The sequence below is a fragment of the Sardina pilchardus genome, chromosome 19 (genome assembly GCF_963854185.1).
Source record: "Sardina pilchardus chromosome 19, fSarPil1.1, whole genome shotgun sequence".
Lineage (NCBI taxonomy): Eukaryota > Metazoa > Chordata > Actinopteri > Clupeiformes > Clupeidae > Sardina > Sardina pilchardus.
In genome coordinates this window covers 15,391,771-15,463,859 of record NC_085012.1, presented here as the reverse complement: position 1 = coordinate 15,463,859, position 72,089 = coordinate 15,391,771, and the positions used below count along the sequence as shown (strand labels likewise).

The 72,089-nt window shown below is 42.1% G+C and overlaps 3 protein-coding genes and 1 long non-coding RNA gene across 7 annotated transcripts in view; 1 reads left to right on the top strand and 3 right to left on the bottom strand.

Annotated features, from left to right (window-relative positions):
* Positions 1-21,029, bottom strand: part of scn5lab (sodium channel, voltage gated, type V-like, alpha b) — an 82,167-nt gene extending 61,138 nt beyond the window's left edge. The window contains exons 1-7 of the mRNA XM_062520911.1: positions 20,763-21,029; positions 17,898-18,016; positions 14,206-14,295; positions 12,155-12,283; positions 9,878-9,969; positions 8,048-8,311; positions 5,139-5,202 (exon numbers count right to left, since the gene is read on the bottom strand). Coding sequence (XP_062376895.1) covers positions 5,139-5,202; positions 8,048-8,311; positions 9,878-9,969; positions 12,155-12,283; positions 14,206-14,295; positions 17,898-18,016; positions 20,763-21,029 — 1,025 coding nt within the window. The remainder of the gene's footprint in view (positions 1-5,138; positions 5,203-8,047; positions 8,312-9,877; positions 9,970-12,154; positions 12,284-14,205; positions 14,296-17,897; positions 18,017-20,762) is intronic.
* Positions 21,030-40,554: 19,525 nt separating this feature from the next.
* LOC134066275 (WD repeat-containing protein 48) lies at positions 40,555-52,988 on the top strand. Of its 4 annotated transcripts, none has more exons than XM_062521558.1 (19): positions 40,561-40,624; positions 41,910-42,050; positions 42,707-42,782; positions 42,870-42,952; positions 43,236-43,365; positions 43,700-43,788; positions 43,945-44,046; positions 44,318-44,542; positions 45,570-45,644; positions 45,948-46,050; positions 46,861-46,958; positions 47,082-47,189; positions 47,323-47,419; positions 49,574-49,666; positions 49,756-49,861; positions 51,112-51,199; positions 51,309-51,385; positions 52,300-52,489; positions 52,832-52,988. In XM_062521558.1, exons 1-19 carry the CDS (start codon positions 40,577-40,579, stop codon positions 52,925-52,927), a joined length of 2,025 nt encoding a protein of 674 aa, XP_062377542.1. In that variant the 5' UTR covers positions 40,561-40,576; the 3' UTR covers positions 52,928-52,988. The 4 variants fall into 4 exon arrangements, with proteins under 4 accessions (XP_062377544.1, XP_062377542.1, XP_062377541.1 ...); XM_062521557.1 differs by having other exon boundaries at positions 42,704-42,782; XM_062521560.1 differs by lacking the exon at positions 42,707-42,782 and having other exon boundaries at positions 40,555-40,624.
* A 2,259-nt stretch (positions 52,989-55,247) lies between these two features.
* gorasp1b (golgi reassembly stacking protein 1b) lies at positions 55,248-60,336 on the bottom strand. The gene is made up of 9 exons (XM_062521215.1): positions 59,881-60,336; positions 58,938-59,018; positions 58,642-58,845; positions 58,408-58,494; positions 58,149-58,279; positions 57,278-57,398; positions 57,030-57,147; positions 56,822-56,920; positions 55,248-56,726 (listed from the first exon to the last, which is right to left on the bottom strand). The coding sequence occupies exons 1-9, from the start codon at positions 59,938-59,940 to the stop codon at positions 56,497-56,499; spliced, it is 1,131 nt and encodes a 376-aa protein (XP_062377199.1). The 5' UTR covers positions 59,941-60,336; the 3' UTR covers positions 55,248-56,496.
* Positions 60,337-62,424: 2,088 nt separating this feature from the next.
* Positions 62,425-71,830, bottom strand: LOC134066208 (uncharacterized). Its single transcript, XR_009936390.1, has 3 exons — positions 71,735-71,830; positions 63,615-63,722; positions 62,425-63,490 (listed from the first exon to the last, which is right to left on the bottom strand). It is a non-coding gene; the product is annotated as an uncharacterized LOC134066208 (long non-coding RNA).
* Positions 71,831-72,089: the final 259 nt, after the last annotated feature.

Sequence of the window (72,089 nt, the reverse complement as noted above, 5' to 3'; positions counted from 1 at the left end):
GCCAAAGAGGCTGCCGTCACTTCGTCCACATGCTGGAAGCACAATGAACCAAAGCATCGCCAAAGTATGAGGTCCCCTGACAAGGGCTATTTTGGGGTTTAGTGATGAGGGGGAGGTAGATGAAGCCTGATGGAGAACCTTTCAGAATATGTATGGTAGTTGATCCCGTAAACCAATACGGTTCACTCTCTTTTGTTTCCATGTTAGCTGCCCATTGGCATCAAGAGTCTCGACATGACAGGAAGTATTAACGGCAACTTCCTCTGTTGCACTGGCACCGCGCTGCTTCCCGTTCGCTCAGATGGCATTCCCAAAGCTGCCTCTGCCATTTAAAAATACAGCATGAGTAGAGCAAAACAAGTATGCTGTTTTTCAGCCAGCACAGACTAACTAGCTAATTACTAGCTAATGAGCACATCGCATCAGGTCATCTTGGTCCTGAACATTGTGTATCACAGCTCAGCAGTCACAACAGCAACACTTTCCAACACCTTTTTTTTATATATGTGTGTGTGTGTGTGTGTGTGAGTGTGTGTGTGTGTGTGTGTGTGTGTGTGTGTGTGTGTGAGCCATGAGATGCATCTTTTGCAATTATAATGTGGATTATAGTGTTTATTCCCACTCAACAACTCAACAACTGACGTGGATCTATGATCATAAATGAAGAATATTGAGAGTTCTTGAGAGTTCTCTAATGCTGCCTGCTCCGCGCTCTCCCAAACAGGCATCTGAGCAGGGAAGGTGAGCTGGTCATTAACAGCTCTGGCTCTCGTGGCACAAGGTGGAGGGAACCCAATTGAGCCGTTGGCAAAGGCAGCAGGGACAGGAATCTGCCTCCTCCCGGGGTTAGTTAGAGAGAGAAAATTAGTTCTCCTTCTGTAAGCCCCTAAAAATGAAAGAGCAAGAGAGAAAGAGAGGGAGGGAGGGAGAGAGGGAGGGAGTGAGAGCACAGGAGAGAGAAACAGCGAGAGCAGGGGAGAGAGACCACGGGCTCCAAAGCAGGGGTCTTCACCTTGATAAGACCCTGAGTCTACAGCTCATGTTTCAGTGCAGGTTCTATGAGGTGAACACAAGTCACAGCCTGTTTGTCCAATCAGATAGCTCCCTCTTCCCTCCCTTTGCACTCTATGGAAGGATCTGTGTGCTCATAGACACATAGACACATAGACAAAACATTAACGAGAAAAGCATTAACCCCTACCTCAAACACTATGTGAAACTGACACACAATATTAACTAGCTATCCCTTTTAAATAAAGAGATCTACCTTCTATCCATTTCCATCCGTATATAACACCTGCCCAAACCACACATTCTGAACGTGTTGTCACAGTCGTGAGAATCTCCCATCCAGCAATTACTGAAATCTGAGTTCACAGGCTATTAGCCCTGCACAGGGAAGGGCTAGCAGAGAGGTCTACCTGGATAAGAGAACGACATTTCTATAGCAACCGTTTCCAGGAGGTTTGTTGCCCAAGGAGATTGTTTTTTGTAACATCCCTTGAGGTTTTCAAGCCCGTCTCCGTGGACTTGTTGAGTTGTTCCAGGCAGGCTGGTAATGTGGCGGTTATATACTTACATCAGATTCTGATTATTTTTAATAATTGTCCTGCTGAGCTAAAAGCTCGTTGAAGTAGCTGACGTGCTATATAACCTCAATCTGGTGTGAAAATATAGTTCCACATTTCATTACTGCTTTACATAATGCCCATTCAGCTACTTGATTATATTCCTACTAAAAGTAAAAGTTGATTAGAGGCTATTTTTTCCCATAAAACATGCCACAAATTACTACCTAATTGCTACCTACGGTCTCCTCTGCATTGTAGTTTGAATGTTATTCCTCATGTCGTGAGTTACAGTGGATAACAGTGTCTGCTAAATGAATAAATGGTACGTAATGTAAAGATCAAGACAAGCGTCTGACCAAGAGGCATGATATACTGTGGTAATACAGTACATTGTTGTGATCAGTTTAGAGAAAGCATTGTTTTACCCTGCATTCTGTCCCTTTGCCTTGACAAGTGATTACTGTAATTAATTATCAATTAAGCGGTGGGACTCAAGATCACCGGCACTGTGCCTATGAGGCGCCGCGCTATTTTGAGTTGCTCTGGCTCTGGCTCGTGATCGAAATCATGATCCGTCCATTTGGACAAGCTATGAGGCAGCTCACTGATATAATCTTTCAAACATCCAAAATGCCCCCTAATTACAGTGTATTTATAGTCTCACCAGTGCAATCAACACAGACTAACACCCTATAATTACCACCGTGATACAGGCAAGCCGATGGGTGTTTTCACAGGGGTGTCTGGAGCAGTCGCAAAAGGGTTAATATTATGGGAATATCTCAACGATTTTGAGACATATTAGTTGATCAAGAATAGAGAATGCAACTACCTCATGACTAAAAAGAAACTTTCAAAATAGGCTAGAACATATCATACTCATCAGCGAAACTACAAAAGGAGATTTCATGGTAAAGTACACTTCAGCTCTTCGAGGATGAAAGGAATAAATATGGGCGAGATAAAGAACGGGAGGAAGAGACTAAATGATCTCCACTTCATGGCCAAGGCGGCCATTAGCGAAACCATTAGACGGAGGCCAGGAGCCTTAAACAGGGACCGAGATGAGGGGAGCAAGGGTACCTGGGATAATGGGCGCTCCGTGGACGCTCACGGCGGAGAGTGAGGTGTATAAAGCCTCGGCGCGTCTCTCCTTTTGACTTATGCTGCAGTAACTGCAATTAACATGGCTGGTTTCAGGGAGATTATCCCTCCTGTGGTATCTGTAATCCTGGTGCCCTGTTCTTCACAATTTAATTATGACTGATACCCTCCAAAGGCCATTTGTGCAGTGCCATATCAGGCTTTTTAATCAAGAAATGCCACTGGTTGCATCAATCTGGCATGTGTTTGTACTTTGGACGTTGTATTTTGTCATTCTATGTTTGGCGCGCACATAATGGCTGATGTACATCTTAGAAACCTGCTGAGGTAGAACATAGTCTGGAGCGACGCGATGCTTTTTTCCTAGCATGGCGTGCCCCCCCAGTGCTGCGTGAGTCCGGTATCACACAGCGCGCGTGGTCAGTCCAGGGCAGGGCTCTGTGGGCGGCGTTATCAGCGCTGGACACGAGGCCGCCTGTGGACGCCGCGTTATCAGGGGGGACAGACAGACGGATCTGCTCTTCTTTGTCTCTCTCTGAATGGGAGCAGATGTTACAATCAACATCTGTGGGGCCAGTCCATAATTTATGCCAACCAGACCATTAGGCAGCAAGGCCGCCATGCCTCCCACCTCTATAACTCAGGGGAAATGTCTTGCACTTTCCATTACATGTTCGATATATATTCCCATTTCAAATGAAAAAAAAAAAAGCGTCCAATTCTTTTTAAATATTACTATATTGATTAGCATAGCTTTTAAGATAATGTTTTAACCATTTACTGCCAGATCTGAAAGCATACTGTAGGCAGCTACCACTAGTGAGTGCTACTAGCCTGTGCTCTAATTGCATTTGCTTTGCAACCACAGGAGCGTGCAATGAAATGTACACAGCTATGGCATTTCAGAGACCACTGACAGTGGATAATGGCACTTTAGTCATCATCATCCAACACCCCTGTTTCACAGAATGGTTCCTTCCTAAGTCCCTCGTCCCTTTCTTCGTCGTAATGGTATAAGCTTACTTTAGGAGCAATAAATGAAAACCCTTTAACACAAATGAGCATTTAAAGAAAACACTGGAGTGATACATAGCTTGAATGAGCTGCTACAATATGGGGTGTAAAGTGAAAATGTAGAAGTAAAATGGCCAACTAATGTAATGCCCAGTATTAGTGCTCATTGGGGAACAATTTTAAAACGAGTACCAGCGATACTCTGTCAGACACTGTGGTATCCATCAGACTGCTCCAATTCGTATTAATTGCCTCAGAGACACATGTGGTGAATAAACGCCTCTACCATCATTTATATTGGGAGATCTCTTCACAGTGGTTTAGGCATCACCTGAGCCCACCATCTTCCAATCTGTCCTTGGTCTATCACAAGTTATCCTATAATATACTGTAGTCACTACTCACGTCACAGTAGTGATACTGAGAACAGACCAATACATACATGTATCTGAACTGACTTTGTAAAGTGGGATTTAGAACACGCTTTTATCCAAAGCAACAGGGAATCGCATCAAGTCGACAAGCCGTAGGTGGCCACAGACTAAAATATAGTGGTGGCACCATCACTTCTGAAACAGCTTCACTAAAAGTTTACCTTTGTCAGCCACTTTGAGATTTGTGTCAACAGTCAAACAGACCTGGCAATTGCATGTGATTCTAAGAGTTGACTTGCTTTTAAAGTCTATCCATCATGAATTCACTGCGTGGCAACAGAAGACATGAGATGCATGACAGCGATTCATAGCATGACAACGCAACATGCACAAGGCGTAATAAGTTAATGACTGAAAATCCTCCTTGACCTCGGCGCACGGAGGGTGGGGGGGGGAGAGGGGGGGGGGGGGGGGGGTTCTTAGCCGCCGGACGCTGGCATCTTACCTAACTCGCTCCTCAGAAAGCTCTCCGCTGAATGTGACTCAAGAGCTATGCGGCTCCCAGTGCGAGCGGCGGCAGCGGGGGCTGGTCGTAACAGCTGACTCACCCAGCCTCCCTGAGTCAGGCCTTCAAAGCTGCCCTAGACCTTTGTTTACATTAGCCACCCGGTCACCGGAACCCAATCCGCCGCTTCGCCCCCAGCTAATCTCGGGCCCCTTTGGCCTTCTCCACTTGTGCGCTGTCACAGCCAAATATGACAAGGACGACCTGTGACAACCGATGTATACTAAATAATTAGATGCCTTACAAAACCGATTAAAGGCTCAAGTAACAGATCAGACGGAGCGGGGGAGCATATCAAACGTTCACCTGTTTAATGCATAAGTGAGGTCGGTTACCGTAAACAAATCTCCTTGTACATGCCTTCAGATTCAATGCTCTCAGTACATAATTGATCACTCGTTAGTTGCTCGTTAAAAATAGACTTGCGCAGCCCAAGTTTTCCAATGCGTACTTTGATACAACAACACACAAAGGCCAGACTTAAAGTAGTGTGGAACCAGGCACACTCACCCAGCATCACTTCCATTTCCACAGATTAAGGCGTCCTTGGCTCCTTCCACCTTGTAAAAATTGTCTGAAAAAGAGAAATACCTCTGTAAGATAGGTACATAAACATGGCACATGGTTCCACAGAAACATCCCAAAAACTATGAAACCAGTAGTTTACAGTAGTTAACCACGTTTCTTGGAAATGTTGTGGTACACTTGGCCTTAAGTCAGGATAGGCTGCATTGATTAGATGTTATTAAGTATAGAGATATACAGGTAGAGTTTACTTTTATCCATCTTCACCTGCAAATTCATATATCAGCAGATGGTGAGCAATTTTTCATACACAACTGAAGTAGAATTACAGTAAGTAGAATGGGAAAAAATGTAGAGTAATGTACTTCTATGAAGATATTATGTTTTTACTTCTCATTTTTCAGTTTCTCCCAATACAATCTTTTTTCCTTTGTCAGATTCCAAGCCTAATGCTTAACTCACTTTGTAAGAACATGAAAAAAAGAGTAATTGGATGAAATTCTGAAATGTGCACCACCCTCTAAGTCATTGTAAATGATGTAAGCATTGAACTAAATACACAAACCCAGACCCAGTGGTGTTGGGTTACAGTTAGGACATCACTCTTGCTTTTAGTGTGATACACTTTTGGCCCTGAAGTAAGGCAGCTCCTTCAGAAGTCATATAAATGGTATCAGCGCGTGTCTGGCAAGAGCCACCATTTCGACCAGACCCGCAGCTGTGTTTCAGTCCCATTAAAGTGACTAAGAGATTACAACGTACGGTGGCCTGGCTGGTCAAGCCTGTGCTCCTTCTGCCGAGCAGCCGGGGCCCTTCATTTTATCTTGCCTCATTTTCACACCGTTTGCCTTTCACCCTGTCCCCACTCCAGCGCTCGAGAGGCGCTGGGCTGACCGCAAGGGCTGGAGAGTGGGGTTCGCCCGGCCGCGCGAGAGACCCTTGGCAGGCCGCCCACCCGCCCGCGCTCCAGCCCTCAGCTGTCGCCATTCCGCGTTTCAGCATGGCCTTAAATGTTCCTCCTGTGCCGCCCTGACTCAAACGAGACCTGAAAGCCTCCCCACCGGTGGCGCTTGTCAGCCCGTGGTCACCCCCCCCTCGTCCCCCCCCCCTGCTCCAGGGGCTGATCAGATGCTGGAATAACAATTTAAACGCACTCTCTAGTGGCCCGTGTCATGCTATCTACGCCGTGCTATAAATGTATTGAGAACAAAAGCCAGCTAAAGTAATGCGGCTTCTTATCAAATAACCTTTGCGGGTCGAACAAACAGTAGCACCCCAACAAGGTTTCTTATTCAATAACATCACGGCACCTTCAGGCATATCTTATGCAGGCTATTCCACGGGAAACATCCTTAAAAACTGATTTGAAAGGTCTTAGAAGGCTAAAGCAACAGCTCACATCAGCTATTCCATGCATGTTTACACTGTAACAGTAGTCAGGCCCAACAATATCCCGCTACTCTGCAGCACTCTTGTGTGGTCGGCGGATGATATTTGTTTTAGCATTACGCGCAAAGACCATGCGTGCCTGATACAACGATCCCTTGTTTATCACTACGTGCATTATACAACTTCTGTTGCGAGTCGGTAATTCAAACAATGTGACTGGTCATGATTAGAGGTAGCATCAATCTATTTAAATCTTTGCCCTACATCCGCCTTGTGCAGGTCAACTTATTGAGCGACAGTTCTGCCCTAATTTCTATTCTCATGAAATGGGATCAACCAAAAATAAAATCTAAAGTTAAATGAATGTCTGCTCACCTATAATGACTGTGCTGTTTTAACTTAAAATTACAATCAACCGGGTCTGCGATCCACTCCTCTCACATTAAAATACAAAAATCCCCCATTACCCAGATAAGAAAGTCTTTAACAACAAAGCCAAAGACTTGATAGTGAGATGATTGAACAAATATGATACTGCTATTATATTAGAGATACTAGAGACATATATTAAATACAGACACACTATATGGTACAGCAGTATATCAAAGGCACAGGTTCCCAGAAAAGTCTTGGCAACCAAGGCTGTGATAATAATCTCAGTGTCTTCACCCTAGGTAAATGCCAGCAGGAGCTCCCAGTGTCTGTGAAATTCACAGTGACACTGCCCTCGACGTGTTTGTGGGCAAAAAGAACATTCCAGAAAAAAAAATACAGTGCTTTTTGCAGACATGAGTTTTCCTAGGAGTGACAAATTATTACTTTGCCTTGTCCCCAGAAATTCTGAAAACATATCTAAAAAATCTACCTGAAAAAAGAACCACGCATTCAAGTAGATGAGCTTGCATATTTAATTGCTTAATTTGTTGTTTAATATTACTACTAATGCACATGTCATAAGTCATTTATACGGAAATGTTATTCTGTTATTTTTCCCACACTATTGAAAATAATACCTTCCGTGGTCTGCCTCCCTTAAAATCAACGTCAGGCATATGCCATTATGTAAGCTTTAACAAATGTTGCTCAAGGCAGAGAGTGTGTTCCAGTCTCATTTTGCCACACTACACACATCCACATAATAAAAAGAGAAAAAGCTCCCTGGCCGAGGCACTATCTGCATTTCAGCCTGGGCACATTCAGTCTGCTTGCATGACCATCACTCTTTTGCACTGCCACTATTCAGGTCAGATATGCTTACGTCTTTAATGCTGAAACATGGGAAATGCACGAAAAAAAAAAATGGAGTCATGGAAAAAGTCAGCTCTCTGACCCACATTCGTTAATTGACTTTTTTTTTTTTTTTTGCCACGTCCACACACACACTATTCATTCACACACCACTCTATAGATTACTGAAGTCTGTAGAAATTGCCCTTGGGCAGAACACTGTGTGTGGGTTTCCAGTCATTCTCAACGGCGGCGGCGGCGGCGTCTACAAGTCTTACCTTCGGTGTTGACAAACTCCTCGATGGAGGACCAGGTCTTGTTGTTGCAGAAGAAAGTGCTGCTGCCGTTGACGCTGAGGCTGCTGATGACAGTGGTGTTGGTGATGCACTGGGCGGGGCTGCGCACGCACTTCTGCCGCAGGTTGCCCATGAAGAGCTGCAGGCCGATGAGGGCGAAGACGCTCAGGCAGAAGACGGTGAGGATCATCACGTCCGCCAGCTTCTTCACCGACTGGATGAGAGCGCCCACGATGGTCTTCAGGCCTGAGTGCGGGACAAGGGGAGGGCAAAGGTCACTCTCGCCGTCGTCACCGATCACAGCAATGTGCTTCTCCCTGTGACATGGTGCCTTTTCATCAATAAGAGATTTCATAGCTTTTGCTGTAAACTTTCCCTACAATTCATTTTAATGTGGGACTTTCTGGCACTAGCTTCTTTTATAATTTAATCAGTTTTATACATTTGTGTTGCTGAATGTCTCCTTCAAAAAAAAAGAACACCCAGGAAACATTGAGGTAGAGGTTACTGGTATAAATGATTTCATTTCTAAGACTATCCCATAACATTGCAAATGCATAACATGCAACTATGGAAATCAAAACCAAATGTAGCTAACTATATGTTTGTGTCATTTCATGTCAACATAACAGAGTATTACTGACTTTTATATCAATCTACTGAATTGAAAACGTCATGCAACCACAAGAAGCAACACACGACATCACATGAAAAACACAGCACTGCAAGACAACCAAAACACACAACACAGAAAGGGCTTCCCCAATGTAACACTTACAAAACAAACAAAAACAAAAACATTTTCCATTGAGTAATCCACTGTCACCATTTCACAATATTATGTCATTGACATCAGACACAGACAGAATTTGAAGAACTTCTGTTTAGAATTCTTTAAATAAATGTACCCTGAGGTATATTATAAATGTAATAAGAATATCTCTCATAGAAGGATATAGTGTTATATCTGTATTCTTTAACTATGTGGCTAATGTGACATATACATATGTAAAGTGTAAATATGAAAACATGAAATACATATCTACAGATTGTAGCCCTGGACTATAATCCTCTCAGAACATCCATCTGTCATTTAATGTTTAATTTAGTATATTCAATGTATGTTAGGCTATGTTTTATTGGAAAGACATTGTTAATCATCTTTCTGAGGGCATTTTGTCTGTTGTTGACCTATAGGTTTCAGGACAAGGCTGAAAGATGTTGCTTTATAGGGCCAGTACCACTCAGTACCATCTGAAAGACTGTCTGATGTGAATGGCTTCAGCTTTTCATGGATAGTCAGTTCACAAGTATATGTTCATGCCTATTAGTTGTTAAACACTAAGGTTGAATGAGGTCTTTTGAGTCAGGTTACTTAATAAGCTTGGAAGCGTGGAAACTTGATAGCATGGCCTCAGCCTATTTGCGCTTACAGCAGTGTCACCTGTATAGACTACACTTTTTTATATTACAAAACTGTATGTAAACATTCTGGATTTCACTCATTACATCACGTGTGTGTGTGTGTGTGTGTGTGTGTGTGTGTGTGTGTGTGTGTGTGTGTGTGTGTGTGTGTGTGCGTGTGTGTGTAGCCTCCAGTGTTAACTTTAGAAGTAGAGGTACCTTAATGCTTAAATAATCTTGGCAACACTAATACTTTCTGCACCTCGGGAGGGCTGCCCAACTCAAAAGTGTCCTCATTTCCTACATGTCACATTTCCACATCTCCGTGAATTGCATAAGCTGGAGAAATGGAAATGTCTGGCAGTGGTCCTTCTAATGTAGGCCCTTAGTATTTAACTCCCTTCTCACCTGGGATGACTGAGATTGTTTTCAGTGCTCGTAGGACCCTGAACGTTCGCAGCGCTGAGACATTGCCCAAGTCCACAAACTCAGTAACATATCTGCAATGAGCAGAGAATTGAAGACACACACAATGACAATGTGACCACAACAGGCAAACACACAGGTGAATAGACACAGGAGACAGACAGGAGGCAAGGAGGCGTCCACATGTGGGGTGAGGTCAGATATGGGGCAGCTGTTGGGACCGTAGTGGGTACAACATTACGGTTGTGACCAGACAAACAGCGACAGCGCTATCCCTCCTACACCCGTCCCCTGACGTTACGGTCAGGAGCAGAATGCCCTTACCTGGGATCACTGAAATAGTTTTCAATGTTCGGATGACCCTGAATGATCGTAGTGCCTGAAGATTGCCTACTTTAATAAACTCAGTTAGATACCTGCAGGATCAGATTGCATATGTGATAAAACATAAACACAAAAAAACACAGAGGAAGAAACATAAAGGAATCAGTCAAAAAGCATGATTGGTCAAATGATAAAATCAACATAAGCTTATAAACACAAATAGAAAGAATAAGGAAGGATATAGGAAGAATAAAGTATTTTTACGGTATTTAGATAAAAAGAAAAATATGGAATCTATTGAATGTTAAGGGTCTCCCAGAAATTACAGTACAATAACTGTGGCACCACCAATTTTCCGGAGTGTGTATCACGTCATACACCTTAGCATATCTGAACTGACCATATACCTGACCAGATACTAATCAAATTACAGTGAATACAAACAAAAAAGATTTATATGTAAGATTAAGACTTATGCCAATATTTACTGTAAAATTATATGCATAAAGATAAGGTAAAGTTTGACCAATGCACCATGCAATTATGTTTGCCATTTCACTCAGACAGTTGCCAGTCAAACAAGTGAGGGCGGCCATTCTGTTTCCATGGGAACCCCAGGGATGGGAGCGTTTATCGTTTCCACCACTCGTATCCGTTTCCCAGTCATCAGTCTGGATTTAATAAAGCCAGCAACGGCGGGAAGGGGTGCTGTCAACGCCCTGACGATGCTGTGACTTATGGGAAATGGTGTGGCTAAGGATCCCAGTAACCCTGCTGAGGCATCCAGTTCAAGGACAACTGGCCCGTTCAGCCAAGAGGAATACGGTCGTAAGGCCACACAAGGAATCAGCAGTTCATCAACTGCAACTGAAGTGGGGAGAGTCCCCTCAACACAATCTCTCTCTAGCGTTGGCATGATGCAGGAATCATATAATACTGCAATAAAAGTATATAGATGTTTACGTCTTACTGTCACTACTGATCTCATAGCCAACTTACTGGATTCACTTTATGTGAACAACGGACAGGGCGAGTACCGTTTTACCGTCACTGCAGCTGTATTTCAGTTTTATTTCATCTTTGCAAATTAGAGAAAGAAATATTATCTTTGCAAGATATTAGTTCGTAAATATCAAATTTAATACTGTACCACTTAGAAATTGTAATTTGTTACAAATGAGCCCGTATTCTCGAGCGGGATACAAATGCAGTAGCATTAAATTAGAAAATAAAGGAACAAATCAATAAATAAGCCGCTGTGTTTTGACTTTGCTTTCAGGCGTGCACAAAAGCCTCTGATACAGTCAGCCAGTCAGCATCTAGAGGGTGGGGTGTGTGCGTTCTGATTTATTCCACAACATTCTTGACCTGTGACCCTGGACAGTTTGGCAGTTGGAGATACATTGGACATTGCGAAACGGGAAACATATTCATCTTCTGTCTGTTTACAACAATGTCAGTTCTCATTGATTGGCACAAACGTGCTGTCAAGACTCAATTCGGGAGACCACACCAAAATGGTACAGTTTTTTTGACGATATTAAAGTTCTTAACAGAATAAGGTTTTGTGAATCTGTTCCCTCTTTTCTTACTGTGACAAAAGCCTGACTGTACTTAACAATGCACACAGAAAAAAAATAGCCATAGGGACAGTGCATCGAAAAAATAAACAGTCGATGATATGGACAAAACAAAGCAAATATTGGAAATTAGAGGGGAGTTCCCCAAGGGCTGGAGAGGACACCGAGAGATTTGACCCATAAAGACAGAGGGGACATTTCAATGATCATCTCGGTGCGCCAGCGGGGACTCATGAGGTGAAACTGATGAGAACTGCTCCATCAGCAGAGCAAAAAACACGGTCTGAGGAGGTCACAGACGAGGCTCGGGGGTGAAAGGTCACCGCGGGTCAGCGGAGAGGCAGATGATACTCACGCCATGACTATCACGCTGAAGTCCAGCCAGTTCCAGGGGTCACGCAGGAATGTGAAGGGCCCTAGGCAGAAGCCCCTCGCCAGGATCTTAATCAACGACTCAAACGTGTAGATGCCGGTGAACGTGTACCTGAAAAGGGCAGGTGTCGGACAGGGGGGTGGAGAAGAGGACAAGGGTGGAGGGAGACAGACACATACAGGTTCAACACATTAACTTAGCAATGGACCTAGAGGGAGCTCAGTCGCAAATACCTCCCGTTAGTCCTGGACATGGTCCAGTCTACAGTGTATCCCAATCAAGAGTTTGAAAGGAAAAAACCAAAGAGAGAATTAAAAAGGGGGGGATAGAGAGACACATATGGAGCAGCATTGGGTTATCTGAGGAGGACATGGAACTGTAAGGGATGGGGGGAAAAGCACGAGTGAATCAGAGTGCATCAGCAACCTGGGGAATGGACAGCAAGCTCGTTTGACAAGACGCTCCTTGATGAGTTTCGCAGTCATCAAGACGAGAATGGGCATTAACATCCAGCACGGCACTTTAGACACACTTTTAAAGCAGAGTACATGGTGGCTGAGATGGAGGATGCAGCATTCTGAAGTGCACGGCCATATTCTCTTTTTTTTTTTTTTCAAATCCTGCTTTTTTTGGGGGATTCGGTGTTTGTTTATTTGGGGTGTCGTTTTAAGCGTGTCTTTTCGGTGAAAAATGTTTCGTTTGACATCGGACCTCTCAACACTGATGGCTGACTGGTGGCTCAGCGCCAAAAGACTGTGAGTGGTGCTTAAGGTAAATGAGCCTTTTAAGGAGGTGTGGGAGACACAAGCATCTGTTTCTCTGACAGAAATGCCCTTGTGGGGCAGCCCGGCTTAATCAGCTGCCGCCGCCGCCGCCGCTACCGCCGCCTCCTCCGTGGCCCGGCCACACACTGATCAGCAAGTGCGGAAAATGAATATGGCATCGGCGTTACTGTCACTTGGGTGTTGAGAGGTACGAGTGATTGCCAGTCTGAGGAGGTGCTGTGATTGGCTGGGATTCATTGCATGCTACATGCCAATAAACCCTTGGTCCTCCTTGGTCACAAATCAGCTAATTTTTGGGGATGTCGGCTGACAGTGTACAAATCATGTGAAGGCTCTTATCTGTATTCATTAAAGGTGAAGATGCTCGGCTTTGGCCGGCGTAAGCTTGCCCTCCCACAGCACGGGAAACGCTGTGGCGGACAACCCATGTCAGAACACAGCAAACTACCTCGGCTACATGCTCAACATGGGTTACATCCTCTCTGTCCATGGTGAGAGCCATGGCTGGACTTCATGGATGATGGAAACAAACAGTCTAGCCGACTGCCCTGGAAAAGTGTGTGGGGAAAATAAGAGCTGAAAATGGGGGAGAAGTCAGAAGAATATATCAATGGGCAAGGTGATGGACTATGGGGACAGGCGGACAGACGGCAGACAGAACAGATAGCAGACAGAGAGTAAGATATAGACAGAGAGATACTGTGAACAGAGAGAAAGAATTTTTTAAAAAAAGTCAAGAAAGAAAGAAAGAAAGAAAGGAGGAAAAGAAGAAACAAAGACAGGAGGTGGATAACATGGCTTGACAGAAAGAATATAACCCATGTTCACCTCAAAATTGGTATTGCCAAATTCATCTGAATATTAATTCCCATTCCGTCCTTTTTTGATCTATTTGATTCATTTTGAAGATTTAACTTTAAACCCCTTTAATGAAAATCTAAGTCATAACGGTATGACAGTCATACCACGGAGTTCATTCCAATGTAGCATAGCAGAGGTGCCATTAGCAGAGTCAAGTAGGCTCGGATACACTGAAATTATTAACTTACTTGCTAATTGTGGTTGGCAAGGCAACAAACACCTGGCAAAGCTTTACATCAGGACAAATAGGGCACAGTTCAGAGGTCAATACAATCAGGAAGGATCAGAGGAGACAGAAAGTAATGAGGCACAGAAGAACTGACAGAGCATTCTTAGCCAGGAGAAGCATCTACACTAAGAAGCGGACGGCGGGTGGCAGATACTTACTCAACATACTTGGCCCATTGTGCAGGTTCGGACATGGCCATGAAGCAACAGTTGGTCAAAATAGTGCACATTATGAAAAAACTGAATAATGTACAGAATATTAAGGAAAGCACTTTTCATCTCTCATTTGTATGTATGTTTGTCTGTGTACTTGGATAAATACAAAGCTACAAGACTGTATTTACTGTACAACAAAATGAAACATCTGAATGCAGTTCTGAACATTTCACTGTTAGTAATTTTCACATCACATACATTTGCACCAGCCTAATGGTTTTATAATGAATACTAAATAATGAAGTTTTACAAATCTCAGATTAAAAGACATCATAAATCCATTTATATGATGCTGTTGAACAGTACAGACTCTCAGAGTGACTGAGACCTAATGAGGCTCAACATACCAATGAGCTGAGGCTTAAGTTGTACAAAAATAATGAAGCACAATAAGTAGTATTAAACCAAAACAGACCAAAACCCCAACTGTGTAAGAACATATCTATATTTTATAGCACAATCTTTTATTTGTTTTTTTTTTTGTTTAGGCACCATGGCAGAAAAGTAAAGAAATAAAGTCTCCTGACTTTTAATTACATTTGGGATCAATTACTGCAATTTAGCTCATAAATTATAAAAGACGTCGGATTAAACCTATTGCTTTATGACATAAATCCACATTCTCTCTTTGAATTTATATAATATCATATTTACAGTATGAGTGTGAGAACGAGCCATTCAGAATCCTAAATATTTTCATGGGCACATTAAGACTTCTTTTAGATGTCATATTATTTCTGTGTGAGGTTTGTCACCGCAAAAATACCCTTAAACTTTCCTTTGAGCTCATTTTCCGAGCCTTCAGCTGGAGAATTAGCCTCCTCCTGACAGGCTCCTTAAGCAGGCCTATCTTATTACAGAGGGTCTGTCTCAAAGGCTTGGCCTCCCCTCAGCTCTGCTCATCATATTGATTGGAGCAGGCGGCCGTCTCTCCCCCCCCCCCGAACAGGACGCGTGACAACACTTGCATAACCCATTATGATCATGGGAACGTGTGATTCAATAAGCGCTTTAGGCTCTGGGTCGCGCTCAATACAGTAACTTCTCACAATGGAGGTGTCAGGCGAGCTGCGGTTTCGGCTCGCTTGCGGGGCTGCGGGGCCCCGCGCACGGCTTCCTGTGCAGACAGCTCGACTCGACTCGCCGCACGCCTCGCCAGCACTTTCCCCCCGTTTCCGCACGCGTCCGCAGACCAGCATGAGTCATGATTATAAGTGGCCCCGGCTGCATAAAGATGCTCCCCGGCTCCCATTATGGGGAAAGGTTCGTTTCAGCCTCCCCTGGCAAAAAAAATAAAGCTGCCAAAAGTTTTGCTATGACACAATTTTGCAACAAGGACAAGGGCGAAAAAGCCTTTTAGGTTTTCAATTGGAGCTAAACGTGCTTTAATGCTGAACTCCAGCCCTCGGTACATGCTGATTAAAGGCCCCTTTGATATTCCCAAATGCCCTGTCAAGTCCCAGACAGGTCCAAAAGTCTAGTCTTGTCAGCCGCTTGTCTTGGGAGTTATTTTTCCATGCTGATATGGGCGCCTGTGCCTCAGCGCCGAGGCCCACTGATTTAAGAATCACATTTCTCGCATGTCTCTAATGAGTGCAATCACTTCAGCGTGGCGCGTCAGCCTGTGCTTCCCCCTTTTCTCTTCTCCTGAAGCTGAATGTTATGAATGCGCTCTCGTGGCGCTGGTTAATCAAACATGTTCCTTCCCCGGCTCTTGAGTCCCCCGGGTAATCTGCTATTAGCAGGGCCAAGGCAGTCTCCGTCTGCTGCCGCCGCCTGGAAGTGAGCGCCTCTCACCTCACACATTGCTAAACACAGACACGGATCTGTCTCTCAGTGGCGTTAATTCAACTGCCAAACTGTGGTAATGTTTAGAATTACATTTGTGTCTTTCTTTTTTTATATATATAGTAAAGACACTGGTTAGTTTTAAAGAGGAACTATGCAGGATTGGCGATTTCATCTCTGGTTTCAGTTTCGTTTTTCGTTTTCGCTCGTTTTATGCTTGCATTTTCTCTGCAGAGCTTCCCCGACAGCTTTAGCGTGTATATTTATACATGTATAGGCTATATTTAAATATATAAATTGCAAGCGTGGTTCTTCATCTCAGACTTCCAGATGTAAACAAGGAGCGATCGTCTCCTGCAGAAAGTTGCATAGGGTCTCTTTAAGGGTTGCCTGACTGCTCACTAAATTCCTGAAAGTGAGCGCCTCTCACCTCACACATTGCTAAACACAGACACACAGATCTGTCTCTCAGTGGCGTTGATTCAACCGTCAAACTATGGTAATGTTTAGAATTATATTTGTGTCTGCATCTTTATACTGTAGCAAAGACACTGGTTAGTTTTAAGGGTTGCCTGACTGCACACTAGGTTCCATGGTGTGTCTCTCCACATCGACTACCATACGCATGATGCATCTTCTATTCTAAAAACTTTTATTTTTGTGCGTATGTCAGCTCTATGGTTTTATTCCACAATAGGCTGACAAATTAGCATCGCTTTTAGAATACAGGGCACACATATGTTGGGGCTGAAATATGGCTATGACCTGGGAAAAACAAGACACCTGGTCACACTATTTTTGGGGGCGTTCAAGCTAGGTCAGCTTGATATCCCAACCAAAACAAAAGTCTGGCGCGCGACACAAAGCCAGGCCTGGTGGTGATTAATACGTCAACCACTTGAAGGGTACACATCTGACAGCCGGATGGGCTGGCAATCCCTGCAACCAGCCCTGCAAACACCTCCAGAGTCAGACTCTCCACCCTCTTATCATGGCGACAGCAGCCAAGTGCCCACAAGCATAATATTCCTAAACACCCACGGACGTGGCGAAACAAAAGGGTGTTGTATTTTTAGAAGCTGTCTGTCTGTTAAGGTGGATGGGAGTGCTATGTGTGTGTGTGTGTGTGTGTGTGTGTGTGTGTGTGTGTGTGTGTGTGTGTGTGTGTGTGTGTGTGTGTGTGTGTGTGTGTGTGTGTGTGTGTGTGTGTGTTTGTGGATGGGGGTTTGTGTGCGTTTGTGGATGGGGAGGGGGGCTGGATGGGTGGGTGTTTGAAAGGTTTGGCAATGGTACAGATGGAAGTGCAGTCATCCCAACCTGGCATTGAACTAGCCAAGCGACCCCCTGTGTACGCCCCACCCCCCCAATTAGAGTGTGGCCCTGAAATGTCAAAGTACAAGGAATGCTGTCACGGTGCAAGTGTGTGGTGTCGTGATGTCAGTGGGTGCCGGGGCGGAGTCTGCGGACAAATGGGTGTTGGCTGACTGTCTGTCACAGCCAAAGGCATGGTCAACATTCTTATAAGCAGACATCTAATTCTAGAATGTTCCCTCGAACTTTTGCCCTCAGTACAAAGACTTAAGTTTCCTGAGCATTCCTAAAAGTTTTTTTTTAACCAGCTACATGATTTATGTGAGTTAAAAGATTAACAAATTTAAACTATATGTCTATGCTCTCAATTCCCTTTTCTTCATTGTTGTCTTATCTTAGTGATTTTGAATTTGTTTATTTTTCATTACTAATTCACAGGGTTGTCTGAACATAATGTGAAGCTGTTCAAAAGCATCACATAAACACAGCAAATCTGCAAAAATAAGGAAATTAAATTTGTCATTTGAAAAGGATATGAGTGTACCAAAACCTTTATTGATGCTCTTCTAACGGGATGAAAAGGGCTAAAAATATAGAGTGCAGGTGTGGCACTAAAACGGAAGATGGCCTTCCCTTTGTTCAGTACTATAAAAGTCTGTGGAGAAGAAAAACAGAGAGAGTACCACACATTAACAACAAGTATCTGTACAGACAGACATCATAAAAACTTTTAGTAGAAATACACGCATAAGCAATCATGAATCATCTATTACTGAAACGGCTTTCTCCTAGTCAACCTTCAAAACAGTAGAAATAGAAAAACTCTAAAAAGGTTCAAGGAAGGTGTCAACAGTCTCAGCTGAAATTATCTTCTTGATGACACAGGGAATCTACATGAATATAGCCTGCACATCCCATCATCCATACTTTCACACATGTACCAAAGCTCTATACATTACACTAACAGTAGTGAATGGACCTAAAACATATCCTGAAAATGAATATAAACCCTGGTATACAATATATAACATAAACTCCTGGTGCTGTTTCTTGGAAGCTAGATGTTATCATGGTGTGATCTTTCCATGAACACCTTAAAATACAGGACACACACACACACACACACACACACCAGCCTGCACACACATACTGTACACAAACATCCATATTGTTTGAGAAATTTGAGAGCCTGCTATAATCAGACATATGCCCCAAACCAACTACACTTCACCAAAATACTCCGAGGGACAGCATGTCTCAGATTTATAACGCAATCCCACCGGAACTCTTCATTACACCACCAAATGGGGCAGATAATGAAGGGGATGAACAATAGGGCACCTACGAGTGGGCCCAAAAGAGGGCACAAATAAATTACCGCAGGGGTGTGATGGAGCAACATCTGTCACCAGCGGGACGGTATCTATCGCCGAGGGGCGACAGCAGCACAAGGGGACATCTCCATCCTCCCGGTTTGCACAGAGAGCGGTGGCGTTGGGGGCCACTGACGCTTTGGCGGCGTCTTCATAGCGCCCGGGATTTATACGGTGACAATGTAACATAAATAACATCAGCCAGTCACGAGCTGAAGAATCACCGCGCGAGCGCGCGCGTGAGCTGCACCCCGTCAGCAGAACACTAGCGGTGGCATGTTGCGGCAGCAGCATTTTTTGCATGAGTTATGTGCAGCGTCGGGGCTTATCAGAAAATCCGGCTCACAAGTGTGACACGGCGCAGCCCGCAGTCATTTCTCTAGTGGGGAGGGGGATATTTGTAGGTTTTTTTGTTTTTAATTCCTCACCTGCTGTCCCTGAGGGAGGAGGAGGCTTGTTGTCCCCCCTCATTGCTTACATTAATGGGCCTCGGAGAGATGTGGAGACGGGACAGACTCCCCCGTTCTAAATGGTCACACACTGTCCGCCCGCGCTTGCGCCTGGCAGACTCGTCTCATCAGTTAGGGCTTAAAAAAAGGAAATAAATCAGAGGCACGGAGTGGCGATGAGCCCCACTCTCCGCTCTCTCTCTCTCTCTCTCTCTCTCTCTCTCTCTCTCTCCGGGTCTCATGGACAGAGCAAGAGCTGGGCTATGAAGGGGTTTTTTTCTTTCTTTCTTTCTCCCCTCCCAACACGCCTTGCTCATGAGTGATCTCATCCTCTTCAGAGATGTCGTGTCAATGTCAACAGGGGCACCTATTAAAGTGACATGCACTGCCGAGGCCGGACCGCGCTCGGGTCACGTGTGGGAAGTGTGAGGTCTGGGTGCGAGCGGTGGAGCAAGGTCACCATACCTTTGCTCAAATCACGATCACAACAGTAAATAACATGCCACTCTGTCGCCTGCAGAGCGGCCTCCATTATGGAATACTGCTTGCTTAATATGTACAAGCAGTGTACTGTCCTAAAGACACAAGACCTTTCTGACTGTAGGTATGCATGCATACATAGGCAGGCAAATGTGATACAGAAGAAAAACATTGTGTGTCCTTATAGATAGATATGAGACAAAGAAGGTCATCATGCAAAGCTATCTAGATTACTAACACACATTTCCCTTGGTAATGGCACAGCATGTGCATAGACCTAAGCACCTTCAAGGAAAGATTGATGCCTCATTTGGGTGTATCTGATCAAAAAGGTGGGTGTTGCATGCATAGATCACCCATAAATTAAAATGCCATTTAACGTCTCCTGCAAAGGTCTCCCACTACTCTAGCACCCTGCTCACATGCAAACAACATTTTCTTCTTCACCATTTTCAAGCTATCATTGTGCCACACACACAACTCGCAGCTTGCCGCCCAATGAAATTAGGGCCCAGTAAGTTGTTACTGTGGCTGCATCAAATGCAGTTTTCATTGGGCGTCATCACAGTTTCTAAAAATGCTGCCATATTTTTTTTTTTTGGAAGAGCAGATTTAGGAAACATTTCAAAGATGATGTGGTCAAGTCTTTGACTAAGCAGAGAGAACAGCGGGCACAGCAAAGGCTGCATTAGACTTTGCCCAGGTCTATGACTCATCCGTCTCATCAGCTATCATTTCTCATTTGCTTCCGCCACTGATTCAGCACAAATAAATCAACACTGCTGGCCTGACACCAAATCCCTTATTAGACGATGTCTTCATTTTATTTCTGAATTTTCTAACATTAATTTGCTGCAACTATTTAAATGGCCATAACTATTACTGTCATTTGGGCTTGGACTTTTATGGAGTTTTATGTAACACTTGGAAGCAAAGTTCCTTTCATTTTGTTCTCATTTACAAAATAACACAAAACAGATCAATAACAAAGAAATTCCCCTGGTTTTCATCCACATGCGTGAGTAACAACCATAAAGGGGGGAAAAAAACGGAAGGGATGAGACAAAACACCCCAAAAAACTTTGCGCCAGCCACTCACTCTCTGGTTCTTGAAGTAGAACGGGTCGATATCCTCCAGAGGCACGCCCACCAGTGCAGACGGAATGTCTCCGAAGATGCGAGGCAGCTGCTTGCCCGCCTCCAGGTCAGCCCGGGACTTGGGCACCTCCACGTCTCCCAAGTCCTCCTGGTAGTCCTTGGATTTCTTGGCCTCCTCCTCGCCAATCCGCTGCTCGATACCAGCCAGGGATTCACGAGTGAACCGGTGCAAGCTGTCAGGACCTGGTGGTAACAACATGGCTGCCATCTTTTCATCCTGAGTCTTCTATCCTTGGGTTGACTTCACAGCTGAGGGGACAAACATGTAAGGGAAATGAGTGTCAAGTTACATGTGTTTACATTTCTTGACAGATTATCCAAGGGTGAAATTGGGACATATTTCAACTAGCAGATTGAAGACTGAAAAGGTTAAAAAAACAAAAACATTCTAGCTAAATTAAATCAAACATTTTGACATGCATATTGTACACTTAAATTAGTGTTGTCTGACTAAATAACCTTACAAAAATATACCAGTGACATTTCAGACATACAGTGAGTTCAACCTGTTGATTAGCTGACTGGGGTTGTGCAACGTAGTCCATCTATGATGACTTAGGTTATGTCTGGATTGAAAAGATTTAACCTCTTCTTTGGTCTGTCTCATGTTTGTTGGTAAGTGAGGGTGTCAGTGGCTTAACAGAGACGAGCCCGCAATCACTTCCCCTGCCCACGCGTGGCACAGAGGCACAGCCAGCGTCTAGCAGACCGGGCCATCTGCTCTGACTGTTAATTGAATGAATGAGACGTGTTCATTTATCATCCAATCATGTGTTTGTTATGGGGTGTCTATGACAGACACAAACCTGCTTTCCGACTTCTGAGAGAGCCCATCAAAAGAGACATCTAATGGTTCAGCCTGACAAAAGTAGCCCCTTCTTACACTGATGACTGTGATCACAGTATCAAAGTAACATTTACGAGTGAACACCAACCTGTCTTGAGCAAGAACACACTTGATTGTTTCACACTGGCTGATTCAAAGCCAATCATTAAACAGTAAGCAAACATCTTCTTCTGATTATGAATACCCTCTTTATAATGCTTTATGGACATCCATAATGCATGAGATATGCCATCGATAATACATTGCATTTAGAGCACGGCCGATAAATCGTTGTGCCAATATTATCGGCTGATATTAGCTACAATATTTACCGATTGATCGGTATTTGCATTTATAATGGCCGATAATTATTTTAAAATTAAGGATAGCCAAATACTGATCCTTCATCTAAATTTTCAGTATTGCCTTTTCATCTTAACCTTACATCCAACAGTAAAATAATGTTAGCATTGGTGTGGTGGAGGCTAACTGGATTGTAGGTGTATTTGTAAAACATGGGCACGTTTACTTAAACAAACTTAACAATATAATCACATTTACTTATACTTAAACCTAACAACAGCACTATAATTTTCTCTTTCAACTGCCATTCATTCCATACATTTTCTGACCAAATTGACAGTAGCTAAGTTAGTTAGCCACTACGACATTGTTAACTACCATAATTTCCGGACTATAAGTCGCACCTGAATATAAGCCGCACCACCGAAATTTAGGGAAAACCAAATGTGTACATATACGAAGTTAAACATGGTTGAACTTTAAATGCTAAACATGATGCAAGAGCAGCAAAGCAGCCAAATGTAAACATAAGTCATAAGTATCACACTGTAATGCTGTTAAAAATGTGTAAAAAGCTAATGTTGAGGCTTTTACTAGACAGATCTTACTACTTGGGAGTCGAGCATGCTACTAATCGAGCTAAAAGCCAGGCTGTTTTCAAAGCCTGACGAGCCAGACCCACATCAAGGGGGCTCAATCGGAGGGGTAGAATAAATGGTTGTCTGTCTTTGAAATTCCCTCTCCATGCAATAGGATAGCACTATAACGAATCATCTTCCTGTTTTCAAGTAGCAGGATGCTTAACTGTCGCAACTTCTGGTCGCAGGTCAGTCGTCAATATGTTAAGCCCACCCACCGACTCTATACGTGATTGCCCGATAAAAGTTTCATTTTTCCAGCTCCCGATTCAACAGAGAGTTGCTAGACTACCCAGGGGGGCGTCTAGATTTCTAGGCTAACATTTTTACATTTGTAAAAAATGAATATCGGCTGATTTATCGAAATCCTCAAATATCGATATAGTATCGGTATTTAAAATTCCATATTTGTCTGGCTCATTGCTAATTGATATAGCTTTGACTGCTCAGTTGTGACTACTTTCATGTATGTAGGCCTAAATAACCACAACTCAATTCCATTCACAAGAAAACATTGGAGTTTTATTTTTGGAGTTTTGTGCGGTATACTTTCAACTTTGAATAAAACTGTAAACACATAAAGCCTGTGATGGTAACTTAAATGTGTGAACAAATACACACATCAACGAAAAGGGCTACTTGAATTTCAAAACTGACATTAGATTTGGGTGGCAGTGCACACAGCACTTGGAAACTCAGTCAAGCAAGTCTGCATTGTGCTCTGGAAAATAACAAGACAACATTTATTAGCTCAGTCCTGATGGTCTCTCTTGTCTTATGTCTGCAATAGTACAGAAGTGTCCCCTGCCTTGAAAATGGGTTAAATGTGTCTGTGCGAGACGCAGTGGCTTCTCTTGGGCCTGACACTCTGCATGTATAATCTGCCTTTTCATTTCCATACCATTTCAGCTATTCAGAAAGGCTGGAGCCAATGCAGCCAACATTGTTGTCCAGCTGAACCGAACAAAAAAAGACCCAACATGCTTGAATTGTTTTTCTCCTTCCAGCAGAATTCCTACCGCTAGACTCTCCCTTTCAGAGAAACCCCGAGCTTTCATGTTCACTGATTTCAGCATCTTCACGGCTCAAAACAGTCACAGTGCCCTCTTCACGTTTATTATATTTCTCTCCTTTCTCCCTTGTGATCCAAATCACACAGTATTTTCCGTCTGTGCATATCTTGCGAAATTTGTTGAGGGGGTTAGTGAGATGTGCATATTTGGAGTGCAATGAAGTCAGCTGAAAATGTATCAGAGAAACACTTGTAACTAATAAGCCTAGGGTCAAAATGCATTTAACATTACTACACAATAGATTGCTGAAATAAATTCATGTGGGGGCGAAATGTTAATAGCACACACCGCAGTGGTATAAAATGATTGTATGTAATCGGCTGTGCCTGTGTTCCTTGGCTACAGATGCTTCGAGACAGATATCACACAGCCAGAAGTTCTTATCTACTCAGACTTCAATGATATTCACATAGACACCTCAGAATGACACCTTGTGTGTGAGTCATATGTCTGCCCGAGAGCACGGTCATGGTCAGTTCAACCCAATGTAATGACCTCTACCAGCAGGAAGCCCAATGCAAAGTCCGTTTTTAGATCACAATGCCAACTGAGTCAAACGTCTCTCTCTACAGAATTGTGCATCTGCTTAACGTTTCATGGTCTATTCTATTTGTGCAGCTGTCTACTGTGTTGCACCACCATACATCGAACCTGGCATATGTAATACTTTGTCACTTAAGTTGAAGTTACGGTTCACTGGACAGAATGTATGAACTGGCCTGCAAAAATTCACTCTATAAAAACAGTTTATGCTCATGCATTTGAAATCCAAACATTGCCATACTGTTTCAGGCCGACTTGATGATAAAATGTCTGATCTGCTCTCACAGGCTGACTTATAGGGGCAGTTTTAGGTAAATATAAGACTCCTTCCCAAAATAGTTCAGTCCATTCCTTCAAGTGCCCACCGTATATAGGTCATCAGGGGTATACAACATGTGAAATGGGCCTGCCGGTATTCATGTCAAAGGCCCTTTTCTTTCTCTCAGCCCCTGAGAGCAGGCGTCCGGGAGCGAGGCAGAACAAAAGGGTGGAGGCTGAGATGTGGTTCCGTGTTTGGGTGGTGGTGCGTGGGGGGGCGGGGGGGCGGGCTGTGTGGCGGGTCACTTCAGGATGCCTTTGTTCCGCTTGCGGGGGCCCGGCGCTCCTGATGTCTACGAAGCCGAGCGGCTTGTCAGTGAAAGCCACTGCCCTGTACTCTAATCGCCGGGCTGAGACAGGAGACGGAGTATCAACACAGTGGCCTTTACACTTCCCCCACACTCCACAACAGAGACATAACACGACACAAGACAAGAAAAGCAACTGGACAAAAAAAGGGGAAAAAAGAAAGTAAAAAAAGGAGTCTGGAGACTGCGCCTGCCGAGTCCTCAACCTTTGGCTTCGCATGCTTGGCTGGACCGCCTGCATGTCGGTGAATGGCATGCTGGCAGTGAGCGGCAGTGGCGAGAGGGGATCGTACAGTATTTATCGCGAGCGCACTTGACACTGAGGAGTTGCAGAGACAGAGTCAAATGTCATCAAGGGCACCTACGGCGCGCCAGAGCCGCGAGTGACATCACCCCGACGTGGTCTTTCACCGAGACCCGTGTAACGGCAGGTAATTCCGTTTCAAAAAAGGGCCTCTCACAGAAAAAGCCCCCCGGGCGCCTCGCCTTTGGTCCATGAATGAAATGCTGTGCTTCACAAGGTCGCTTTACTGGTGTAAATGTAATGAGAGAAGGTGTGCTCGGCTCATAAATGAACAATACTGCTGCCTGCACAGTAAAATGTAAGTAACACTCTGGTTTAAAAGGTGAGAAATTCAGTTGACTGTCCATGTAAACTTAGCTATCTACTATCCATGGCAGGAGATTTACTTGTCTTTGCTCCAAAATTAGCTGTCCTGGAAATTACTTGTTGAAATTTCAACATGTGTTACAGTTCCACCTCCAGCTATCCTCCTATCCTAAATTATATGGAACCTTCAAAAACGAATAGGAGTGACATGAGCAAGTTCAATCAACTGACTATAGTGAATTAAGCATGCTTCAGATTATTCTGGATACAATGGGTGTCTTTAAAATGTTTACAAATAAACAAACAAATAACAAATAAAACAACAACAGAGCACTGATTTCTCCCTGAAATCTCTTGCTACTGCAAAACGTACTCTGACCGCCTCCTTCTTCCCTTCCATGTGTGTTGAAAACTAAAAAGCTGCCTTGCCTTATCATATTGTCCACCATCACAGCTGAGAATTAGCATTGAGATATGAATCAGACACCCACGGTTGGCGGTCCCCAGTCTGTTTTCATTTACATCAATCCCATGTCTACTGCATTGCTGTTAAGGTAATCTCCCACAAGGTTACAACCATAGGAGAGGGACCAAGGGGCCGACCATGTCACCCACAGGATCGCCATTAAATCAGGCACCTACGAGGCAGTGTTGCATGGGTCAACCTCACTGCCCTCCTCAGCTTCCACTGAATGCAATTGACCTGGGTATCCCTTTGGGAAATCAGCAATAAAGTATCCATACATTGTATAAGCGCATAACCATTTCAGCTGAGAGAGTGGCAGCCCCCACTGAATCTGGGGAGTTATTTTAATTCCTCCCACTGACCATCAGTATGGCAGGTTTCATTTGGAAACGGGGTCTATGTCGAGGTGATAATAATGCGAGAGAACATCATTAAATAAGAAGCCGAAGATGTCTGAAATAGGTTAGAAGTACCAGATCTTGCACCGAACATGAAAGCAAAACATCTGTTGCTGTTAATTAGATTTTTCTGCCAGTTGCTGGTGTGGTGTCTCGCAGTGCCCATACATCTCTTGTTTGGTTTTACTAGTGAACCATAAAAGTATCATTTGATTTCCATAAATTATTTGTAATTTTAACACCAAATTCTAAAATTTGTTTAAGAATGTATTTAACAATAGAACATTACACTTCCAATGAATACGCTACACATGTGCCAGATTTTAACCTGAATAATATCTCTTTTCATTAGTTATTTAGACTAAATGACAGGCTGTTGATATCAGTTCCACTCTTTGATCTGTGGGATTGCAATTTCAGGATCACATAGCAATATCCCACCACTCTATTCATTCTCATTCATGTCATTCATTTTCCATGAATCACCAGTTTAGTAATCAAATGAGTGGTGCACTGACCGTTCTTTACAAAACCTTAAGCCCCTCATCAATTTTGTCATCAGCAAATAGGCATTGCCAAATTGATTGAGTCATCACGGTGACATAAGAAAAAGTGGATCATGCTCAATCAATCATGGCATCTTAATTGATGAGTACTTTATTATCACCAATGTTTTATTGAGACACTCAATCCCAACAGGATTACAGCCCATCCTTAATCTCTCTCTCTCTCTCTCTCACCTTGTATCTTTATCTCACCATCTCTTTTGCTGTCTTTCATCACCTCTTTTTTCCCTCTTCATCTTTCATTTTTACTTTGTCTCCCTTGTTCTTCCTCTTTCTCTCTCTCTCTCTCTCTCTCTCTCTCTCTCTCTCTCTCTGAGGACCAACCAAGCTTCCATTTCTCCAGGCCTAACCCTTCGCACAATCTTAATTAATAAGTGACCGTCATGAATAATGCCACGGGTGACTGCGCTCCCTCCTTGTTCAGCCATGATGGATTATGCATGGCCACAACTGTACTCCGACTGAACCCTGCGCAATCAGCACGACAAGTGGGCATCTTGAGGACAGAAGAGGCCAAACATGACAAACACAGCGCAGTGGACGGGTGCGAGGGGAAGGAGAGAAGGAAAGTTATTAGGACCTAAATGATTCGGTGCTAAATAGTAGCATGGCGATGACAAAACGTCTCGTCCTCAATCAGACAAATCCATCTTGAAGAGCACCGTTGCTGTTTGATTGAAATCTGTGCTGATGTCTGGCGTGCATTAGTCTTTTTGGGGAGGTTGTCTCCCTTTGTCTTGATTGTTTATTTCACCAGGGCTTCCCTAACGTTGTCACTTCACCGCCTCTAGTTTATCAATCATTTCATCTTTTTCATTTATATATTCAATATAGTGAAAATAGTTCAATATTCATGCATCCACTTTGCATTCAAGCTTAGAAGTTTGTCTCATTAAAAAAAAACTATTCACATTTAAAACTAAAAGAAGAAGCATTCTGATTCAGGGGGGAAAAAAGCAACAGCTTGGCGTATTCTGCTGTTACAATTCTCCTTAGTTGCAGATAAGAGCCTGATCCTGAATGGTGGTGGGTTTTTATTTTTGGCCAGGTCTCAGCTAACCCTTTCCATATTAACGGGAAAAGCTGCAGTAACTCAAAGCGACACACATGCCAGGAGGAGGGATGTGACAAGTCAACTGCAAACTGACCTCGTAACAGGAAGCTGGGCAAACAAGGCAGAAGCTTTACTTTCACACATGGCAAACCACCCTCTTTTAGCCAAAAGAGCTCTTCCACTAATTCTACTGCTGCGCTTAGGAAGTGTGCTATTCAAAACTGAAAGCAATTTCACACACACACACACACACACACAGACACACACGCACACACACACTTATTGTTATAAGATGAGATTAATTTGGAAAATGTATTGTTGTTTTTCAGATGAATGATTTCAGTGCACATTCAAACATGTATTTTCCTAAATTGCACATAATTTTAACAAACATATTTACTGATGCACTTTGACAAGTGGCAAGACGATTGATTTTTCAAGAATCAATTGTGAGAAAATTGAGAAAATGTCAGTAGCATTGATATATAAAACAGCCACTGTGATTGCAGCAAAACAGCGTGGCAACAGTTCTGTAATCAGCTATACCTTCCAAATATTTTTGCAATCCAACCCTCCGGATGTGCCACAGAATTGATGTGGTGGATTTCCCACTTTGTCAGAATAATCTGACCAAATGAATGCATGAATCATCTACCTTCCGTGCGGTCATGACATGGAGGCAGAACATAAATACAGACTTCAACTCATATTTCATCTCAGCACCCCCACAGCAAGACTGACGACAGAGACATTTGAGCCTGTTAATATCGGCTCAGCCAGAGCGACACAAAAACGACAGTCCTTCAGTCATTTTCCCCCCAAACTTGTTATTAAAAATGACTAAGCCCTATTTGATGGGCATGACTGTTCGGAGCCATGAAAGTCCTTCTATTGATTTCAATGGGGGACTACAGACCGCTCATGTTCTCTGGCTTGCTCGCCACTAACCAGGCGACTGAGAGGGAGATGGAGAGTGCTTCACCGCTCTCTGTTCTGTGATTACACCCAGCCAGCTGAACCCTGTGTCAATCATCCACTCACAGTCCCCCCACCTTCTCAGCAAAGAGTGCTCTGCATGCTCAGGAAAGCAATTAGTGATTAATATGCTGATTAGGATTGCAACGCAGTGGCGCTGATGCTGGGAAGTAGACTGATCACCATGGAGCCGGATGTGGATGTAACATGCCATTAGCAACCTGCCAGCACGCCTGGGACATCTATGTTTCAGACACACAGACAAAGCAAACAGATTCCTAATATTGCAATATCTGGTACAATGACGGGGTAGCTAACAGAAGATGTTCAACGTATGTGTCATCTTCCTCGTACCTGACTGTGTGCTTATGCTTCTGGAAGTCATGGGGGGGCTGTCTGTGTTCTGCTCCTTTTCATGTACAATTCTGGTTGGAGCTTCTCATGGGTGAGTTCAACCTCAGAGAGCTGTTGACTGGCCCTCTGACTTAAAAAAAAAAGTCAGTGATGGGTCTCTCCTGATATATGCTGAAACACTCCTTTTGCAGGGTGCCAAGTCCCGTCTGTTCACCAAGGCGATTCTTGAGTTCGCCCGGGCTCTGCGGGCCTGACCTCTCGGCACATGGTTCGAGTTCTTTCTGGGCTGTGTCAGTGGCCCCCGTCGCTCAGCTGTCACTTTCAAAGTAGGCCAGTGACGGCCACCCCTGTCAGAAGATTATCGGCCCCCGGAGGCCCTGGCTACGCCCCACCTTTGGAGAGGGGGGCCCGTTTCAGCCACCCTCACACAATGCCTGACCTAAGCCTGGCGGAGAGCCACCCACATGGTACCCCCAGACCCCTACAGTGCACGAAGCAAACTGCCGATATTATTAGAAAGCCCCCGTCGGAGGGGGCTCTGCACCCAAGACAAACACAAACAAAGATCACACAGTGTGTACTGAAAAACTACCGCGCCTCACCCGGCTCTAACATGTCAGCTGTCAGTACAGGTACTGTACTCTTTGCCTGCCTTTTGGTGATGCACTATCCGAGCCACTGCTCAAGGCACCAACGTCTTGGTTTGTATCTACCGGGTCTGGACTGGTTAAGATGGACAAAAAAAAACAGTTGCATATATGTTAATTGAGGCCGAAAATCAACACCAAACTGTCTGAGCAGAATTACCATTTAAATGAATACGCCCCATATGGGAAGCACCCACCATTTAAATCTCCCTCCTTGGTGTCCATACATTTTGTATTTGCCTTCCCGGCTGGCTATACATTTCAAATGAGCCACGCTTCGCTCACACAGAAACCTTGCCAGCCTGGTGATACATTGAGTTAGCTTGTCAATTGTGAATTGCTAATGGCTATCATTCCAAATCTGTCACCTCTACCCAGAGCCCAGATGGCTGTTTTGCGTGACTTTATTTATTTCTTTGCCGCATCTCTAATGAGGGATCTCCAATAGCATGGGCCGAACCGCGGGCCGAACTGAAGCCCCCTGCCACAGATCTGAAGCACATGAGGCTCGAGACGCGGGGTTGGCTATAAGAGCTTCCCCCGCGGCATGACAAAGGAACAGACACTGTGCTTAAATGATGAGAGAGGAGGACGCGCTGGAGAGTGGAGGGGATGAAGTAGGCCCATTTTTATGCTATTTACTCCTCCTCACAGGAACCTAGGGCTCAGTAATTTTCGAGAGTGCTCTCCTTTAAGCCCCCATCATGCACTACTCTCCCGCCCCCTCCCCACTGTTCATTAAGCCTCCACGATACCACTGCTCATTTTAATTTCATTTTAAAGAGCTCAGACAGTTCGTGGACTTTTTGTTTTCTTTGCCTTTCCTGGAGTCGGGACAAGGACGATTCTCATTTGGTGCGCATTTTGCGAGCCAAAAAAAAAAAAAACAACAACAAAAAAAAAAGAAAACCCCGAAGAAACGGCCATTCCATCGTCTGCTGGCAGCACTGACGTGTGTTGCTGTGGAGAGCAGCACAACACAATGGCCGAGACACTCGGAAGCCCCTTCAACTCACTGCTAAAGGAGCATCAAAAGAGCACTCATCACGACAACGCCTCTTTCGCTTTAGGGAGGATGTACAGTACATGTCCTGTGAATGGGAGAGGGAGCAACGAGTGCAAAGAGAGCAACAAGCAGATTTGGAGAAAACAGAAATGATGTCAAGACACAAGAAAGCAAAACTACTGCAAAACTTGCAGACTTGACTACAGTGAGGGGGAATATAATGAGAATATACGAATAATTAAATTAGGCTGATCATTAAAAGGACGGTTTTATGACAGAACTACTTGTTGAACTGATGCATGACTGACCACATTTTTTTTAAACGAATAATCATAATTGTATCCTCTCCAATTAGATAGCTCAACCATGGTTGTAAAAATAAATGTGGACACGGACAAAAGTCAGCAAATTCAGATGGAAAATAATGAGACAATGAGACATAAAAACAAGGAAGGTATACAGGGGGAACGAGACTAGAAGAGAGACAAGACAGAAGAGAGAGAGTGTGTGTGTGTGTGTGTGTGTGTGTGTGTGTGTGTGAGAAAGAGAGAGAGAGAGAGAGTGTGTGTGTCTCTCTCTGTGTGTGTGTGTGTGTGTGTGTGTGTGTGTGGGTGTGGGTGTGGGTGTGGGTGTGGGTGGGTGCATGTGCACACGTTTGAGTATTTCCTGTGCTGTTAATCTACCGAGTGTTGTGTCATTGGCAGGTCACATAAGAAAATATTCCAGTCAGTTTCTCAGACACCATAGCATATACACAGACACCACATATTTATAGACATCCTAGTCAATGTGTACAGACCTGCCTTTTTTTTTATCAAATCTTATCTCAAATAAAGAAGGTGAGAAGAAAAACACACTGGCCACGTTCAGAGCTAACACGGAAAAAGCCAGTCACTTAAAGCCGACTTGTCAATGACACCTCACCATGTAGCCTACATGACAGGGAGGGAGGGTATTTTTTTCAACGTTTTTTTCTCATTGGGCTTTGATATCCTTGGCACTATCTCAGCCTGATGTAAAAGCATGTTTACAATGATATATTTAAACACACGCACACCACTGTTCTAAAGGCCATTTTTTTTCAACCTTTCATTAAATTATGTAGATGAGTGTTTATAACAGAAGTCCCCCCTGATATCCCCAGGCGAACAGGAGCACCCCCCCACACACACACACACACACACACACACACACACACACACACCCCAGAAACAAATGTCCATCTCAAACAGCTCTGCTTTCCGTCATTCGCACAAAGCGCCTAAAAGCATTTTCTGTATTTCAACATTCCTGTCCCCCCCCTACACACACAATGAGCCATATGTTGCACATGCTATGACTCTGAAGAGGAGGTCCTCACAAATGAGGGGAGAAAAAAAAAAGCTGGCCATCAATCCTGTTTTTCTATGTTTTAGTCCCAAATGACACAATCTTGATCATTTTAATAGTTTTTACATTGATCTGCTCCATTTCCATCCCTTTTATGGCTGAAGGAATGCTCTGTGCTCTCGCGACCCACTTAGATTAATCTTGTTTGAGCTTTCTCCTCAACACAATGTCACTTTTGGTTCCCTTGAAAAAGGACAGCATGCCTCTTCAGTAAAACTCATAGGCCTCACAAACCTGGGGAGATGATTTGATTTCTCAGTTGCAGAGAGGCCACACACTGCTTTTTGCTTTTCATCACACTGTCCACACGGCTGTCTACTCGGTTTGCCGCTTCCAGTCTTCTCATGTGCTGAGCAAACTTTGGTAGGTGTTACTTTATCTTAAGTCAACCCTTATATTAGCAATACTAGCTGTTTGTTTTGTTATTACTACATATTATTGAAATACTAGCTGTGTTTATGTCAACAGCACAAGGAAGCCACATTTGAAAAATCTCATTAAGGTGCAACACTACTAATTTCTTAAACAGGCAGATACATGCCTATGGTTAAAGATAAGTCATAGCAGAAGCTGCTGTGCTACAAGTGCTCTATCTACATTTCTCTGAACCTTAGCCAACTAGAAGCACTAAAGCTGCCAGGATCAATACGTTTGCAATTCATAACACATCTGAACAAGCCACAAATTGTTGTAGTAGTATCTCTTTTACAATGGGCGTGTTATCCAGATCGATGCTATCATTGCTAATGCTAAGTATAGGACTATAGGTTGTGGAGCAATTCTCTCAAAACACGTTAAGGCACTTATTGCAATAATATTTAGCCTACAGTATAAGTAAAACTTACAGTATAAGCTTTACTGTAAATGATCAGAATGATCAGAACTCCAGTGATATCCCAACTAAACTCTGACAACTTCTGTACAGGATTTAAATTTAAATTGCAAATAAGCAGGTCGGACTTCCAAATTAGTTACATACAGTATTCTTCATAAAATGTGTCATTATTAAACTGTCAAAAACATTCCAAAAACCGAATGACACATTATGACAACAGTCATAAACATCAATAATGTGTCATTAATGTGCATGACATGTGTCATGTCATTCTTATGACAGTCACCCTTATGTAGACCCCTTCAAATAAAGTGTTACCATTTTAGGTCTACTTATGGGGCTTTTCCACTGCATAGTATCAGCTCAACTCGACTCTACCCTACTCGCTTTTTGGGGTTTTCCGTTAGCTACAACTGGTACCTGGTGCCACCTGTGTGAAGCTAGCCCCCCATGTTATTCAAAAATTATCCAAAACACTGCCTCGTTTACCTGGTAACTGGTAGGCTACTATTTTTGGTATCACCTCCGTTGAGGTTCCAAGCAAGCTGAGCCGGTACCAAAAGGTGACGTTAATGACATTTGTTTTCTTCAGCTTTGTGGCAATCAGCTAGCTTATGAGGGTACTTTGTTGCAGTGGAAAACGATCACCCTGTACCAAAATCGAGTAGAGTCGAGTCGAGTTGAGCAGTGGAAAAGCCCCATAAGTAGGCCTAAAACGGTAAAACTTTATTTGAAGGGGTCATGTTTGTGGTTGTCCAATGTTACAAGTCAAACATTAAATGCAAGTTAAAAAAATAAATGGTGTATAACATGTATAACATGTTACTGAATAAATATGTATTTGCCTGAAATAAATAATACATCTTTATATTTGTGTAAATATGGTGTAATACGGTACCATTTAAACCCATGCCAGGCTTTTGACTTTATTCATTCATTTTTTATTTGTTCTTTAAAATATGGATAAGTAAATGAATATACTTTCAAATGAGAGATTAATCCATCATTTTAACAAATGATTGTGTTTATAAACCATCTTGGTGTCTATGAAAAATATGTGAACTTAGATTTCGGTGGGCTTAATGGGTACACTTACCTTACTTCTCTCTCACTCTACTTCTATCTCTATGTAATTTTTCTCTCCTTATTTGTCTGGTTTTTTTTTTGCTCCACTGATCTGTGGACCAATTATTCAATCCATTCATCCATCCATCCATCCATCCATTTCTTGATCTGACTACGACCTGGCCATATAGCTGGGCCAAGGTTGTATAATACGAGTCTCAACATCACACCTGAATAAGCACGCTGTAGATTGATCAAAGGCAAGCTTGCAAATCTGAAATTCAACCACTGGGAAGTGAATGTTGATGCCAGTGAAGTCTGGCTCAAACCCAAAGCCTTTGCATTCCAAACAGCTGCAAAAACCATTGGTTGCCGTGGCTGCTACGGAAGACAAGCATTTAGTCAGTCGTAGCCTCTCGTGACTCACTTAATCAGCATTCCCTTCACAGTTCACAGCCTGTTACATTTTTATTTCCAAAACATCACCACACCCTCTAAAAAGTATTATCTAATTAGATAAATGTAATGCTAGATCATAAGAGGAATGCTCATTTTCTCAAACCACTGCTTTCAATAATCATGGTTAACATCATTTGCTCTGTTAACTTTCGTTGTTGACACTTTCAACCGTAATTTTCTAAATGTGCCACTGTAATGTATTTAACGTGATCTATTCTTCTTTTTATCTACTATAAACACTGGCTGCACCACGGGGAGCATCACTAAGGCCTGTGTGATCAATAAAGCAGCCCGGCGTGGACGCCTGACGCTAGTGTCCACATTCCCATGGGACACCATTCAAAGTTGAGATTAACGCATGTTCCCTCGCTAATGTCTGCTTTTAGCTCTACTGAGTGGGTGGATCCAAACAGCTACCACACCTAAAGTTAGACTCGGGGGATGGGGGTTCCTCTGACATAAGAGGTCATCCGGGGCTAAGGAGACGGGTATGAAGGTCACCCTTCATTTGTCATGTTCAGTGTCTCAAGAGACACATGTCACAACACTCCCTCTTGGGCTGAGGTGACATGATCTTCACCACGCCGAACTGTGTGTCTTGAAGAGATCATTTATTGGGGTCCCACGAGGCCCAGGGGTCAATATGGCACAGCCACAAGTCAGGTGGTGCCACCATTTGGAATGCCATTGTTTACAACTTCAATTAGGAGCCATAATGTGAACGACACAAATACCCTCAGCTGCACAATGAAAGCAAAGAAAGAGGTGAAATCTACAAAACACAGCCACTGATCGACTGAAATATGTGCTGTTAGCAATCATCCCTCATTACAACGTTTTTCTCTCTCTCTCTCTCTCTCTCTCTGTTCTAGAAAAAAAACGATGGAAGAAGGTGCAGTTGACAAACAAAGAAAAAAGGAACAAAATTAAGAAAGCGTCCTTGAATCTTACAAAGCAAATCAATCTAATTCCAAAGTGACCTTTGGCCTTCCCAAGACCATTACACACAGAACATGCAAGCAGCCACTGAAGTTAGGGAAGAGAGAGAGCCTGTTGACAGTTTGCATAACCCTCTTGACCTCTGAACAGCTGATAACAGTCCATCATAGTCAGACTACATGAGGGCAAGCTGTTCACAGCTGAAATCACTGATTTTGGTGATATTACTGTATAAAGCCAAAATGCATGGGCAATAATGGCATGGTCTAACACAACAGAAAATTTGAATAATTTATTTGTTGGTTTTCTAACGAAATAAATACAAAGCATCTCAGGAATACGTTTTACAAAGTTGTGTAAATCACAGTAAATGTTGTGAGATCCTAGCACCGTGTATATAATATTGGTGAAAATGACAATATTTTTTGGAGAAAAAAAAGCACAATACACGCCTGAGGGACACCCATCTGAGATTGCTTTTGGAAAGACTACGCAGAGCAGTGACATGAGGGCACTTGTCTCAAATAAATTATGAGTGGCCAGATAAATAATTATTCCAAGGTCATCTTCCACTGTCACCAGACACAGTTATCTAGCCTCCGCAGTATACCCTGAGACATGCATACAGGTGGTGCTAACAATGTCGACATCTTGCAGCCAAGCAATCTGCCATGACTAATATGTGTTGTGAACTGTTAAAAACAAGTCATAAACCGACAATAACAATAATGTAACAAACATACTGTTACCAATTTCAGACTTCAGAGTTTAAGAGAGATCCCAACATCTTCCCTAAATATCTGGTAAATGGTCAAATAGACTTTGTTGTTACCGCTGTTTTTGTTGTTGTTGATGTTTTGTTCACACAATGCAATACATCCATTTTAATTGGTAGTGTCATGGAGATAAAGCAGCCTGAACTAAACCTCCATTTCTGATCCTGATGAGTCATGCAATTGACAGATGCAATTGATAATGCTTGCCGGATATTATTTGACATCTCCAAATGTTTTCTTATTTGCTAAAAGTCTTCTTGAGCAATATTTCTTCACAAACATGACAAAAGAGGAGGAAATATTGCCATAATCCAAAATGTACACATATATACAAACACGTCATCTAATATATACACTCATTGAAGAGGTAGAGGCATTTTTACAGCCCTTGCCAGTGACTTGTCACCAGGGGATGTTTTGATGGTTTCATTTGAAGACAAGAGGTCGCGCATTACGCCTCAGCCCATAATATGCGTGTGTGTGCCAAAGTCCTTTATATAACCCTCTGATAACAAGATGAAGTCTCCACTTATAGGTAGTTGGCTGTAGTTTCTTTCCCTGTTTTGCACTCAGACAGCATCAACAGATTACAGATGCGTCAGACATCACTGGCAATATGGTAACACTATAATGCCGTTTATAAAGCCATTGTGATGTTGATATTTTAAAGATCCCACAGCTGTCCACTGACACACTAGGCCTTAAAGTCATATTAGGCCTAAAAGTAAATAATATTATGAATAATAATAAGTAGGCTGTCATAACATTTTACACTTTGGAATACAACATCAAGTTTTTCAACCCATAAAGGCCTACCTTAGGCCAGTGTACATCAAACTAAAACTGATTTCAATGTGATGCATTTTGTTACAATGTGAAGCATTTTTACAGGACTTCATGATAAGTCACATTTTGAAGATTAAATAAAGCAGGCTTATATGGTGAGCCCATTACAATCCGTTAAGTAAAGTAAGTCTTGACTTTCAGGACCTTGGACAAGAGTGTAGCAGCCTACACCACCTTGTGAATTTCGGAGACCTGACAGCTGATGCGTCTACACAGCCCACTACTTCGTTTTAAAGGTCAGATACTGTGAGGAATGACTGGCTGGTAGGCTACGCCAAACACCACACAGAGTTGCCTATTCAACAACTATACAAATGACGTTCTAACAGCAACATCGCGTGTGCCCTGAAAATGTGTCCTTAGATCAGCTATGAAGAAGACGCCCGCAACAGGAACTTCTGAAGTATCATAGCAGTTAAAAAAAGACCATTGAGAGGTGATGGTCTGTGTATGTGTATGTGTGTGTGTGTGAGAGAGAGAGAGAGAGAGAGAGAGAGAGAGAGAGAGAGAGAGAGAGAGAGAGAGAGAGAGAGAGAGGGAGGGAGGGAGGGGGACAACGGATAGAGATTTGTTGTGTTATTAACAGAATCCGGCACTATAAATTGGTGCGCAACTTGCTTGAAGGCTATGCTGAATTTACATAATGACATTTTAAAGAAATATAGTAACCTACTAAGATGAGTTGAATTTAGGCTATCTGTGCCCACATATTTTAATTCTGCTTTAAGGTGACATTGGTCCTTATCGCAGCCCTGGGTGGCCCACGGTTCGCGTATTGCATGCGCAACTGATTAAAAACAAATGGCAGCCTTATTTAAATGTAGCCTACTACCAACTTTAGTTAGGCTACGATGCCATGTAGTTATTACATTTACAAGTTCTCTGGATATAGTTGAAATTCTAACTTCCAAGAAAGTGAAGTCCAGACAAAACCACAACAACCGGAATGAAATTTGCAAAAAAAAAGATTTGTGGTAGCCAGATCCAGTAAGAAAATATGAATATGAAACATGAATTTAGGCTACATTTTATCACTGAGAGCTTCCATTATGTTGACCAAAACGCTCATCTTTCTCATATTTTAAAGAATGTTCCAGATAGCCTACGTTTTGGAGTATATAGGTGAAATTAGCCTACTTACGTGTGAAACTTCTTGATGTTGGCTACAGCATTCCTTTCAGAAGGATTCTTAAATTTCCGTTTATTTCATACATTTCCACCGTTGGTTAGAAACAAGTCAGGCCATGTCCAACTCTCTTCCCAAAACACCGTATAATTCAAAGCTTGTATCTTCAAGAAAGGTGCTTGACTAGCTTCAGAATTGTTTTCTTCTTAAGTTAAAAGAGCATCCAGTCGAGAATCAGTCCAAGGCTCTCAATTCTTGTTAAATCCTCTTTACTTGGCATATTGAACGCTTTAAAGCTATCTTCCAGTGAGTTGCCCCATTGATTCTCAATGCAATTTCCAAATTAAATACTCCATTTGAACTTCTGCATGTCGTCGAGAGAGAATGCTTTCTCCTAACAAAACACTCGCCCGGTGTCTCGCGCTTTGTATATTCCAAAGAGCAACTCAACGAAAGCGCCTACTTCGGCAGCGGTTGTAAGGGGACCCACAGCGTTGGTCTGTCTCCTGCCAGCCCTCTCCGAAAACGCATCCTAACCGTTTGATTGCCCTTGAGCCACCAAGTGAGGAAGTCAGATGTTCCTAGGTAACGCCTACTCCCGGTTGTCACAACGAGCACTGTACATTAAATTCGTCTTTCTTTGGCACTTCTGGAGGGCTAAACTTTGTGTTTTAATGCACCCTTCGTAATAGTGTTCACTGCTGTTGAAGGGGGGGGGGGGTTCATTAGGCTGAAAAATACTGATGCCACTGAATCCAAAAGGCTGCATTCAACGCCTCAAATATCTAAAATTGGATGGATAGGTTTTCACTATTATTGAACAGCCTATAGCCTATAATAACAAGCTTATATATTCTGGACTTTGAACCAGTCAGACAGAACTATTTAAAGCTAGCATCCCTGGCCTATACATTGAATGTCCTCTACATTGCCTCGAGTAGGCTACGCGTGGCATTATTATTTTGTATAATAAAACAATTCCGTTTAATACACATCCAAACAATCCTCTGAAACTTAGTCAACCCCAATGTGTCACAAATTTAGAGGCTATACTTTTATGTTGTGAGAACAGCCAACATTTGCCAACAAATATTCTGAACACATGGTGTCACTGAACTTTTAGCATAAAAAGAAAACAGCCCATGATCTATATAATAAGCTAGAAACGAAGTGTGTGCAATTTTATATGAACCCATAACGCCCCCTTCTGGTAAAAGTACCTAAAAACACCACAGGGTGGAAAGTTAGGCCTACTGCGGTGCTCAATCGATTAGCCTGTTTCAATATATTTATAACAAAAAAACGAAGTGTGTGCAATTGCATTTGGCTATGTTTACGCAAAACGCCCTCTTCTGGTAAAAGTAGCCTTCCTAGAATACCAGTGGTGGAAACTCTGCGTGGCGCTCTATTGCCTGTTCAATGTAGGCCTATTTACTGTAGGCCTACAGTAGGCCTATAGAAGCATTTTTCCCAAAGGGAATTGGAAACACGCTCAAAACAGCAGCTTATGGGATCGTGACACATTAAGTGTTTTTTGCTGTGGAAAAACGAAAACGCTTCCAGACTCAATAATGTGCATCGAAAGCATGATAGCCAGTCTATGCATATTGCATGTAGGCTACTTTTGAGAGTGCTTTTCAAATGTGCATTCATCTGGCGTTTTGCCTAAAAACAAGACCACAATAGTTTTAAATGCACAACGTATTTTTTTTAGCCTACCAATGAATGGGCTAATAGTTAGGATACACAGCAATGCATCATATGAGGTCCTGACTGCTGACGTTCTGGCCTAGGCCTACTTTATTATAGGACTAACTGTGTAGCCTAGGCCTAACACTCGATTCTTGTGTTTGTCTCTCCATTTTGTAAATGAACCTTGTAAGTTAGGATATATTGGGTTAAATCATATGAATATGATCATAATCTCTAGGCCTATTGAAGGTGTAATCAAAGATCATCCGCTTTAACCCTCTCTGGTGTAGGCTAATCTATGAAAGCATTCTGATCTTTTTTAGAATAATGTTAACATCCGTTTTTAGACAGATTACCTGCAAGGTAGGCTACTGTTATTCTCCACTAAAGATATCTTACTTTTTACTTGTTTATTTATTTAAGGGGATGGGTGCAAGTATGGACTGTTAAAAAAAAAAAAAAAAAAAGTGACACTTTGCGCCCGGAAGTGTCTACTTTTCTCTTTGGCTCCTTGGAAGTTACGTCATCCTGTCAACATGTAAGATGGCGACGCATCACAGGCAAAATGCTGCGGGGCGGAGGAAAGTCCAGGTAAAATTCCTATATTAATCATACCGTAACTTGTGCACCGGTTACTATCTGATCGGTGCTTCTTAAATGTTTTTGCTATGATTATGTCGCTGAATGTACAGATTTGTAGAGAACAATCTTTAAACTGATCTGGCGCGAAGGGGGATGGACTGGTCCCTGCTTGACAGCCCTGCCAAACTAGCTAGCTAGCTTTCCTTTGCTCCCTCTGGTAACACAGCTAGCCAAGTTATTTTTCAGCAAATATATCCAGCTTGCCACCATTCTGCTTCGGTGTGTTACGTTATTGAATGCATTGTCCAATGTCAATGCGGATGTCACCAGGAGTGCAATATCATCAAGTCACATGCATTTTATCTAAACTCAGCGTACTAATGTGCTTAGCTAACCCTCTTGATATCGCTGCAGTCAATGGAATTTTCGCTGGCTAATAGCTTATCTAGTTAGCTACCTAGCAAGCTAACATTAGCTGGTAGCTGTCTCAACACACGCCCCCACTTCCCAATGAGAATGTTGCTACTTATCATCTCCCCACAAGATATAAGAAACACTCATGTAGAAACAACACGTCTACTTGTACATTTGGTAATCATTTGATACCTAGTGGACCAACTCTTGACATTTAACGTTAGTCATGGCAAGCTAACTTGCAGCTTTGGCGAAACTGGTTCAATATTGTTTGCGATCGGGAACTTGATTAACTATCTGGCGATACATGGTAAAGCAGGTTCTATTGCCACACTTTCCCCCACGTTTTTCCCACACTGTTTCAGTTTTGATGTCAACATGTCATGGGAAGCAACCTGAAGGGTTGCTGCGGTCATTGTGAAAGCATCGTGCGTCCCCTAAAGGGCGTCTAATCCCTATTGCTGTTTTCCATGTGACGGACCTACATGTGAGATGAGAGTGATCTTCAGTCATAGCGGACAAAATTTCTTTGCTCACTGGTCTCATCAGACACTGAAAAACGTTTGCTCAGTGGGGAGTCCTACAACTACATAATGATTCTTATTAGTAGCAGTCGGTATGTGGATATTATAGTAACTCATTATTTTAATGCCAGCTTTTCAAACTGAAAAGCACATTTAGCATATTTAAGACCTTCTAGATAGACCACTGTGAGGTATTAATCTGTGTCAAGAATTTGAATACTGATATGTCAACTACAGTGCACTGTGTCAGGAAGGATTGAACAGTTTATGTGAACAGAAGCACTTTCACACCTGATTCTTGTGACAACCTAGTCCTGAAATTTACAGCAGGATATGTGTGTGTTGTTGTGATATAGGTGTCGTATGTCATCCGCGATGAGGTGGAGAAGTATAACCGCAATGGAGTTAATGCCCTGCAGCTGGACCCAGCCTTGAACCGGCTCTTCACCGCCGGCAGAGACTCCATCATCCGGATATGGAGCGTCAACCAGCACAAGGTAAACTGTCACTCATCTTTAAACCAATTCTCTGCCAGCCAAACAAAGACTGACCTCACCCCTCTAAAAGTACAACGAATGACCTTGGGAACTGTGTAGTAGCCTGCCCACCACTCTGTCTCATCTGATAAATGTATTGCTTCGAAGAGAATCTGTTCATTATTTTCTAGCTGTACTGTGTTGCTGTAGGAGTGTGCTACCAACAGTAGGTGGATTTACATGGACACTTTTACTCCGATTAGAATTGGAGTAATGGCTCGGTGGGGATAAAAATGACACATATAAACATCTGATGAGAATGATAGGGGTGGTGGTGTATTCCATTCTTATTTCGACTGAACATCCATGTTGTCCACTGTAGCTTCTCCGGCAAAAGCAAAATAGCAACGGCTATTCCAATCTAAGATTGTAGAGCACTTGAGAGTACCTGATCAGAATACAACATACAGTACTCCAAATAAACTGGTGACATGACATTTTCGTCCAGCATAGTTTAATCGGAATGACAAAATAACTGTCCATGTAAACTCACCTCGTGTCATTTTAGCAGGAGTTTGATAAGGGTTATGTTGTTTAAACTGAGATAGAACCATGTTAGGACTTGAGATCGTTCATCCATTTCGGCATTTCAGCAGAGGTTGTATTTTTTGCAGCAGGACCCTTACATAGCATCGATGGAGCATCATACAGACTGGGTGAATGACATCGTACTGTGTTGCAACGGGAAAACATGTGAGTGAGAATGCTCTGAAGGCCTTCTACGTGCAGTATTTGATCTCCTACAGTCATCTCTAATGTCGCCATTTTGTTGCCTTCCAGTAATCTCGGCCTCCTCGGACACCACGGTGAAGGTCTGGAATGCGCACAAAGGCTTCTGTATGTCGACGTTGCGGACGCATAAGGTAAGCATGCATTCCACTCTCACGTTGGTATGCGTCAATACATATCTCCATGAATAGGGCTATAGATAATCTCAGCTTTAAGTTGTTACAATAATGAACTCACTCAGCAAAATGTTGTCAAGTCCCCTTTCACTTAGACAGTGCAGTTCTTCAAACTAGTCAGTACTGCATCAAATCAGTCAAGTGAAAGTCGGTAGGATCCTGATTAGATTAGCCTGTTACTGCCTTTTTTATTCACCTGATGTATGTCTGTATGTGCCTTGGGTGTTTCTGCGTTTTACAGGACTATGTCAAAGCCTTAGCATATGCTAAAGATAAAGAACTGGTGGCCTCGGCAGGCCTTGACAGGCAGATCTTCTTGTGGGACGTGAACACATTAACAGCTCTTACTGCCTCAAATAACACAGTCACCAGTAAGTAGTCTTGCTGTTTTTCAGCAGAATGGAACAGAATGTGTATTTACTCATATGTCAGCTGATGTAGAACACCTGATCCCAGTCACACTACAGTATATTTGTGTGGATGCTTGCTAGCTTTTCTGCCTGACTAGTTGTGCGAATAAAGTATTGATTAAACAGCATCTGTCTGTTTGGGCACTTCGATTTCACATGTTTGAAAGTTTACGACGAATGATGTGTTGACTAACAGAGCTTTTAGTGGTTGAATGTTTGCCCAATCTTCAACTCATATTCTCAGGATGTTGTGGACTTACTGAAGACTCTTTTTTTGTGTGTGTGTGTGCCACAGCATCTTCACTTAGCGGAAATAAGGACTCCATCTATAGCCTGGCAATGAACCAGATGGGCACAGTCATTGTGTCAGGCTCCACTGAAAAGGTTTTTCTTTTTTCACACTAAGTATAATGAATTTTATGTCTTTAAATAACATACAGATGTACGGATGTATGTAAATACTTGTGTTTCGATCCGAGCGATGTAACGAGAAGCTGTTCATTGCAGTGGGTTGCATCTTCAATGTGTTTGCTATTGTAGGTATTACGAGTTTGGGATCCTCGAACTTGTGCCAAACTCATGAAGTTGAAAGGCCACACAGACAACGTCAAGTCATTGCTCTTAAACCGCGATGGCACACAGGTAAAAGCTCACATCATGCTAGCCTATCACACAAATGATTTTCAGCTTTTTGAATAAAAATAATACAGCTACCAAACATATACCTGAATACAATTATTTTGACTGTGCTGGACCAGTTGTCCATACTGATGCCTCTAAACCTTTGTTTTATGGGCCTGTGGTTTGAGTAATTGCACAACTGAAGCAGCAGCAGAAGTGTGTTGTTCTTGTTTTGTCACGGTTCTCCTTCAAACTAACCCCCAACGGATTGGGTCTTGCCCTGTGTCACCAGTGTTTGTCGGGCAGTTCCGACGGAACCATCCGGCTGTGGTCGCTGGGCCAGCAGCGCTGCATCGCCACGTACCGCGTCCACGACGAGGGCGTGTGGGCACTGCAGGTCAACGAGGCCTTCACGCACGTCTACTCTGGTGGCCGCGACCGCAAGATCTACTGCACGGACCTACGCAACCCGGACATCCGCGTTCTCATCTGTGAGGAGAAGGCCCCGGTCCTCAAGGTGAGAAAAGAGATAAACTGTCTGGTGGCTACTGTGTGGTGGACCAATGTAAGGAGCCTGGAGCTGTGCTTCCATTCAATTGGTGCACAGTGAATAGCAACACAGTGACTCTCATCTCAGATGTGCTTCCTGTACGTACACACCGCCGGCGACTTGAGCTTCCAAGAAGCTCAGGACGCCCTGCCAAGGACGCCGTGGGAAGTTTTGGACGCTTTGGCCACTCTGACGTGGTAGCATTCTATGGTCGTTGCTGGTCGTTTGGTCGCTGATCCGCGTCATAGCTCATTACCATAAAGTTGAGCCACTTTCAACTTTCTCAAGTCGCTCAAGACGCCGAAACAGGACGCCGACGGATTTGCCACTGCTGGCAGCTGGGAGAAACCGGCTTCCATTGAAAATGAATGACTTCCGAAATCTTTGGAAGCTCAAGTCGGCGGCGGTGTGAACGTACAGTTAGCTGGCTTATGGTGGTATTATTGTGTAACGATAACTATATACAAATATCGCTCTCATTAATATGAATGACACTGTTCACACATAAACTATAACGACAACGACATGAAGAGCGATATTGTTGTTGATCACTGTCAGAGCAGTTTTGAGAACGATGAAAAGCTAACAGCCAATCAGAACCTATAATATTATTCTAGCCATCACATTAACACGAGGAGAGAATTTTCTCATCTTTGGCCAGTGTGGACGCTTTTATCGTTATCATTCTTGGTGTGAATACTGCTTAAAGGGCCACTTCACCGATTAGCATTAAGCTTTGTATCTTTCGAAAACATGTCATGTTTTTGAATGGTCGTGCATCATTCTCTCAGTTTGCCTTGAGATGGGAGAAATACGGATTTCAATGAAACTCGTGAATAGGACATCCTGCTTTCAATTATGTAAAATGATGATTTTTACATCATTGAAAGCAGGAAGTCCAACATTGAAATCCGTAGTGGCCCTTTAAGACGTTCACTGCTGGCCAATGGGGGTTGTAGTGTGATGCATGTTTTCCATTGTGTGTTTGACTCAGATGGAGCTTGACCGATCTGCAGACCCTCCCACAGCACTCTGGGTGTCCACCACCAAGTCTACAGTTAATAAATGGGTAAGGGCCTCACTGTTGCCTCCACTCGCAACACCACTCACTTCATCACCTTTGACAAGGCCATGGCTGTTGGAATTTCATTTATGCAAGCCAACTGATAATAACTGGAAGAAATCGACAGAGCTTGCTGAAATCGCTCACAATTTTGCTGAAGTTAGTCATAACAATCCCCAGTGCCAGACTTTGAAGCGTATCTTTAGAGTGCAATTATCCGCATCGTGCTTTTAAGAATGTCATTTTTGTCCGTGTCCCCGAAACTGCTTATTTCAACTCGCCTCTTCCACTCTGCATCTGTCTGTGCAGTCTCTAAAGGGCATGCATAATTTCCGAGCATCTGGTGATTATGACAACGACTGCAGCACTCCCCTGACGCCACTTTGCACACAGCCAGAGCAGGTCATCAAAGGTAAGCCCCCCTGTGGCACAGAACACGCTCAAAATAAGTCGCTTGAGGAACACGACATGCCAAACAACTAGTACGAATCAGGAGAATGTTGCTGCTTGATTGCCTCGAACTCTATAACTGTATGGATCGACTATTTTAAGATGAGCAAGAGGCTTGATTTGAATCCCTCTGGCAGTTTGTCACTGATTTCCCTACTCTTCCCCCCTCTCCCCCCCCCCTGTCTTTGTCATGATAAATTTTGGAGACAACTGTTGTAGCTGCTTATGTGTAAAGCGACGACGGAGTGCCAAGTAAGCTGGCCCAGCAGCACAGATGCTATTGTGCCAGTAGCCACCAGGGTGTGTTGTGACACCACTTGTCATGAGCACTCGAGCATGTCATAGTAGTCGGGAGCTTTGGAATGAGTTTTTGATGAGACGACATGAAAGACTGCTGACTTGTTGTTGGGCCTTGTTAAGGGCTAGTGGAGACGGAAAAGAAAGTTGACAAATTTGTACGCGAAGTTCTCATGAAATACAGACGTCCCATTATAGTCACAAAGTTTTTAGGGCATGGACAAGTGTCAGCAACTTGATGATGTTTGTTTATTTATTTGTCTGTCTCAAGACAGTAGTTACTCCTTGATGTAACAAAAAAATGTAAACAAAACAAAAAAAAATTCTCTTATTAAGTTCAGATACTGGCTGATTTATATCTGTTTGCAGATCTACATGATCTCCTATTACTAAGTAGCAACCATGCTTTTTCAGTTTCCTGTAAATGAAAAGTGATATTTTGTAATTGATTTTGGTAATGTTCTCTTTTTGTCAGGGGGAGCCAGTATAATCCAGTGCCACATCCTTAATGACAAAAGACACATCCTTACCAAAGACACAAACAACAATGTAGCATATTGGGATGTGTTGAAGGTGGGTTTGCTCTCACTGTCCCACCATTAAAGTCTTTATAATGTGTTGTAATGCCTACAGTGTATTCATGCCTGACAGATACTGAAAGCTATGACTCATTTGAATGTTTGTTTTGTCTCTCAGGCTTGCAAGGTTGAGGACCTAGGAAAGATGGAATTTGACGAGGAAATCAAGAAACGCTTCAAGATGGTCTATGTGCCAAACTGGTTCTCTGTGGATTTGAAAACCGGGGTGAGCACAACTGCATTTACCAGTTGTCAGGAAAATTGTTGCCTAACTGCTGTTACCCCGGTCATTAACCCAGAGGCGAATTGCAAAGGCATCAACCAAATCATAGTTGACTTAATGCTCTCATTGTGTACAGATGCTGACAATCACTCTGGATGAGAGTGACTGCTTTGCCGCTTGGGTCTCGGCCAAGGATGCAGGGTTCACTAGTCCTGATGGATCGGACCCAAAGCGTGAGTACTGCTCCGTGGGAAAACCCACCAAACTTGCTCTGCAAGTTTAGCCGCAGTAATTGAAAACAGAACCAAGGCATTAACAAGCATTAATAGATGATACATTATCCATTTATCCATCTAAGCATTAACAGATAATACATTATCCATTTATCCATCCAACTGTGGAGACCTTAGGTAACACTAAATGCCTAAACATGACTTAAGAGAATTGGAATGTGCATTCTGACATGGCGGAAGAGTTTCAGGGATTTTTTATTAGTTTCTCATGCATGTCCCACATTCTGTTTCCTGCTTGATGCACAGAGAAGGTTCTAGTCAGTTAGCTGACTAGCTTCTGTGTACAGCAATTCCTGTGTCCATACACACCCATAGCTATTTGTGTTATCATATGACAACTGATGATGGGTGGTACAATTGATATCAGGGTTTCCACGGAGTCATAAAGAGTTATAAAAAGTCTAAATTTGATAATAAGAATTGTAGGCCTTAAAAAGTCATAAAAATTGTCCATAAAGATCATAAATTGCATTTGGTCACGTCTTAAATTCATACGCTCGTTCAATCATTTGTTCTACCATCGCCTTTTCCCTACGAGAAATGTGCTGTCGGCAGCATTCATTCATTCCTCTTGTAGTTCTGTCTGAGGAATCTGGATGTTAGTGTTCCACAACTAGCCCAACTAAGGTCCATGCAGCAGTGTAGCAAACCAACTTGTCGGATGGACTTAAACAGAAACCTGCACAAACTTTGAAACCAAGGCTTCACTGCCAAGGTTTTCTTTTACAGTCTATGGTCACGGTTGAGGCGGTTTCTGTGCAATGCCGGCGACTAAGAATGATTGCTGTTTTGTTAAATAGGTATTTTAATGTCAGTGTGCGCAAACCATGCTTGAAGTGCTTACCGTAGCCTGTGTGTCTTCCCCTCCACACACACACGCACACACGCAGCTTTCAACGCGCAGCTGTCATGTGTATGATACTTTGACCTCAAAGGCAACATGTCAAGCCAATAGCAACATTCGTTTTTTGAACATTTATTTAATCTAATGACAGAAAATTGAGACAGATTTGCATCCACATATCCTTGCACTATGCACACATTTTTTCCACTAGAACTAAAACCGTGAGATTGAAAGCTAATTGCTTATTACTCAGTTAGACCTACAAACCATCAATGTAATGACAATAAAGACAAGTGTAATAGTTTACAAATCAATATTAAGTATTACTGCACATTTGGCCATTGCTAATTATGCAGATCATACAATACTATACATTATAAACAAAATATACAGCTCTGGAAAAAAATTAGAGAACACTGCACATTTCCTGAATGAGTTGATGGAGATGAAGACTGTAAATCCTGACTGTCAGCTCCTTTGAATGTCACTTTGCAACTGAAGGATGACATCAGAAAAATGTGCAGTGGTCTCATAATGTTTTCCAGAGCAGTGTACAGTTTATTGATTCCAAAGTATGAAACAGAAACATATGACATTGACATTAGTAATCAGCTGTGGCTTAAGATGGGACATTTACTAGTTGGCTCAAATCCGTCACTAACAAACGGTATCAATATGGGACACTCGATACTGCACAGGATTCTGTCTGTGTGGTCTCCAGTTCCACGCACATAGATTCGGGTCAACCTCATCTTGAAAGTGGAGGGACTGTGGGTGTTTAATACCATGACCAAACACCACCATGACCAAATTTTAGGAATTTTAATGACTGAAGTTATTTCTCGTAATTGATATAGGTCATACATTTAAATCACAATGGTCATAAAAAGGTCTTAAAAAGTCTTAAATTTGACTGACTGAACCCTACAGAAACCCTGGATATCATTTAATGGCCATTGACAGACATTTACTTAGGGCAATGGCTGGTGTTTAATTGTCTTACTGCAATAATTCTTCACCAGGAAAATATTGCCTTATCTGTTGCCTGGGACATGGGTTATGTTTTTTCATGAGTGGCTTTCTTTCCTGTCTTCTAAATGTTACAAATTAGCAATATTGAGATCGGTTATCAACCAAATTGTTGTTTTAAGCATCAATATCAAGTATCAACCCAGAATTTATCCAACCTGTGCATCCTCAGTGTACGTGAAGGTTTATAGAGGATGACTTAGTGTCCTTTACTGTTGCAGTGAATCTTGGAGGACTCTTACTGCAAGCCCTGCTAGAATACTGGCCACGGACACACATCAATCCCATGGATGAGGAGACCGAGCTCAATCACGGTCAGTGGAGTTGTCTGCAAATGAGAGATAGATGGTTGGATGTGTGTGTGTGTGTGCATTCCAGCTGAAGAGTTTCTCTGTGTTTCCAGTGAATGGGGAGCACGAGAGCAGAATACAGAAAGGGAATGGCTACTTCCAGGTGCCTCCACACACCCCCGTCATTTTCGGGGAGGCAGGAGGGAGGACTCTGTTCAGGTCAGCCTCTTGTTTTATTGTTTTTTTTCCTTTTTAACTTTAAACTGGTGAGTTTCCATGAATCTGTGTGTGTAGTGGATACGCTTGATGGTGTTTTGACCGTGGTGTTTGCTCCCATACCTTACCCTAACCCTACTGTAACCCTAGCGCCTCCAAGCAGCGCTGCCTTGAAGTCGATGGTGGGGGCCCAAAAGACCATACTGTATATCAGTGCATGTTGTGGGTGGGGGTGTGGTGGTTGTGGTTGTAGTTTGAGTCTGTGATGCATTTTGATCAGTAGATGCAGGGAAGCTGGGAAATGGGGTTATGATTGAAATGTGAGCTCAAATCATCTCATTGGCATAAGACAGTGCTGGTGTCCGTTCATTAGAAAAGGTAATATGGCAAACAATCGGGAATAGTCACAGCAACAGTTGCACCGAGGAGGGACTAAATCATTTTCTAAAGAAATGTATTCACCCGGAAATAGGAAATAGAAAGAGGATGTTTATTGTTTTTGTGTAGATTTTTCTGAGGAAGGTGAACTTTTTGTTCAACAAAGTTAGCCCATTGTCATGGTGTGTCTTAGCCTTGAACTTCTGGCGAATTTGGATTTCGCTTGGCAGCCCAGGCTGGAAACCTGCACATCTGTATCTCCTCTGTACCCTGACAGAACCTTTGACTCCAATCAGAGACTAGCTTATCCAAAAGACGCACTGGATCGTTGATTGTCTGATTGATTGAAGGACTCTCGACGTGTACGGAGTCATTTGAGCGATGCCCACACCTCTTGTGCAGTAGAAACAAAGTGCAGCCTCCCCATACTAATGTACAATCTTAAAAGATTGAGCTTAGTATGGTGATAGCCAGACTAGGTTTGTCTCCGATGCATTCCCAAGCACCAGTATCCCATGAGAATCACATTCCTGCTCAGATGCTCACATTTGGCATTCATGATGGTAGGTGTGACCTAGTATTTCAAGATGATCGCGAGTGATCACAAAGGTCCATTTTCCATTATACCTGGATGAAATCATTGTAGGCTGTCCTGGCCTATGCATTACAGTCAGGCTAACATGCCTTAGATATTTTTGATATGTCAGTGTAGCTTCTAGTTGTTTATACGAAAGGCATCCTTCTGCGCCACTCATCACATTTTAATTTTAGTTTTTATGTTTAGTCATTACATAAAGATGGACACGTGTATCCAAATCTACTGTGATTGGAGTGTGTCCGTAATGCTCTTGAAATGTATTTGTGGTTGTCTGCAGGTTGCTCTGTCGAGATTCAGGTGGTGAAACTGAATCCATGCTGCTCAACGAGACCGTTCCACAGTGGGTTATTGACATCACCGTGGATGTGAGAGACACATGTCTTCTCCTTTTCATCTACATACAGTAGTTTGACGTTAGTAACAGGGAAACCACATGTCAAAGAGCTAATGTGGTCTTTTATCCTCTTTTTTCAGAAAAATATGCCGAAATTCAACAAAATCCCATTCTACCTCCAGCCACACTCATCCTCTGGAGCAAAAACGCTGAAGAAGTAAGTTACATATGCTATGCAAAAAGTAAGTTACATATGCTATGCAAAAAGTAAGTTACATATGCTATGCAAAAATCTTTGCAAGCCACCCAAGATACGATGTTGCTAAAAATTACGGACTATTGTGTCTACGTATAAGAGACATGAGTATATTTAGTGAGTTCATTAAAATATATTCACAAACACTGGATGACATTCCTTTACTCTGAGATGCATCAGTAGGCTCTCAAAACAATTCCAAATAGACATAAGGTCAACAAACCAGTATAACAGTAGCAGGGGATGATCTCTATAACATTCACATCCAACTTCTGTCATAGCTCATAATGTTTTGAATAAATCAGTGAAACAGTATTCTAACAAACAAAAAGGCAGCATTTGAATGCCACAGTGCAATCACTGTGAAACATAACTCATCTGACAACCCAGTGTGAGAAGTGCAAGTCACGCAACATTATTTACTTTTGCAGCCGATTACTGCTGTTCTTCGATTTTACTTGCGATATCGTTGTCACAGAAGCTAGACTTGAAGGCAGTTTGCGCAGTGAGCCCGCAGGTCAAATCCAACGGGGCGCTTCCGGCCCACGGGCCACACACGTTAAATAGCCCTGTTTTCGTACCTTCTAATCTGATAAGATCAGAAAGGGAATGCAGTAGCCTAGTCTGTCGCTTTAAGGCCAGTTCAAACACAAGATCCGCGACGAGACGAGCTGCAACATTCTAAAAACCTGCAACGTTCTAAAACTCTGCAACTAAGATTTGACATGTTGAATGTTTAGCGACGGCTTGCAACTGCTTGCAACTTTTGATTCACACCGCCGCAACTGCTCTCCGCAACCGTCTCAGACCGTCGCGAATCTTCGGTTTGAACTGGCCTTTAGATGGCGTTGCCCTCAACTCTCCTCTGTCATCAGGGACCGCTTGTCAGCCAGCGACATGCTCCAGGTGCGCAAAGTGATGGAGCACGTGTACGAGAAGATCATCAACCTGGACAACGAGTCCCAGGCGGGCGGCGCGGCCAGCGAGAAGCCCAGCGAGCAGAAGGAGGAGGAGGACATGGCCGTGCTGGCCGAGGAGAAGATCGAGCTACTGTGCCAGGACCAGGTACACACCTCCATTAGCTTCCCTTTTGTCCTTTACCTGTCTTTGTCTGTCATAAAAAATATAGTATCACCGCACACTGGACCGTTATAAGGAATTGTTTTGGAGGAGCTCTAATAAATTTGCCGTCATACTATCTGGTTTGTTGTCTTGTGTTGTCGTCTAAAATCTAGTGTGTTCAGTGGCAACATGGGCAATCAAGTGTTGTTTCCTGAACATGTACTGTATGCTTAATGGTATTTTAAAATGTATTTTGTAAGGATGGTCTTGACTATTCAGTGTAACAAAATACTGCAGTTGAAAAAAAGGATCTTTGTGAGTCATTTCCTTTCTGCTCTCCAAAAGGTCCTGGACCCCAGCATGGACCTGCGGACGGTGAAGCACTTCATCTGGAAGAGTGGGGGCGACCTGACGCTTCACTACCGCCAGAAGTCCACGTGAGGGCAGGAGGGGGGACTGCTGCACTCCAAACCAACGCCTGTTCCTAACCCCCTGCCCCCCCCCCCCCCCCCCCCCAAAACCCTCTCCACCCTCTCAGGGTGCCAACAAGGACCACTGCACTCAGCCCACACACACCCACCCTCTTCCATCAGTAACACTTTAGGAGGCAAACCAACCGACTACTCACAGATAGGCCCCCCCCCCCCCCCCCCTCATACCCTCACACCCCAACTTGCTTCATGTCTCCGTCATAAACCACCTGGTCACTAAGCTGTTGTCACCTCTGCACTAGTGGAAGTGGAGTGTCATTTTGAATCTGCCATGTTAAGACAGAAATGGTTGGGCGGCTTGAATGAGGAGGCAATGGTCCGGCAGATACCGCTTTGTACAGTGAAAACAGACTTGTCATCAGTGGAGTTTGTCACTTTATTCAGTATGACTCCTTTTTTTGCCGATGTAATACAGATTTGTCTTGGCATCTGAATCAACACCTTTTTTTTTTCTCGAGAGAGAGAGAGATGCCCCAACAACTGATGGCTCTTGTTGGGACATCTTAGACCAAGGTGTTTATGAATTTGTCCTACATTCCAGGGATCTTCTTTTCTGTTCCATATTCACCACCACCACCACCACCCCACCTCCAGCTTCATTCATAACTGTCCACAGGGTTCAGACAGAAAGACGAGGAGGAAATCAAAGGGATGGTCACAATCCTGACCTGCATGACAGGCAGCATTTTAATACAATCAGCTAATTCCTAGAATGTAAGAGAGCACTGCTTTTCAAAAACAGGAAGCTTATCCTGAGCAATGTGTTGTTCTTTAGGCACTGGGGGCTCGGACAACTTAACATATGGACTCAAAATCTCATATTGCATTGCTGTCTTACGTTGCTCCTCGTAAATCATTGATGCCACCATTTTGTAAATATATTGTAATTATTTTGTAGGCAAACTGACTGATGAGTTGTTGACCCTGATGATCAGGATTTTTTTTCTTTTTCTTTTTTTTTTCTTTTTTAAGCAAACGTATGTTTTCTTCAAAAGGGTGCTTTTTTCACATGTAAATGAGATGAGATTCACGACAGGTGCGCTGGTGGGTTCCCAGGAGTTAGATTTTCCAGTACAGGACTGTAAAAGGCACTCACTTGTGTGTGTGTGTGTGTGTGTGTGTGTGTGGTTTTACTTGTGATTGTCTGCTGCTAACCATCAGGATACCTTAACAGGAGAGGGATTAGGTCAAGAAGTCTACAAGAAAGCACACTGGTCACATTGTGCGAAACTGATCCTCCACTTGATAGTGGTAGCATTGACATGGACCCATCTTGTGAACCACTGTGTATTGACATTAGGGAATGTAAGCAACATGTGGTTCCATTAGGGTCATACCCAGTGCTTCATGAATGATGATCCATTGGTGCATTGTCTATGCTGTATTCTGCTCTGTGCATGCAATATCAGTGATTTATGTAGTTGCTCCTGATGGGACAGTGTGACCAAATACTGTTGAGGAACAGAAGAACTTGACGGATCATACAATAGGGATATGACTGGATGGTGGAATAACTCAGATCATTTTTTTTATTTATGCAAAACATTATACTGTGCCCAGCTCAAAAAGCAAATGGACTACAACAATGTGATCTGCACAGTGCTAAAACATGTATAATAATAAAGAGTATATTTGGTGTTAGTAAAACGATGGAGAAGGTACAGCCTAACTAGTTGTTGAATTAAAGGCTCAACACAAAGCAAAATGCTCTAGGAAATATCCAAGGCCTCCACATCCACTACCCTATATCCTTGCTCCTTGTGTTGATTGTAATTAAATGTAGTATATTTTGGGTAAATAACTGCTTAATAAATTAACCAACATCAAGAAAAAAGTGTAATTGTCTGGGTATGTAGGAAAGGGAGCTGATCTTCTTCAACCCAACAACGATCATGAACATACAGTCCCATATTTTGACGGCTTAGTTCCATTGAGCTCATTTGGAATTTATCTGTTCATCTGTTTCTCCCTTTTGAAATTAGACCAGGAAGTTTCCAGTTGTCACACGTACTCTCAGAACTTCACGGGTACGTTATCTCTCAAGCAATCGGTGTGCACATTCCTATCATAGATGGCGTTGTGAGTCACCTGAACAGAGACTTTGTGCCATTTGTCACCCATTCATCATGTCACTCAAGTGTTTCATGTCTTAACCACATGTCACTCTTAAGCGTTTCATGTCTTAAACACATTTCTTATATTATTGCCTTTATTCAGCAAGTGGGAGAACAAGAGATGGGACTACTTGCACCACAAGGCATTCAGTAAAACATGTTTATAAAGAAGTATACAGTTTAAGATGAATACACAGAGATTAATAATTTATTAATTTTCAAGTAATTAGAGTAATATTTCCACACAACGTGATAACAGGTGTTGTTTGGGTTCTAGAATATTTTAGCCCATTAAGACCAGATAAACCTTACAAGGGTTTATCCCTTTAAGGCTGGAGTATTTCTGATTCAGGTTTTAGTCTTTCAGAAAATGTTAAGGTTTTAGAGAGCCTTTTGAATGGGTGCTCTAGGTCTTAATAGGTTAAACAAAGCAATGGCATCAATGATTATACAGATATTATGAGGGGACAGAACAAGTCTGTATGACTTGAAGAAGAAATTGTTGTGTTTGTATACTATGGTGCATTATAAAGGACAGTAGTTGACAGTGTTGTGTGATTGGATAACACTTCATTTCACAGTTGATGGCAAAGCTTCAGATCAGGTTAACACCTTAAATGTATAGCAATGACATACTGTACATACATACATACATACATACATATATTGTGCAAAGAAATACTGCGCAGCATAATGTAATATAACTTACACTGTAAATCTTGGCTCAATCTAGAGCAAAGGCAAAAATATTCCAAGTATTTTAAATATTAAATACAATAGTTAAGCACTTTGTGCCACACTTATAGACTGCATTATATTCTGTGGAAGCAATATACACTGTATGGGTATAAACTCTACTGTAAAACACTATGTACCGATAAACCACTTCCAATAACAGTATTAAGCGGGTCAATACATGAAATTGCACATGGCTAATGAAATAATGGATTTCCATTTGAAACATAATTTAACCAAGAGCATGTTTAGATTTGTACTACAGTATATTTAAGTCAGGCATAATTTAATTTAAGTACCTGTGGGACAACAAATAGGATTACATCTTTCTTCCAATTTTAGATTGTGAAAGTATTCAATATTCGATAAGTGGCCTAAACCCTGTATACTGTATCTGTTCTGTATACAATAACCCTTTAAATGCATTCCACTTTCCTGCGCACTGTTTTTTTAGAACAACTCTCTTGTCGGCAACATCAAAGAGTTTCACTACTCTCCTTCTATGGTTCTATGCCAACAAACCTATTGCGGGGAGGAAGCGTTTATTAGATTATTTGTCAGGGCCCATGCACAGTTCAAGCCCTGTACCAGAGCTAGCTATACAGCTAATTTACATCTGTGTGCACTCTTTATCGAAATTCTTTCCAGCCTCCTCTCTTAACTTCCATGCTCATTGCTCAACTGCGGGTACCTCATATACCTCAGAACATGGACTGATTGGGAGAGGTGCATTTGTAGCCGATGACCGTTCCGATGGTGGGGCTTGAGACAGACACTCCGGTATAGTATCCTTCGTCTTGTCATCACTAGGGGGCGCCAAACCCAAGCCCCCCTGAGCATCTTTCAGAGGTTCATTCATAGTTTGTGCCTCCACAACAGAGTCGGCCTCGCGTCCTTCACCTATGACAACGCAATAGTTTGAGATGAGTTTTGGCATTTTAAGACCTTAGTTAAAACACAGAGTCTTTATCACTCATGCCTAACCTTGCACTTACCACAAGCGCTCTCATGTCCTACCCCTTGACCTGGGCTTCGGATGCCAGCAGGTGAGGAGGATGTGTTCCTGTTTTCAGACCATTCTGTGGCCACAGTCCCTGAGAGATCAGAGGTGTCTGTCGGTTAAGAGGAATTTTAATCTCTTCTTCCATTGTTACAACATTGTCAAAACAAACGTTGATGATTGGAATGTTATCAAGAGGGCACCTTGATCTGTGTCTGCAAGAGTAGATGGTGACTGTGAGGAATCCTGGATACAGATTTCCACGCTCTCTGAAGTTCCTTTGATGTGTTCAATCTGGTCTACAGCATCCTTTGATGCAGGCTACATTACGCAGACCAAATGAATCACATCTCAGATCTATACACTAAAATGTGATACAGTAACAATTGTAGGCAGATATGGCGGGCAGATATGTAAATGAATACTCTAAAACTTGAAAGAAAATATTTACCTCATTGTTTTTGTCAGAGAGATCTCCCTCATTTATGTCTTTGAAAACTGGTTGCGGCGCTGACACAGGCCACTGTGATGGTATGCGATGCAGGTAGCCATATCCAATTCCACAACCTAGGCTGAACAGTAATCAGAAAGCACGCCCTGTTTAATGCAATGCTAAGAGATTACAGCGATTATGTGGAGAGAATTTAATGGAAAATATTATTGTAACAGGAATATCAATCTCAAATTGGACCACTTTGTTTTGTCGCTCTAGGAAGTAAATGAGTACCTCTTAGCCTTGTAGGGCCAACAGCACTGATAGGAATGTGGTGTTTTGGCTTCAGAAATATCAAAGCTTCTTTAGCATTTTACCAGAGGCATAACCAGAGGGGTCTACAGAGTAATCCTTTCTGTTACAGAAATGTCAGGTTTCTAGCAAACAGTTGCCGCAAATTCGCGGCAAGGTCATATACAAATTAGTTTTGTCACCAGACGTTCATTGGAAGTGTGGTGGCAAATCACTGGCTAACACATTTGCCACTGATGGCAAACTTCTCATTGTTGCCAGAACATTGCTGGACGTTTGTCTCTAGCGGCCAATGTTGGCAAACCTCTTGCAATATTTTCAAGTGAACTCATTTGTTGTCCACAAATCACTCAAAAGTTTGCCGCAACATTTCATTTTTGTTTTCTCTGGGGCCCAAGGCTTATGCCACTGAATTGTTCTTTAGTTGGTCTGAAACAAGGCCGTTGTAGCCCTTCAAATAAAGCTCTGGGGTGACCCAGTGTGTCTTCTTATGTAGCACATTGTCAAAGAAGACTAAAGCACATGAACCCTCTCAAGTCTGATATGTCAGGTTGATTTGTTGCTGTTATAGGCTTACCTGCCTTCCCCACCCCAGGTACCATTGGGGGTAACCACAACCTCCCTGCACTGGTCCATCTTGGTGTTGTACACAAGAAGCTTCAGGGGCTTCCCCTCACAGGATTCAATCATGGAAAAGAAGTCTTCAGACTGTGTCAGTCAAAAGTCACAGATGAACACAGGTTGCTGTTGCACTACAGCACTCTGATGCTGCTGTATTATTATAGGGTCTAGTATGGTCTGAATATGGAAGGGTTTAACGTGCAGACAGCACTTACATCTTGCAGCACCTGGTCTGCTCCCACAATGTAGTCGAGATGTGCTTGTAACCCTGCAAGAGCTGCTGGAGAATTTGGTTCCACATCCTGAAAGGGTGCATACAAATTTCAATCAGTGCATCTAATGGTCCAATGCATTTTGAACATTTTAGTTTCATACTACACTCATATGTTTTGATGTTAGGCCAATAACATTGTAAAAGCATTTCCTGAACAAATTTAAAAGTGCCTCACCAAGACATGCCAGACATTCTCATTGGCGCCTTGATAACTGCAAAATCTGACGCTGGCACCTAAAAGGCCTTGGCCACCCCACATGTTACTAGGAACAACTTCCAATTCTCTAATCCTCAGCGCTTTGGAATTATAGACTTCCAGCTTGACTGGTTTCTCGACATTGGCTTTGAGCAGATCTTTGAGTGTGTCATTCTCCTTGTCCTTTGAGAAAGAAGATTACATTGAGGAAATGTTCATCAGCCTACAAATAGTGTTTTTGAGTAAATCATGTGAAACTGTGAACTTAAACTTACCAGTCGAGTGTTCCCAATTGATAAAATAAAATCAAAAACAGGTTCCAACCCCGCTATTTGTGCTGGTGAATTCTCTTGAATCTGTGAATGCACAAGACGTTTGCATTTTCAATTTCAACAACTGAGATCTTCTCAAAGTTTATGCTGATCAACAAAAATCTCATTATTTTCCGGTCTTCAGTGTAACATGCCAGTAGTAGGTGTGCACACCACACACATGCTATTCACTTGCTCATAATTATAGGCTAGGCCATGGGCAAGGCAGTGATGGGAGCAGATAAGATCTTTACAAATGCAGCTGCACCACCTAAATGAGCCCTGCAGTTTTATCTGGAATCTCCATCTCCTGGAATATTGCCACCATTAATTATTAGCAGCATAGCCTACAATGAAACACAATTTGAATTAGTTGTGGGGCAAGCAGGATATTTTTGTGACAAACAGCTGGTTATCTAAGCTTCATTTATCCATGGCATTTGTAACCACTACAGAAGACTAAATTCGTAGAACAAGGTCTGATCAAAACATTCACAATATTTCTTACTATTGTATTGTATTGTAATTTCTTCTGACATCTTATGCCAAGAGACATTAGCTTAGCTACAGCCAAAAGCTAGTGAGAATACAGCCACGTCATGCTGAATATTACCAAAGACTTGATATTATCTGAAGGACAAAGTTATCCTCCTGCTTCACATAACTCGCGTTGGCCTATAGAGCCATGCGTAAATGAATGTCCAGATGTGGATTTTTAACAGCGGTTGGTGTAGCCCACTTCATTTAGGAAAACTTCCTTGTGCAAACACAACATATCCTGATGGGAGAATACTATGATCATATTTAAAATAATAATAAAAAATAACAATAATAATAGCCTAATATTTCTTCAGATATGTTGCCAGCTCGTAGGCTAATCCGCGTTTAACAACACCTCACATCTTACCCCATGAACATGATAGCCGCCGGTAGCCCCTTCCGTCTTGAAACTTTGTGTCAAACCCATATCTGGATCAGCCAACCATCAGCGCAATTTATGCCAGGTATAATAGACTATAGCCTATTTCCAGAGCCAGAATGACGCAAAGTGGGCTGAAGAGGCATACGAGGAATTTGCACAAATTACCGTGTCAGCTCACGTAGAGGACAGCAGAGTTATCAGCAGGGGATGCAATGGGCTGGGCTATCCCCAAACCTATGCGGTAATCTATAGTATAGCCCTGTAGGCTACTCGCTGTGGAAGCTTGGCTTCACCGGACGACTTCTTTAGCCTACCTTTCGATGATGCAGCTGATATCATGTGGTGTTGACGCCTTTACGATGAGATGTTTTAATGTGGGTTATAGAGTTTCGTGACATTTCCCGTTATCATGGTTTCATATCACAGTTAATGCAATTTGGTAGGGCCTATATCCTTTTGCAAAAACCCTTTCAGCTCAATATAGACACAAATGCAAATGCAAGATGAAGTTGATTCACCATTACAGCCATAACAATTTAGGAATGGAACATACACACAATGCCCACATAGAGAATCAGATTATATAAGCGTTCATAGTAGGCTATATTGCATAGCACTGTTCTCGACTTTCTTGTAATTTCAACCTTTAGGACTGTGTAGCCATGCAATGCGATCATTATTTACAGTTGGCTACTGAAACCAAAACAACTGCACCCTCTAATTTTTAACTGGATAAGTCCTTTCCTCTGCTCCTGTCATCACTCACCCATGCTATTTATCCGCCCATATTGACATCATCATGTGTGTGTGTGTGCTCTCTCTCTCTCTATCTCTCTCTCTCTCTCTCTCTCTCTCTCTTTATCGCTGCTCCTCACCGCATAGCCCTGTGGCTGATGTTCCCAAACTTTTCAGCCTGTGACGCCAAAAATTAACAGCGCCAATGACTTGCGCTAGGTCTATCCAAACACACGCATAATGCCAATAAATAACATAACAGCCTAACAACCCCAATTTATTTAACAATCACAATATGGTTTATTCAATACTTTTACTAGAATACAAATAATTATGGATAACATATGCTATTTCAAACATTTGTAACCTTTTTCATTATAATTATTTCAAAATCATTTTGAGGTGAGCCTGAGCCAACGAAGTGATTCAGCTCATCAGGCAAGAGGAGGCATCGGTGTTGTGGTAGCAGGTTTCTGCGATGGCCTGGATGCCTTGTCACATGCGTCGGGTTCGTTGAAGTCATCCTCAATCCTCAACTTTGGGTGGCATTTTTTCCCTCTTCAGATTAGCCCTGGTTAAGGTAGGCCTGAGCATCACCTGATCTGAAGATGTTCTGTGTCTTCAGCCGGAGTTGGACCTCAAAATGAGCTTGACGCAATTATTACTACTACATTACTATGTTGTGTTGCATTACAGTGGGGTGGTGGGGGAGCAGTATTGGGGAAACAATTTTGTGGCAGTTTACAACAATCTTTGTAAGATTGAGTTAGCTGCATTCAAAGAGGAAAGAGAAAGATAGTAAAAATTAGTAATATTATTATTGGTATTGTCTTATAGGCTAGTCTATGATCTGTAGGGAGCCACAGGTCAACTACATCTCCATCCTCTGGCTGCTGAGTTACACCACCATAAAGATAGGTTTCTTTTTGATCAGTATCGTAGGCTACTCTGCTAAGTATCCTGACCTGCTCTCTGTTATTAATATCTTGATCAACATCTTATGTGTTAAGTGCATCAATCACAGTAAATCTGCATTCTGCATCTTCAAATTCAGTCTTGGTTTTTATCTGATAAAACACATACAACAAAACAACATGTCACGATACACAGAAGGAGAACTAGTAATGGGGATTTATTGAATAGTAGAATAGTACTTGAAGGTCCAGAATTCAAAACAAGGCTAACCCATCAGACTAAGGCAACTGAAGATGGAGGGCAATGTCCAATAAAGTTCATACGTCCACAGAAACAAGTTCACACATCCAAAACTTAACTGAATCCAAAGAAGACGGAGACCCTTGATGTGGTATTTTCCACTGGGCAACTCATAGAATATTCTGAGCACAAGTTGCAGAGAAACCTTTGACCTTTTCAAAATAGCGGAGAGTAGGCCTATGGAAGAGTCGTCAGTGGTAGCATTGTACACTACTACATTTTTTTTACTACTGTTAACGGATAGCTTTTGTACCCTACAATGATAGTTTTTTAGGATTGATAGTCCGACTGCTTTTCTGCCGACGGTCGGCCGGTCGGGTTGGTGTGTTCAGGCCTTTAAGGCCTCAGTAGGGGAGAGAGATATTGAGTGACAGGAGTGTGAGCCTGATGAGTGGGCGTGGCTGGGGATTGGGGAAGTGACTGGTGGAGAGTGAGGAGCTGCTTAAGAACCTGAGCAAAGCTCTCAGAAATGGAAGTACCAGTGTGTACCTAAATCGGTACAAATGCTTGTCGCTGGGGCAGTACCCTTTTGAAGTACAATAATGTACCCCTAATGCAGGTACTGTTTGGTACCCTAGCCATTTGTACCCATCAAGGTACACTTGTGTACCTGCAATGACCGAAATGTACCTGTGTATATCATTACAGCATAGCAGCCTTAAAAGGTACTAATCTGTACTTTAAGGGTACAACCCCAGTGAAAATTTAAGGTGGTATAATTGAAATGTATTCACACAACCAATAAGTAAATTAAAATGTTTATTCTGAGAGAAAAATCACTTTGTGATATTACACACAATACTCCACATGAATACAGGTACATAAAAGTTAACATGTTCATATTAAAAACACATTCATATCAAAACATCAAAGTATCTTACATTAATCAATATGCTTAACGTAAAACATGTTGTAACTCTTTATGTAAGTGTAAATATAAAACAGTTTGATCTCAATATTTTGCTTCCACATTGTGTTTATATGCAGAGGGAAAAAAATGATTAACTTGCACCATAGGTGATCAACATTAATAACCTTGATCTATACCAATATTTGAGTTAACCACTTCACACACAAAAACCTTGCATGCTTTTAAGTTCATGTTAATACTAACATATGAGATGAAAATGTAGTATCTGCTTACCGTCACCATTACAAATGCATTAAAATGTTACAAGAGAAAAGCTCCCAGCACTATCGCATCTTGTGCTTGTCACTTAAGGTTTTTACAAAACTAACATTGTCCTTGCAGTAACTTTGCAGTTGCTATAATCTTAGAATTCTCATGTTTGGATTCACAGTGCATACACTAATTGAGTAAAAGATACGCGTCTTGAAGTGTGATACAATGAGTCACAATGACATAGTTGAGAAGTATCTCAGAAAACAATGTGAAAGCCTAAGCAAATATTAGCAAGCCTATAAACATATACAATATAAACACACTCCAATCCTTCCATTTGGGTAGAATGAGGCGTGCCATTAAAAAGCCAAGAGTCTCAAAAGGCACTAAAGTTCAATATCAAAAACTGGCAGAAATCCAACAAATTCTTCAGGAGGACTTCGACTGGAACCTTACTTGATCTACAGGACGTTGACATATTTTCAAGCAGTGGTATCACCAATGACAGCAGGGGTTGTACGTCTGTTGGAAGCAAAATGTAAACACAAACCTCAGAATTAGATATTTTCAACCACACAAATAAATAGCCTCAGACAGATTGTGTAAAATACACATGTATGCAACTACAGTATGTCAATCCACTCACCTGGCATAGATCATTGCTAAGTCAATGCAAGTTCCGTGGACTGTCTGACTCTCCCAAAACTTCTCCATACATCCTTTTCACCTTATATTCATAAAGCTGCCCGCTCCGCTATGCGTTTAAGAGAGAAATGGCATATGCAATACATTAATATAAATTAAAAAAAATGACACAATGAAACAGCACAAGATGACCCTAAGCAATAATTTCTCCTGGACAAACTAAACAATCTAAAAATTGTCTGTATTATTTTCATTTCTATGTGTATTTAACATCAATAAGAAATATAGCCGCAAGCGGCGATGGCGGGCCCGAGCACCTGCGGTGCGGAGACCTGTGACATTTCGGAATCTAACAAAGCAACATGTGTGGGTTGGTGTGCCTGTGCATGAGCAACATACATGCCCACTAAATTTGGTTCATTTTTGTGAATACATGTGTCAACCACAAAAGACAACATGCTAGGTGGCACTATAGAGTACCTAAGCGACACCCTAGGCCAGAGCTCTGTCCCTGACTAGCGGTAGCAATAACACACAAGCCTACCTAATTGTGTCAATGTATGTGTCAGAGCTCTATCTTTCAGTAGCGGCAGCAACAACACACAAAACCACCAAATTTGCCTCATTTTCGTGAATGTACACGTCACCACAACACAATCTGCTAGGTGGCACGCACTATAGAGTCCCTAAGCCACACCCTAGACCAGAGCTCTGTCTCTGACTAGGGGTAGCAAAAACAATTTTGTCTGTGAAATTTCTAAAGTACGCCTTCTGCCACGAAGATAAGTTGTAAGGTTTTAAATGTTCAAAAAAAGAGTAAAAGGTCCGCACACTTCCTCTCACTTAATTTACTTTATTAGTTCAAGGGTTTTAAATGTTCCTCATAAAAAGTCTATCCGAAGTCCAAATAAAAGAAAATGTTGCTGTTATTGCTACGATAGACCGTTAAATTTACATGCACAGGGTTTGTACACCATTATCATGGCCAAATTCAAGCACTTTTTAAGGACTTTCAAGACCAGTTTTCCAGTATTGAAATTGTGAGTGAACAAATTCAAAGCCCTGTTGTTTGAGGTCACTGTAGGATAAAGAACCAGGAAATTTGATACAACCTTAGCCGAATACTGAACCAGCAACTATCATTAGGTTAACTGAATGGGGCATAGAAAATGAGTGTTTGCTGCTCTGTCATATCAAGTTTCCTTGTTCTTTTTCTTACTGACAGCACTCGATGATGTTGAACAGCATGGATTGATTCACACTAGGGATGTAACGGTATGAAAATTTAACCCCACGGTTATAGTGACCAAAATTACCACGGTTTTCGGTATTATCCCGGTATTTTAAAAATTGTGTGTACAATATGTTAAGAAAGCGCTGATGGGTGTAGACAAGCTGAAATATTTTAGTTTAAAAAAGTGTTTCTTACATTAAAAATATAGGCAAACCCTTATTGCCTTCAGCAGGATACTGATCATTCACAGCAGTGGCAATCCTAGTCTCTGCTCAACCCTCAACACACACAGAAAATGGCTTGTCTTGTTTCTAGTGCATATTTTGAATTCATCAACTATATATATTTTGCTAATAGTTTAGAATATGTTAGGATCTGCATAATTACGTATAGCTAAAAATATTCAGTAATTTGAATACTTCATATTGATTTTTAAACTATTACACTTGTCTTTAATGACATTACAGGGGTGTTGTGTAGGTCTAATTGAGAGCCTGTCACTTTAAGAGATACGTGAAGTAGCCTAATTATATTAACCTTCATTCTTGAGGAAAGTAGTCACGCATAGTTCAAGGATATCCGTTTTCATTGAATAAAGTGAATGTTCAAAAAATTAACAAGTCAAAGAAAATATTGCTGGGATCATAGAAAAGATAAGTGTCTTGCAATGTTAACTTCTACGATTTTGGTGAGCACTAGGCTACTGTACATTAGCCTAATGATAGACATGACGCGTGAGCTAACGGGATAGTTACCTTGATGGAAAAGATTGCCAATAGGCTGTGTAGCTTTTTTCGGAAATTGAATTAAACACTACAGTAGACCTAAATGAACTAAATTCCATAGCCCACTGTAGGTAGGTTACCGTGGCATTGTGCTCACTTTTTCCTTGGTTGGAAATGTTGGCTGCTTATAGCTTATGATTTGGAGTTTGGTATATCTCTGTTATATCCAACGAGTGACACCCAGCGCTCAACATAAAACTTTACGGCATTCTCCTGATAACGTTAATGGAATAGCCTAGATTTAATGTGAACGTGTAGGCCTACATAAAAAGACGCAGAGTGGCTACATGATACAGCGCACGTTTTGGGGTGAAAATGTTGCGCCCTTTAAAAGCAGGTGTAGCCTTATCCGAATCATGGTTAAATCCATCAATTAGAAAACAGAATTAGTAAGGTAAAGTTTTGTTTCATAGTAGCCTTCCAGCTTGTGTCAAAAGCAGGATCGGATGAAGCTGGGAGGAATTAAACACGCGGTTACCACACCGTAGTATCAACCGTGATAATAATGATATTCGAAATGAACGCGGTAATTGTTATCATCAACATTTTTATCATGGTTTACCGTCACACCGGTAATCGTTACATCCCTAATTCACACCATATTTCAGGGGTGTGATTGGCAAAGGACAAAAAAGAGGAAAATATACCCAGCACCCTCAGGAGAAAGTTTTCAAAAATGACCCCTTAAATGATAACATCAGATGACTTTTATGAGAACTGTTGATAAACTGTGATACATATAAACATTATAACATATATCGAGGGCTGAGAACCAAAGGGGCAGTTGCGTAAGTGACATTTTGGTCAAAATTGAGTTATATATATCACCTGAAAGCTCTTGAGCTCTTTTAAGCTGACACAATTATAGAAGTAAAATATTTATAAATATAAAATGATTGACAAAACCAAAAACCAAAGGTCTTTAACTGTGAACATAAGCAGTTAGATTTGTTTTGGCTCTCTTGTAAAGTTGGTGAAATGTCACTTACGCCCCTGTGGTTCTCAGCCCTCGATATATATAGATATACATAGACTATATTGTAATAAGTCTACGACTAATTTATAGCAAAGTAGCCTAGGCCTGCTCAAGACTAAACCAGATATGGATGAAATATGTAGGCTATCATGATCATTTTGCCAACAATGATGTAGTACCATGGATTTTCCTAGTTCATGACATGCTTTGTTTTCACTTAAACCAACATAAAGTTATAATGTTGACTACATGTTTTAATATAGGCCTACTTGATAACATATAGCCTGCCCCCTTAGTCCTCTAGCTCTAGTCCTGTACAATATAATATAATAGTGAATAGGCTTATTGATATATTGATGCTGTTTGAAGAGGTTGCTTGATGATATTTAAGTTCCAAAGAAAATCAAATTGCACCACTCCCTCTCCTTCCAAAGTAACATGTCCTACACCTTTCCTCTTAAAAACAGATGTCTGGCCCTACTGTTATAAGCTACATCACTTGTTCAAGTGCACACACTAAATGGAGAGCTAGGATTAAAATTCAAACTGTGCCTTTAAATAGGCGACTTTTTTCATCTATCAGCACAATGCTACAGGCCATTTTCACTAAACAAATCAGCTCAATATTATGTGCAAGACAAGTTTACCAAGCATGCCAATGTGTTAATCTCTTAGCACTGTCGTCATACGTTTTCTCATAGTTTGATGGCTATCCCGAAATATGTTTTGAATGACGTTTTGAATGACATCCCAAGCAGCAAAACACGTTATTTGAACCAAAACAAACGTTTTATTTAGGTTGTATTTTGGTTTCAAATAAAACAGACGTGCATAGTACGTTATTTAAACGTGCTTGATGGCACCAGTACAAATAACCCTATTAAAAACGTCCATTGCACGTTGTAATCTGGTGCCAAAAGACACGTGCAAAACCCAACGCATCTAGCACCGATTCCAACGTCAACAGAAGATGCAATATCGGTTTCAATTTACACCAACTATTACAAACTAAAAAACAACGTAAATTGCACGTTCAAAATGGGTGTAAATCACAACGTTTTATAACGAACGTATCTGACACTTACTTTCAACAATGAATGAAGGTGCTGGTTAACACCAAATACTAACGAGGGGGAAAACGTGTGGAAAACGTGTCAGACACGTCTGAAAACTTCAATTACATTTCGTGTCAGGCTATTGAGATTTGCTTCCCAGCATGCATTGCAATTCAGTTGCTTAGTTTATTGGCTGTATTATTAGTTTGAAACAACGTGGTTGGGACATTTTAGCTTAGGCTAGCACTTAGTTGATGTTGTTATCTACGGATAAGACCACTGATGTAATTGTTTATTAGGAAAAAAATACACCGTAGACATGAAAGTATTATACCTAAACCGGTTTAAATATCCAGCTGACAGTTATTAATATTATCCGACCGTGGTCGTTGAACTTCAAGACGTATGGAACGGTGAGTTAACACAACGTAATAATTCAAATCTAATGTCGAATCTGTTATCATGAAGCTGTGCGGTAGTTGTTTCCCTCCCATGGTTACCAAGGTTACAACATCGTGAAACAGACAGTCAACAGCAAAGATTCTAGAGTGGACAGATGGCATTGCGGTGTCGAAAGCGAACAGATTATCACGTTTATTTAATGTTTTTTTCACAACCATTGTGTTTAACACCCTTTTTCAACGTGCCCAAAACGTACATGGACACTTAATATGAACTATTCTGGAACGTGTTAAAAGCGTAATCGGGAACCTACACATTTACCAAAAATGAACGGATTTCTGAACCAATTCTGAACGTGTCTGAAACCAGCTTAGCACTGGAAAAAAACGTGTACAACACGTATGTTTGCTGCTTGGGATGGGGCGCACGGAGATAAGGCTGGAAAAACGCGACATGACAAGGTGATAACTAAACAATTTAGTTGACCTAGGGTAGACAGGCTTTGTGGCTAAAACTATGAAAACCAGTAGGCTAGTCTGTCACAGCTAACTTCAGGCACTGTAGCCTAGACTAGTTTACACGCGCAGAAATTAAAAGTCAATATTGCCATCACGAGATTGCTGTCATTATCGGAAAATCCAGACACGTCAAACTGGATGCGAACGCGTGGCAAAGCCAACAACAACTTCATAAATTATGTCTTTTAAATAAATAATTTGAGCCTACCGTTTCATGCCTAACGTCGACAGCAGATTTCTCAGCCCATCATAGGCAAGGTTATTAATGCATAGGCCTATAGCCTAATTAAACTAGGCTTAGTGATGGCAGATCAAATAATAAAAAAAACGTTTTGAAGTCTACCCAGAGCATGTTTGCAAACGCATGCAAAGGGATAAACTATGTTCATACCATCTTCAATCGTTTCAAAAACTAGGATTAGGCAGTCTGCCTATGCTGTTTCAATGTATAGTTGCAGGAATCAATCGTTTGAAAAATATCGTTGTTTCTAGCCTCGTATGGTTTCACTTGGATCACACACACATTGCACGACTGCTCATATGAATCGGTGGCACCAAACTAACGTATTTCCAGACAGTGGAAACGTTTAGATTATTTTGAATAGATAGATGGTTCACTCCATTTAAAGGCAATTAATCACCACAACTGATTAACATTAACCTGCCTTGCACTGGAGGGAAATGTTCTTACCTTGATTGAAAGCTAACCAGTGAAGCAGACGGCCAGTTCTAGTTCTGTCATCTTCTCACCTGCTTTCTAGATGTCCATGGAGAAACGTCCTCCTTCAGTTAGGCAGAGTAAGTTCGTTGTGGTTTCAAACTTACGTCCTCCACCAATAGCTAGCATTAGCTAGCTTCCACTCACAAACGGTAGGCTACTCCCAAAATGTGACACATTTGAACTTCTCGTTACGTTTTACAACTGTCAAAGGTTTGGATTATGTTTCAGGAGTTAAACTGACACCTAGGCTATCAATGCTCTATTTGTAAGCTAAAATAAACTAGTAAGCACCATATCGCTAACGTGCATCACTTGGAGTTAGCTAGCTAGCTAGCTAGCTTAGGCCAAGATTTAAAACCAGGTCGAATTTACTACGGCTGGCCCTAGGTGCCTGTTGTGTTTTCCGCTAGACCTTTTCAAACAAGACCAACTACAGTAGCAGCTAGGCTATTTGACGTTCGTTATCGCACTGGGACTTGTTAATTACCGAACGTGACAAAAACCTGCCTTGCTATAACGTTAGCTCCCAAAAGGCAGGCTACTCCCAAACAGTGACACATTTGAACTTCACGTTACATTTTACAACTGTCAAAAGTTTGGATTGTGTTTCGGTAGGCCTAGTTAGGCTGTCACCTAGGCTATCAAGGCTCTATTTGTAAGCTAAGATAAACTAGCTAGTAAACACCATATCACTAACGTCCATCACTTGGAGTTAGCTAGATGGAGGAAACGAGCGCTTTAGCCAACTTATTGAACCGCATCAAATAGCTTGCAAAGTTGCGTTTCAACAAAACTGTTACCTTACTTTCAAGAATAACTCCGTAGACAAAAAGTCAAAATGATTGCACTGTTTCCACAATATAAATCCACGAAAACACTCAGTGTAGAGCTATGCTATGAGTCTTCTATGGGGTCGCCTGGATCTGCACTGACTAACAAATCACATGATGTAGTGGGCGGGACAGTGCTCTCGACCACAGAATGTCAAATGAGTGAGAGACTTTTACAGACAATTGAGTTTCATTCCCTAGGGCATCAAACAAATAACCCTAAATAACTCACTTTCTGTTAATGTGTTTAAAGTCAAAATTGCAGCATAGGTTAATATGACTATTAGTATTTGTAAACTCATCTCATAATACTTTAGGTAAAACTATGTGTCAATCATTAATATGCTATTATAAGTGACAAAATCACAACCACACCAAACAACATCAAAACTTGAATGTGACTGTCACTACAACCACACTATCTAATACTCCATTCAATTTCATCCAAATTAGTCACTGCTTTCTGCCTATAACACCAACTTATTGTTCCTTTTATAAGACACCTAGGTTCAAACCTGTGTGTGTGTGTGTGTGTGTCTGTGTGTGTGTGTGTGTGTCTGTCTGTGTCTGAGTCTCTATGTGGAAAGCGGGGGAGGTTAGAAAGACATCCAGCTGGGAGAGAGGGGAGGGGTGGGAAGAACTGTGGGGGGAGAGTGGGTGAGCCACAGTGAGGGAGCAAGACCATGCGCGGCTAGGCACACAGACCTATAAAAACCTAATAAACCTAAATATCTCACTTTCTGTTAACATGGTTGAAATCAAAATTGCAGCATAGGTTGATATGATTATAATTATTCATCAACTCGCTTCAAAATATTTTAGCTAAAACTGTGTCCACCACAATCATTAATGAGCTTTTAAAAAACACAAACAACACCAAATTCAAAACTTTGTATATGACTGTCACTACAAACCCTCTAACTAATACTCCATCAAATTTCATCCAAATTAGTCACTGTTTTCTGCCTATAACACCAACTTTTTGTTTATTTTATAAGACACCTAGATTCAAACCTTCGCCATTTCAATATACTTTTGAAATTCAAAAATCTGGTCGCAATTCCTCTCAGGCAACCCCTCAAGATCATTTTAGTGCTTAAATGACATAATTTCGATAAACCGTCTAGGAGAAGTATTTCAAAATACATGATGTGCAAAAATCAGAAAATCTCACATAATTCAAATTCTTCTAAGATTCACTATATAGTTTGAATGTAAAACTTGTTCAGAATAATACAACACACATGTCCACCAAATTTGGTTCATTTCCGTGAATGTATGTGTTAACCACAGTAGACGGCGCGCTAGGTGGCGCTATAGAGTCCCTGAGCCACACCCTAGGCCACAGCTCTGTGTCTGAGTATCAAATGCAATTCTACATATGCCAGCTAAATTGCAAGAGTTTTAGAGCATGCCAAGTTGGTGAAAAATGTTACTGGTAAGATAATTATACTATAATAATAATAATAAGAATAATCTGAGCAAAAACAATAGGGCCTTGCACCTACGGTGCAGCCACTTTCAGTGGCCGCACCTCGGTGCTCGGGCCCTAAAAATACTATCAATACACTAAGAAAAACGACCAAGTTGTGTTACTTACGTAGCCATTCCTTCAGTAAAAGCAGAGCCATAGTTTTCTCTATCACTCTGAGTAGAGGTACTTCCACACGCCAACATTCTGCCTTGGTGGTTATCTGTGTGAGAGGGATTAACGTTAGCAGCTAACAGAACGTTTCATAAGGTCCATATGGTTCATAAGGTTAGGTTACTAGCGAGTGCTAATGTTAGCCTTTAAGCCAATTTGACTCAACAGTATTCACTAACTTCACATTAAAATGGGAAACAGTGATAAAACACACACAAAATGCCTTTCCTTAACATCTATCATGATAGTCATGCATTACCGAGGGCGTTTGAACCATAGATATAAAAGCTTTATATATCTATGGTTTGAA

What these genes read in the sequence shown, in the direction of transcription:
- gorasp1b (XM_062521215.1), bottom strand. Translation starts at nt 59,940, where the DNA reads ATGGGTTTGACACAAAGTTTCAAGACGGAAGGGGCTACCGGCGGCTAT. An exon ending in CAGACCAGGTGCTGCAAGAT is followed by an intron (nt 58,280 to 58,407) that starts GTAAGTGCTGTC and finishes TGACTGACACAG; the next exon opens with TCTGAAGACTTCTTTTCCAT. An exon ending in ACCTGGGGTGGGGAAGGCAG is followed by an intron (nt 57,399 to 58,148) that starts GTAAGCCTATAA and finishes ATTACTGTTCAG; the next exon opens with CCTAGGTTGTGGAATTGGAT.
- LOC134066275 (XM_062521557.1), top strand. Translation starts at nt 40,577, where the DNA reads ATGGCGACGCATCACAGGCAAAATGCTGCGGGGCGGAGGAAAGTCCAG. An exon ending in GGAGCGTCAACCAGCACAAG is followed by an intron (nt 42,051 to 42,703) that starts GTAAACTGTCAC and finishes TATTTTTTGCAG; the next exon opens with CAGGACCCTTACATAGCATC. An exon ending in CGACGTTGCGGACGCATAAG is followed by an intron (nt 42,953 to 43,235) that starts GTAAGCATGCAT and finishes TGCGTTTTACAG; the next exon opens with GACTATGTCAAAGCCTTAGC.